We start from the raw sequence: 72,089 nt of genomic DNA, 5'->3' as shown, positions 1-72,089 counted from the left end.
CAGAGCTAAGCTTATACTAAAATTGAGCTGAACTGAGTTATTAAAACCAATTAAGCTTCATTATCTAAATCATTATTTCACTTTAAAAGAGCACTGAAAACATTCTTCATTTCCAAACAGAACACAGCATATACACAGATAGATGCCACATAGTATTTCAACAGTATTTTGCCTTCTCTATTTGCTGACAAAAGATGAAAATCATCACAGGCACTATCTGCTGGTGATTAAAATAAACAGCTATTCCAGTGTTACAACAGCAATGTAAAAATGTCTTTATTCTTTTTAGTGTCTATTCATATCCATGTCATAAGAAAGAGAGTATATATTTAACCGTCATTCTCACTATCTTTAAAATTACTGTATATGGATTTGCACAATGCTGCTGACTTCTTGATTATTCAGCAGTGTAATAATTTTATTTCTGCATGTCTTGCTGTCTGTTCATCTGTCGCAGGATTCATAAACACGTTACTCAGTGCATGGACCTAGTGATCAAGAAAGATCAACAGAAAATGATCCATGATTCACACTGTGCCCTATGATTGGTTAAGTAACACAAGCCAGCAGGTTAATGTGTCACAACACATTTATAAATGGTAACAGATCATGCATAACAGTTACACAATTCATTATTAGGAAGGTTGAATACTGGAACTTGCAGCTCAGACTACATTGCAATACAGAATACAAGGGCTACTAAAAAAAAAAAAAATGTTTCCCAGCCATCAGAATTGCAGACAGGGATAATGGTGCTAAACATTAGTAGTCAATGAATCACAAGACACACACATAAATGTAAATCATAAACATAAATGTAAATCTGCGCATGACTGGCATATCCACATTTTTTGACATGTCTGTACATGTGCATAGCCTCACCAATACATAACTATGCATGTAGGCATAAGTGCTGACAGCGACAATGACAAAGAAATAAAAGCTGTTAAAAGTGGCTTGGCATACAGCAGCTTCATCTTTGCAATACAAGGTTCATAGGTTCATAGGTGTTTACTTGGCTAACAACCACAAGGGCCTTTTTAAGTCTAGCCATGTGTCCCAAATCTCTGAGAATTTCTGGCACCCTTGATAAGTGTAAGCAGGGGCTTGGTAGATGAAATGTTTACAAGAAAAGGCCTGGGTAATGAACCATTTACAGGCTGCCTTTGTCCATTAGAGACATAGGTGCCAAACCAGGGATGAATTTCCTGTTCCCCATCCAATTGTCCAAGCCATATTTGAATTGAGTTAGGGAGGAACTCTGCATGGATGAGGAGCCTGTTCCAGAGATGGTGTAGTCTCTCAGATACATACCTGTCTGTCTAGCAGGTCCAATTTATATCACAGGCAAGGTTTGGGTCTTTAGAATGGGTAATTTTGGTGCTGCTTGTTTTGCGGATATGCAGGAGATCCATTAGAATAGAGTCTGACAATGCCTTATATGCCAGGCATAGATCTCTGCTCAACAGCCTATAGTAGACAGAATACAGGGATAGAGCCTTGATGCAGTCCGCATAGGACATGCTACTTATTCCTTGTATACTTTTAGTGAGGAACCTCTGTGGATGTTCCAGCTGTTGGATATGCCTGGTTAGGTAAATATCAAAGGGGCATTGTACTCAGTGATAGGGCTAATGAATGCTGAATACAGTGAAATAATGACTTGCTTGGACCTAGATGCCATACCTTTGCCTATAAGATGCACAATATAGAATGATTTCCTCACTACTGTAGACACATGATGGTCAAAGGCAAGATTACTGTCTATGTGTGTCTCCAAGTCCCTGACTACTGGGTCAACTCTGAGGGGTGTGTTGTCAATATGATAGTTACCAGGGGTGGATGACTTCCCAAAGAATACTATTGTGCATTTTTTGGCATTTAGTTTTAGTCCATGGCTCTGACACCAGTTGTTTGTCTTTGTCAGCCCCTCCTGGAGAACATGTGAGTTGGTGGGAGATTTAATGACAGCTCCTAATTTGCAATCATCTGCAAATTTAGTCAGCCAGAGGTCACTGATATTGGCCTTGACTTCAGAGAAGTAAATGCCAAACAGGAGCGGTCCCAGGACCGATTCCTGATGGACTCCACTTGTGACTGGTCTCTTTGTAGAGGTGGACTCCTCAATTCTAACTTTCTGGGTCCTATCTGTGAGCCTTCTGGCTACCCACTGGATGACATAGGTTCATAGGTTCATAGATAAATACTAGGCTATCAGTATACAGACTATTACAAGCCTAGCCAGTAACCCGAATCAAACCCTGTAACTTGTATTTGTGAGGTAAAGATCTTAACCATTGTGCCAACTCCTCCCCCTCTTATGCCAACCACACACACCCTTTTGAGTTTGTCAACAATTCACAAGTGCAATATTATCTCAAATGCCTTGACCAGGTCAAGGTATGCAGTGTGAACCATTTTGCCTCACCTATTGCTTTAGTAACCTTCTCAAAAAAGTCCACCAGCTTGAGTAGGCTTGACCTGCCCTTGATGAACCCAAATTGACTTGGCTCCAGTGACTGGATGTTTCCATTGTCATTATTGATCATTTCCATGATAAGTCTTTCCATGGCTTTGCATATGAGATCAATGAGACTTATAGATCTGTAGTTTCCAGGATCTTTAGATGGCCCATCTTTGTGCAAAAGGATGGCCATTGCTGTTCTCTGTTCATGAGGCATGAAGCCTGCTTGTAGACTACAGTTAAATAGCAGTTCCAGAGGACCTGATAGGGCATATTTCATGCTATTTAGAAGGCATCCTGGGGTATTGTCTGGGCCCATTGATGCATTGATCTTGCCCTTAGAGAGAGCATTAAGAGCCTGTTCCATAATCATATTAGGAGGAGTTATATTTGCTGGTATTTCCTGAGGGGAGGTTCAGTTGGAGTTGAATTTGTCAGCCAGTAGGTTTGCTATATCTTCTGGCTAAGCGTAGGTGGCTCCAGTGACAATGAGCTTTGCACACAATTGTGTACTGCCTTTGAGGTTGTGAACATAAGTAAAGAATGCCTTGTGGTTGTTCTTGGCTTAGGATGCCAGATTTTCCTCAAGTTTGGCTTTGGTAGACTCTATCTGTCCTGTGAAGTGTTTGTTTAGTTTGATGAGAATATTTTATCCTGCTGGGTGCTGCACCTCCTAATTTTTGCCATGATTTTCTTCCTGCTGTTATACAGCTTATTGATGTTGTGATTCCACCAGGGTGGCTTGTTTTTTGAGTTAGTTCTGTACTTCTTCCTGATGGGTACAGCTGCCTCTATGCAGCTATTAACATGATTGAATAAGGTTTCTATGAACAGTTCCATGTAGGCAGCACTGTTTTCAGGGTTTATGGGGGCTTGAAATATTGCTAAGTTATCACTTAATAGTATGAAGTTAGCCTTAGAATAGTTCCTGAATATTCTAGGATTAGCTGGGGTTCCAGGTTTTATTTTTACTTCCAAGGAGACCATTTTGTGATCTGACCTTACCAGGAAACACATTACAGTAGGGGTGTGTGTGGCACTCTCCCACATTAGTAAGCACCAGATCCAGTATGGTTGCACATCTGATCAGTGTATTGACAGTCTGGTCCAGGGAGTTTGTGTTTACAAAATACAAGAATCTCTGTGCCTGTACGTTTGGTGTTCTATATGATTCTCAGTTAATAATGGGGTAATTAAAGTTGGCATGAATATGGTATTGGGTTGGATGGTGAGGGTTTCCAATATGTGTATGTACATGGTATGGGTTTCCTGTATCATAGAGGGGGAGCTATAGCTTGCAAGGAAGTGGTACAGTATTTTACTTATGGTGATTTGAACTTGGAGCAGCTCCAGTGCATTGTCCTGTTTGACCAGCCTTGAGATATATTTATTTTTGATGTAAATCGAGACACGTCGACCTTTACTTTCTGTCTGTATAGTTGCTGGTCTAAATGTGTGGAAGGCATAATAACGTTGCATTGTTGCTGTGCTCCCTGCAGCTTTAAACCATGTCTCAGTGACCACACAGATGTCAGCATTCCCTAGTGTAAAAAGAGCTTCTAGGAAGTGGAGCTTTTTGTTTGGACTCCCAGCACTGAGCAGTACCACCTTTAGGTTGTCTTGGTTTTGATTTGGTATGTCGGAAGTACTTTGAGTTTGACATTGCCTAAAAACGTCACTATGGGGAAGTGTTTTAGCTAATATTCAAAAACCTAGATGGTAAAAGTGCAGAACATCCCTGGGAAAGCAGCATGGTCTGTTGACCATTTCCTTACATGCTGACAAATATTGCATCCCCTTAGAATGACACCAGAAACTAAGCCAATTATTAACATTAGTCATCTTTTGTCTGTATTGTGGCATCATCCTTGGAGAAGGTAAAATACTGCTCAGTGCTAGGCTCATATCAACCTGGAACACATATTGCAAGAGCTCCATGAAATCTCTCTACATATAATCTAGGGAGGTACATCTCAGGTTATTTACACCCACATGGACTATGACTTTCTGAACCAACTGAACAAATTTTTCAGTAGGTTTGATGCCGTCAACAAAACAACAGCATGCAGAATCCCTGAAAACAAGAATGCAGTGGTGCTGAGCTTCAATACAATCAATGTCACCAGAACCCTAAAACATGTCAATCCAAGGAAAACAGCTAGCCCTGACAACATCATGGGCAGGGTACTAAGGGAATGTGCGATGGAACTGGCTCTAGTACTCACTGACATCTTCAACACCTCACTCCATCTAGGCATTATTCCAAAATGCTTCAAGGAGATGACTATCATTCCTCTACCCAAGAAACCACAGCCAACAACTCTGAATGACTACTGACCAGTTGCTTTAACCTCGACGGTAATGAAGTGCCTGGAGAGGTTGGTCAAAGATCATATAGCCCCATTCATACCTGTGACACTGGACATACTGCAATTTGCATACAGGACAAACCACAGTACAGGGGATGCCATCTCACTAGCTGTCCATGAAACATTGACCCACTTAGAAGACAAAAACTGCTATGAAAGACTGCTATTCATCGATTTCAGTTCTGCGTTCAACACCATCATCCCTCAGAATCTGATGTCGATGCTACTTCAACTGGGCATAAACTCTCATTTATGCAATTGGATTCTGAGCTTCCTTAGTGAAAGGCCCCAAAAGGTTAGTGTGGGAGACAACAGCTCTGGAAGTGTCATCCTGAACACAGGAGTACCACAGGGGTGTGTCTTAAGCCCTCTACTTTTCACTCTGCTGATACATGACTGCATGGCCACACATGAGACGAACAGAATCATCAGATTTGTAGATGACACCACTGTTATAGGCCTGGTCAAAGACAGAGAGGAGGAGGCCTACAGGAAAGAGACTGATCAACTACTGGTCTGATGTGACAGCAACAATCTAGCACTTAATGTCAGCAAGACAAAGGAGTTGATTGTTGATTTCAGAAGATCTCAAGTACCACACAAACCTCTAGTGATGAAAGGGATATCAGTGGAAAGGGTTGAGAGTAAAATGTTCTTGGGTGTTCATATCACGGAGAACTTATCCTGGTCAGTCCATGTATCCAGCACAGTCAAAACAGCTCAGCAACGCTTGCACTTTCTAAGGAAACCTAGGAAAGGAAAATTACCAAGCTCCATACTTCAGACCTTTTATAGGGTCACCATTAAAAGTGTGCTGACCAACAGCATTGTAGTCTGGTATGGGAGCTGTAACAATCAGGATCGGGAGGCTCTCAAGAGAGTTGTAAGGTCGGCAGAAAGAATCTCTGGAGGATCTACACAAATGCCAGTGCATCGACAGGGCCAAAAAGATTTCTAGAGATCCAATGCATCCTGCCAATGGTCTGTACACTCACCTGTCCTCAGGCAGGAGATATAGAAGCCTGCATTGTAAGACCACCAGACTAAAAAACAGTTTCTTTCTGCTCTCCATTAGACGGTTGAACTCTTGGGAAAAACGAAGCATGACGTCTGTTACATAACTAGTCTATCAAGGGGCTTGTTTTATGTATGTGCGATAACTCAGTGCAATATTAAGGCAGCTCACCTACACACTGAAGGGCTGTAAAGTGCAATATACAAACTGTGCAATAATTCAGTATATTCATAGATATGCTGCTATTGTTTCAATTTTACTTTATATTACCTTCATATTGTTCCTTGTCTTCCTTGTCTCCTGTTCTGGGATGGGTGCGGGTCACTGCTGTCCTACTTTACTTACAAATTGCTACTTATTAAAATTCTACTGTAATATTTGATTAATTTTTCTTTATCTATATGTGCAACTGTTTCCTGCATTGAGAATGAAGCATTGTAATTTCATTCAGCTACACTGATGTGCAGTTCTGAATGACAATAAAGTTTTCTTTGACTCTTTGACTATTGACTTGACTGAGTCAAACTGGTACTTGTGGTCCAAGGACATGAGTGCATGTGTAATATGGTGGATCCTGGCCCCGATAAGCAACTGACCATGAATTTCTCTTTATTCAGCCTAGTGAGAGGGACATCAGTGTGTCTCACAATGGAGTCTCAAATGACCAGAATGTTAGACTGTGTGGTGGCTTGCCTTATGGGCTTAAAAGTAGAGGCTCCATGAGATGTGGCTGTATGTGTTGATGTGGGTGTTGTTTTGAATGAGTAATAGACCAATTATTTATTTGTTTATTTATTTACATTTGTTTACTGGGAAAGTCTGACTGTGCCAGAAGCCCATTTTCAGAAGAGGCCTGGGAAGAAAACCTCACCAAAATATAAGCAAAATACAATAATTAGATAGTACAATAATATACATAAAGTTGTTGTGTCTTTTGGCTTGTTAGGGGTCGCCACAGCAGAACTCCGGTCTGCTAATGTTTGGTAGTGGATTTTTACATGCCGAGTTACCAGCCCTGATGCACAACCTTCAACGAAGGCATGCTCATTCACGCATGCCTCCACACAGAAGACGCTCTAACTGAGAATCGAACAGGACAACGTCTTGCTGTGAGGCGACAATGCTACCACAGCACCACTACCACGGATAATAATATACATAAAGTAAGATGCAGAATACATATCAACTAGTCTATACAAAGAAGTATTCAATATAGTTTTCTAGTAGATACAGGTTCAAAAAGAAAAACACACAAGCATTTCAGTAAAGATCACAGCAAGAAAAATGAAATTAGTAGTGTGTACATATTAAGTAATAGTAATGAAAAAATGAGATTTCCTTATATATATATGTGTGTGTATATATATATATATATATATATATATATATATATATATATATATATTTTTTTTTTTTATTTTGAGTAGTAATATCACTGAGAAGAGGGAGGAACTCAGATAAGGAGTGGACAGTGTGATGACAGAGTTATACATATCTTGTCAGTCCAGATTCAGGAGTGTTTTGGAGGGTGTGGGGTAGAGAGTTTCATAATTTTGCTATCTGATATGAGAACAGAGCTTTACCATGAGTGTAGTTAGCTTTGTTTACTGTGAGAGATTTTCTGTCTGCAGATCTTAGACTTCATGGCCACCCCTCAGAGAAGAGTGCAAAGAAAAACAGTCAGTATGAGAAGTGGAAACCTTGGAGCTGTAAGGTAAGTGAAAGCACGGAAGAGGTAGAGACAGAAAGGTAGGAGTGTAAATGGCCAAACAATGTTTAAAAAATAACTAGTAAATGTACCAAATTTACTATAAAATGAATTGTGAACATCCAGTCACAATGTTTATAAAATAACTATTAAAGGAACAAATTTGCTGATAATAAGAATTGTAAACATCCAGTCACCTATGCAGACTTTTCTGGTGGGTATCCTTATAAAAAAGTGTTATTCTTGGTTTGCGATAACTGGGATAGGGAGAAACTAGACCATAGCAGTGGTTTTATTTGGCAATGTTGCAGTTGCTGGGAGGGGGTCGAGCTGTGATGATAAAGATAGACCAAGTGTGCTGTAAAAAAGAGATAAGTTATGTTAGGAATATAGCTAGTTATTGTAAAGTGCACAACACCTCAGTGAGCAGTAAAGTAAGAGGAGTGAGGGTGAGCTGACTGAGTGAGGATGTGTATTATTAGGAGAGGTACAAAGGAACCTCGAGAGACTGTAAGAGGATCTGTGGTGTCTGTGGAGTAAGCATGCAATGACAGAGAGACAGAAGTTCAACAGACTGTAATATATGGACCGTTGACCTCAGGGCTTGTGGTGGATTAGATATCAGCAGAAATCATATAACAGTAACAGTGAAACACAAATTTATGCAGTCATCATTTCTCAAAATAACAGTGCAGTAGGCAATACTTGGTTAGAACATATTTGAAGATAACACAGAAAACACACTTATGCAGGATTGTAATATTAAGTAATACAGAATAGCACTGATCAATAGAGGCTGAAGAAGCTTGCCAGTTGGCAACAGGGAACATGCATTTCCATCTCTGGCAACTTAAAACACTGTTTTAGTAAATTGAATATGTGCAATTGCAGCTTCTAAAAATAACTAGGGAAATTATACTGTAGGCAAGTACACAAAACAGTCAAAAATCAGTTAAGGAGCATTACATTATGAGTCTCCAGCCAAAATCCATTGTATGCATAACAGCGTATGTAACAGCAAATAGTTTCTGTAGTAAAAGCAGTCACTGCTTCAGTTAGTCCCTTAGACCATTGTAAGCATAACAGCATATGTAACAGCAAATAATTTCTGTAGTAAAAGCAGTCACTATTCCCTAGACTACATACAGTTAGCTAAGTACGTCAGTTGAAAAGCATAAAAATGCCTATTGACCCAGGTGCAGAACAAATATTTGAGAATAGCTTAAACAATTGCAGGCACTTATTTGTAGGTGTGCACACTGAAAAGGGGGGTTAGAAGAGATTTCTCACCATGAGCAGGTCAAAAATAACTATTTAAAAATAGCACCACTCAAGGAGACCCACTAATATAGACTAGGCAATGTGCATGGGGGGAGGGGGTAGTTACAGGAGGGAGATACAAAATGTGGGAAGGTAGAACCAGAAAAAGCAGGTAGAGTTATGTCCTGCCCCACCTCAGAGAAGAGTGCAAAGAGAAACAATCAGTATGAGAAGTGGAAACCTTGGAGCTGTAAGGGAAGTGAAAGCAAGGAAGAGGTAGAAGCAGAAAGGTAGGAGTGTAAACAGATAGTTGCAGAAACACTACTTTTATGGCCTTGGTGTGTAAGTAAATCAACAAAGGGAGGCAGATTTATTTGGGACAAGATACAGCAAGTTTATTGTTAGTTGTGCCACCTAGTGGTGAGAGATGAAGCTATAGTTACCTGGGGTTGGGGGTAGCCCTTGCAAGTAGGTGTGCACACTAGCCAAAACAATGTTTAAAAATAACTAGTAAAAGTATCAAATTTGCTATAAAAAGAATTGCAAACATCCAGTCACAGTGTTTAAAAAATAACTATTAAAGGACCAAATTTGCTGATAATAAGAATTGTAAACCTATGTAGACTTTTCTGGTGGGTATCCTTAAAAAAAGTGTTATTCTTGGCTTGAAATAACTGTAGGGAGAAACCAGACCATAGCAGTGGTTCTATTTGGCAATATTGCAGTTGCTGGGTAGGGAGAACCCTAGCTGCGATGATAAAGGCAGACCAAGTGTGCTATGCAGACTTTTTTGGTGGGTATTCTTATTAAAAACTGTTATTCTTGGTTTGAAATAATTGTAGGGAGAAACCGGACTGTAGCAGTGGTTTAATATGGCAATGTTGTAGTTGCTGGGGGAGACCCAAGCTGCAATAATAAAGGCAGACTAAGTGTGTTGTGGGTGTGCACACTGAAAAGGGGCTGGGGAGAGCTTCCTCACCATGAGCAGGTCAAAAATAACTCTAATAGCTTCATTTGTGATGAACTTTTCATCATGGAATGCATAAATAAGAATGATGGCAGCTTACAATTTCTTATCCCCCACTGGTTTGCTTTTCTGAAGAGGAGATCCTACAAATGTAACCAGGATGACATCAGTGAAAGACTTGCAGAGGCAATGGATGAAGGCAGGTTGGTGCATACTGCCTGCCAGACCCAGTCAGGACTCTCAACATTAACCTACACTCTAGTATTATTAATACATTGACACAACTAAATATAAATCCTTATATAACTCATTGGCTAGCAAACTAGCTAACAGGCAGAACTCACTCAATCAGTATTTGATGGCACACTTTCCACAGAAAGGCTTACCACCAGTGTTGTCCCCCATAACTTCATTCTGGGACCACTACTATTTGACAAATACATCCCTAACATCTATGCCAACATCAAGGGTCTTGAGTGACTAAGCTTGCTGATGATCATCAACACACCAGACTATACTGATATCCACCAAGATGGCCTTACCCTTACAAATTCATGGAGTCACAACCATTGATTAAGCTTAACACAAAAATAAACATGTAGTATTGCACTTTTGGGGAAACAAGAACAAACCTCTACCTACCACATAAATGGCACCACCACTCTGAGCACTGATCCTCTCATTGACAGATTCTTGAACAATGAACTCCTCTTTGACCAATATGTATCAACTGTCATTAGGAAATTTTTCTAACTATTCTAACTTAACCAATACTCTACAAATCTAAAAAAACTATTGCCCCACTGTACTCCTTTCTTTTCATGCCTATATTAGAATGAGGGATTGAATGTATGTAAGATCAACATCTATTTAGTCAACACAGTTGGACCAACTAAACAGAATGGTTGACAGGTGTGTGAGATCACACAATTCCCAGGCTTGTAGACTATGTCCTCCCCATGGCATTGTGTGATCAGAATTAGTATATATAATTATCAGAGGTGCAGGGAGGCCCCCACCACATACAAGCTTGTTGTGCTTATTTATTTATTTATTTTTAGTTTGTTTGTTTTGCTTGCATACACTGAGAAATACTCTGAGCACATTTGTAGTGACGTATTAACATTTGGGTCTGTCAATGTAATTTAGCAGACCTATAAGAGTATATACATTGCTCACTCTGACACATAGCCATCCATGCATATATTTCAACTAGAAAAGAAAACAATATTTCATCACCAAAAATTATACACAGCATTTAAAATTTCTATCATTCTATTCTTCCTCTTAAAGACTTTTATGTGATGATGACTACCTGGCCTAAAGCGATACAAATGACCTTGTGCTGCATGACCTCCTGCATGTTCATAAAACTGGAGACAACACAAATACCTGCTCCATTCCCTAAACCTACACCTTAATATAGATGGGACGTATTGGTGGGAGAGATAACTCCCCCAAAGGATAACTAAACTTTGAAATAAGATGCCCATCCTCAGCAAACAAAGTAGCTCCCTCATGCTGTTTAAGTCAAATTTAGAACGATGGATGGGTAACCATTAATTCACTTGGGGTATAGCCCCTCAACCCTTTATTGACAAGGAAGTAGTAAACTGCAGTGCCTTGCTATCAATGGTCAGTGTTCTAGATCAATGATGTATGTATGAACCTATGAAGCTATAGTTCAAAGTCTGTTTTAATAAATGGAAGTCTAAGATGCTGAATTTTATGTTTTACTTACTTTGTCTAAATCAATAACATGATTGCACTTTAATAATAAGGAGGTGAGCTTATGGCTGATTGAACAGCACCAAATGAAACAATTTTCCAGAAAGCATATACATAGCTGTTGTTGGATTTTATTAAAATGTCAGCGTGAGTGGCACAGCTGGTAGCACACTTGCCTTTGGTGCAGAAGGCTGTAAGATCTATTCACACACTTGGCAGACTGATTGCTGCAGCATAAGGGGAGTACTGCATTCCTAAATATGTAAATCTTTGGATGAGATATTAAACTGAAGTCCCATCTGCTTGAGTTGAGGAAACTCAGGCAAATATAAAAAAACCCACAACACCTATTAAAAAAAATAAGGGAAATTTCTGAATAGCCTGAATAAGGGAAATTTCTGAATAGCCTGATCAAATTTCCCCTAATAGTATAATTGCCACCTTGGGTCTCCCCTAAAAAGAGACCATTAACCCAGTAGGATTAACCTAGTCAACAAAGGAAAAACAAAATTATATTGGTATTGTGGAATACATACTCTAAAATGTTTCTGGGCCTATTTTTATTTGGGTTCAGGCTTAGCCTTTCAAAGACAACTGAATCAGACATTACTAACCAATAAGAAACCGAATATAATGACAACCACCTTTATAAATAGTTCAAGTTGTCCAGCGTTATGATTTTTCTTATAGGTAATTAATGTACCTTTACAGGAGCTTTATTTCTAAAAAAATCAGATGGAACATTGCTTTTGCAGGTATTCATACTAGAGATTGAGAATCTGATCAATATTTTTGGGAATACTAGACAAGAATGACTGTAACAGCAAATATATTTTCTCAGACCTGAAAAGTAAGTTGATTGCCCACTCTTGATTCAGGTTTGGCATATGACATCAGTACATAATTTACAGAGTTAACAAACAAACATTCTAAACTAACTTCTTGTGAAAGATTTCCATTGTATGTTCAAAGTCTCACTCCCACTCTATGAAATTTTAGAAGAAACCAAAATACCCAAAACCAGAATCAGCGTACTTGTTAAAGTGAAATAAAATAAAATTCTGTTGTGTTCTGGTGTGGCATTTTTTTTTTTAATTTTTGGAGGAGTGCAGATAAACTTCAAACCCCAGACAATAATGCAGATTCTTTGGCAGCCACTGTCTGTATGTTTCACTATTACATCTGCCTTAAAAGTTCTCACTGTTACAAATATTAAAATCATTACATCTAGACTAAATACAATTATTAAAATAATTACATTTAGACTAGGTTGGATAATTTCTGATCCACCTACAAGGGTAACAGGTAGAATTAAACAACAGCAGGAAATTAATGAAGATACTCGCTTCTATACACAAGTGATAGACAACTGTGAGGCAGTAAGACCAACAATTAATATAAAGCAGGCACTCTGATGAGCAAGGAGCTTAGAGTTCTGTTCCACTTTGTGTCCTATAAGACTAAGATCATCAGAACAGCCTGTTGCAATAGTTCCTAAGATGAGGCAAGTCATCAAGAAAAAAAAGTAACAGTGTCCTGTTTCTACCAGTATTGCCATAACATTGCGTATTTTTAATAGAAGCCATAGTCTACACACACACACAGGGCCAGATTCTAAAAGACTTGCTCTGAATGTAAGTGTCTTAATTTCCAGTGTAAGTAAGACTTTTCTATAAACAGGCTTACACTGGGTGCCAGATTCCAAAGCACTTGCTCTCTGTGTAAGTGGTCACTGAGAGCAAGTCTTTTGGAATCCAGCCTCATAGTTTACTCAGCAGTATAGTACTCATTTGAGTAAAACTTACGCATACTGTGTTTCTCCTTGTGGTCATGCTAGACATAAAGACATAAAATTAAAAAAAAAAAAAATACAACATGAATGGCCTCCCCAGGATTCAATAAACTCTGTGTAGGTCCTGAGTAAAGCCTACAAGGAGTTGACATGTGCGCGCGGTGGTGCACGGCAGTGCGCACCACAGCGCAATGCATATTCATGCCACACACCGCATCTAAGCGAGGTTTCATGTCTGGCAACAGTGTTCCCGGCCAGGAAACTGTGAAAGGCAAACACAAATAACAATCCTGTTTAAAGCAGAGCACTTACAGTCCACAGTTTTGTGCAGAATACTGTGTGGCGACATGAGTGAACGGGTGTTTCTTCGTTGAAGGTTGTGCATTAGGCCCAGCAACCCAGCATGTAAAACTCTACTGCCAATCATTAGCGGACCGGAGTTCCGCTGTGGCGACCCCTAACTGGGAAAAGCCGAAAGACACAAACAAACAAACCACAGTGATCACCAGGGCTTCACAGATACCTATCAGTCTCTTAGTTCAACACATTTGCACAAAGGCCAACATAATGCAAGAACAATTAACTAAAAAATAAGGACATATTTGACATAGATGTCTCATAGAAATTTGGGAGAATTAAACTCAAACATACCTCTCAACCACTTACAGCAAAAAATCTGGACAAAGCCATAAATAATGGGGGGACAAAGGCCCAAAAACAGGACAGAGTTTAATATTCTTACAAACTTAGAAAGATGTTGATATGTTTTACATTATCACAAAGTTTCTGAAAAGCATGAAGATTGAAACTCAAATGTCTGTCATTATTTTCTGACCTCAGTCCGCAATGACATGCCAGTGATTTGCCAGAAAACCAAAGGTTTATGAGAAAAAGATCAAAAATATGAGAGAAAAATCTGGGCATACTGCAAAACTCAGGACTGCTGAGAGGTATGAACTCAAATGTATGTAATAACTGAGTCACATCAGTACTGACATAATCCCAGTGAGATGGCAGAAAGCCACAAATTTGATAAGGAACACATCTGGACATCCTGGGAATATCTGGACAGTTGAGTGATATGAATGCAAAGTATATGGTCCAAACACAGTACAGGACAGTGTATCTACACTGCAGAGTACTGTGATATCCCATTTCTGATATTCTGTACCAAAGCTGTGTAAATGATCTGTAATGGTACACGGACTGTCGTATGAAATGAGCACTTAGGGAAAGTGTGTGTATTGAATAGGGACACACAGATGAATTGTAGGAATAAACGCAAGGAAAGAGGACAGGTGAAACAACCTAATGTACAACAGGTGATGGCATGTCAGTGGAAGATGGCTGTAGCAGCAACACCAGCCACATATCTATATGGTATGGCAGGGACTGCACAGTGAAAATGTATTTTATGTGACTGCCACACAAGGTCGCAAAACAATGGGGAGGATGTCTGTGTAAGATAAGCATCCTTACGTGAATAATGTAGAGGACATCTATCAGGGATCTCACATAAAATTGGGGTAAGGTGCATATTGTGAAGTTGTGCAAACTGATACGCCTCAATATGAGTGTAATCTCAGCAGAGGTCTCCAACAAGTGGGGCACAGATAAGGGCTCATGGAAAGCATTAAAAGACCCAACCACAGTCATGGGCAATATCAAAATAATGCCACCAGTAATCCGATGCCTCTGACATAACATATGTGATTTAGAGTGATAAGAGATGAGTCTGCATAAACACACTCAAATAACTATAATGATACATCCACACCCTAGGATGGTAACCATACACACTGTCCTGCCACTGTAACATCTACTGGAGGTGTTAGGAGGGACCCCCCCCTTACTTTATATTCTAACTCCAGGATTGCACTTCAGTGGGGAAGGGGCCATATATAACTTTCAATGAGATGAGTTTCGACTAAATGAGTTTTCAGTGACGTGAGATTTCAGTCAAGTGTGCTCACCCGATGGACTTTCCACCAAATGTGTTTTTGACCAAACGTAGTAGACCCATATATATTTATATATGTAGTACAATTCATGCTATCATGAATGATATCCATGCCATTAATGTTGTCAAACACCTATGTATGTAGTGTGTGCATCAGCAGAACAGGTAGCACACATGCATCTAGTGCAACAACTTGATTGGTTTCCATACCATCAGACAGTCATGTATGTATATTCCACAAAAAGAATACTTAGGTATGGTCAATAAGCTGTGTGACAGCTCATTGTGACAAAGGCGGTACATTTCAATTATACATCACTGAAAGATATGTAAGGAGGTACATGAAAAAGGGTGCATTGTACACAGTTATTGGTGTGATGAAAAATGGGAACTATGAAAGTATTATGGCCTCTGATGTGAATGTCCGTCACATACCCAGTACTTGTTTTTTGTTTTACATTCAAGGGAGTTGTCAGCACTGTGACCACATGCTGGTGGACGTTCCACTTACCATTTACCCCAGGACGCAGGTCAAATATCTATTGCTATGATTATAGGGTGTAATGTCCACATTATACTTGGGTCATGTGTTTGTCTTCCTGACTTAACAAATCTCCCCATGTTTTCATGTCATTGCAGGTGTTGTCATGGCTGTGGCAGCAATCTTTGGTATGTGTTAATACTGTCTGTATTATACTAATATCACAGTTGTAGTCCGTGATTGCCCACAATCTGTAGGCCTTCAGGCAGCTGTTTGGATACAGGATGTGTATGTCATCTGTGATATCTATCACTTAAATCATGGACAGGAAAGGGCCTAGCAGACAACCCTAATGTACAGACCTGATCAATGGACCTGAGATATAGGTCACTTCACACATTTCAACATAAGGAGATGCCATGTATGTGACACACTGGTATACCCACTTGGTGATATAGCACATTATGGGCCATAACTCTTAACACAAGAATCTGGACAAAGCCTGATATAATCGGGGGCACATTTTAAGTATTTCTCTTATAAACTTACAAAGTTGCTAGAATAACAAGATTTTTGTCAGCTTGCATTTTCTGAAGGATATGAAGTCTTTAACTCAAATGCATGTCATTATTTAGTGACTTTAATACTTAGATCACCCCAGTGATTTGTCAAAAAATACAATTTGTATGAGGAACAGACCAAAAAATGAAGCAAAAATCTGTACATTCTGAGAAAATTTCCACAATTGAGAGGTATATTATACCCACATATGACATTGTTGTTTGAATACCTCAGTGTGGATTTGTGGTCAATTGCCTTGGCCTGGTCAAGTTCACAAGATGATACTGTTGTCATCATGCATGCACTTGATGAACTTTTCAAGGTCATCAGATGTAACAGACATGCTGTAGCATTAATAACTCACATAGGTCTGTTGCACACAGCTGGAATATTACTAGTGTCCATTTAGAAGAAGCACTGTCCCCAGAGTTGCAAACTGTATACTCCTGACATTGCTTTATATTCCTCACTCCAACTGTCTAATCAATAAAAAAGTGTATGTTGCCATGGATATGAACTTTTCCACTATCTACATCACTAGCTTGGTGGATATGAGCATCCTGAGGCAATGTAGAAGTCACCTCATGTTTACTGACAACCAGTCAATTCTCAAACAAACTGATATAGCGTGTGAGAGATGTATTTACACAATGTCACTGGAGGCAAAGCTCTCACATAAAAGTACTCCTAATGTCAATAAGATTGTCACTAGTACACACATTGCACCCATCACACAATTTAAAGCAGATATATAGAACCGCATATGCTGAGGCACTTAAATGTAACCTTCCTATACTCCAAAGACCTCCTAGATAAAGTACACATAACAAATACCCTGAGCAGCCCCAAATGCACTCTTTCAAAACAATACCCACATCAACACATATAGCTACATCTCATGGAGCCTCTACTTCTAAATCCATAAGGCAAGCCACCACACAGTCCAACATTCTGGTCATTGGAGACTCCATCATGACACACATTGATGTCCTGCTTTCCAGGCTGACTAAGGAGAAAGTCACTGTCAGTGGCTTATCAGGGGCTAGGATTTGCCACATTACACACACAATTAGGTCATTGGACCACAAGTACCAGTATGACTCCATCATAGTCCATCTGGGAGTAAATGACCTGAAATGTACATCCATATACTATATGAAGGGAGATATCATGGATCTCTCGAAATATGTGTCTCAAGCTGGTATGAGCCTGGCACTGAGCAGCATTTTACCTTCTCCTAGGATGATGCCACAATACAAACAAAAGATGACTGACTAATAATTGGCTTAGTTTCTGTTGTCATTTTAAGGGGGTGCAATAAATTTCAGCATGGAAGGAGATTGTCAACAGACCACACTGCTTTGCCAGGGATGGTTTGCACCTCTCCTCCCTAAGCTTTTGAATATTAATTAAAACATTGTCTTCCCCCATAGTGCCTTTTTAAGCAATGCCAAACTGAAAATACTTCGGAGATAGCAAATCAAAACCAAGAAAATCTGAAGGTATTACTGCTCAACACTAGGAGTCTAAACAAAAAATCTCCATTCCCTTGAAGCTCTCTTCACCCTAGAGAATGCTGACCTCTGTGCAGTCATTAATACATGGTTTAAAGCTGAGGAAAGCACACCAACAGTGCAAGGTTATAATATCTTCCACACATTTAGACCAGCTACTACACATACAGGGACTAAAGGTGAAGGTATCTCAATTTACAACAAAAATAAATATACCTCAAGGCTTGTCAAACAGGTCAATGCATTGGAGCTGCTCCATGTTCAAATCACCATAAGCAAAATCCAATACCACTTCCTTGCAAGCTGCAGATTCCCCTCTGTGACCCAGGAAATCCATACCATGTTTTTAAACTTATGGGAAACACTCACCATCCAATGCAATACCTTATTCATGGGAAACTTTAATTACCCCGCTATTAACTGTGAATCCTATATGACACCAAACTTACAGGCACAGAGATTCCTGGATTTTGTAAACACAAACTCCCTGGACCAAACTGTCAATACAAAAACCAGAGGTGCATCCATACTGGATCTGGTCCTCACTAATATGTGAGACTGCTGCACACCCCCTACTGTAATGTCATCCCTGGTAAGGTCAGACCACAAAATGGTCTCCTATGAAGTAAAAATAAAACTTGGACCTCCAGCTAAACTTGGAATATTCAGGCACTACTCTAAGCTAACGTCCTGCTATTAAGTGATAACATGGCAAAATTTCAAGCCCCCACAAACCCTGAGAACATTGCTGCCTATGCAGAACTGTTCACAGAAACCCTGTATAAGCATGTTAATAGCTGCATAGAGGCAGTTGCACCCACCAGTAAGAAGCACAGGACTAACTCAAAAAACAAGCCACCCTGGTGGAATCACAAAATCAATAGGCCTTATAATAGAAGGAAGAAAATCATGGCAAAAATTGCGAGGTGCAGCACTCAGCAGGATAAAAGTACTCTCATCAAACTGAACAAGCAACTCAGAGGAAAATAAAGTCTACCAAAGCCAAATTTCAGGTAAATTTGGCCACCCAGGCCAAGGACAACCACAAGGCATTCTTTAGCTATGTCCACAACCTCAAAGGCAATACACAATTATGCGTAGAGCTTGCTGGAAATGGAGCCAGCTATACTGAGCCAGAAGATATAGCAAACATACTGGCTAATAAATTCAGCTCCAACTTTTCCTCTCTCTCCCCACAACCTTCCCTTAGGAAATACCATCAAATATAACTCTCCCTACTATTACTAGGGAACAGGTACTTAAAGCTCTCTCTAAGGCCAAGAATACTGCATCAATGGGCCCAGACAGTATCCCAGGATGCCTTCTAAATAGTATGAAACATGACCTATCACATCCTCTGGAATTGCTATTTAATTATAGTCTCAAAACAGGCTTAGTGCCTCATGAATGGAGAACAGCAACAGCCATCTCTCTGCACAAAGGTGAGCCATCTACAGACCCTGGAAACTACAGACCCATAAGTCTCACTAGTCTTATATGTAAAGCCATGGAAATAATTATCATGGAAATGATAAATAGTGATATGGTAAACATCCAGGTACTGGACCCAACTCAATTTGGTTTCATCCAGGGCAGATCTTGCCTAATCAACTTGATGGACTTCTTTGAGAAGGTCACCAAAGCAATGGATGACGGCAAAATGGCTCGCACTGCCTACCTTGACCTGGCCAAGGCATTTGAAACAATACCCTGCTTAGCCATTGTTGACAAACTCATGTGGTTAGGCACAAACCTGTATGTCAGCCAGAAGATAGAAACTGGCTCACAGACAGGACTCAGAAAGTTAGAATTGGGGAGTCCACCTCTGCAAACAGGCCAGTCACAAGTGGAGTCCCTAAGAGATCGGTCCTTGGACCACTTCTTTTTGGTATTTACTTCTCTGAAGTCAAGGCCAAGGTCAATGGTCTCTGGCTAACTAAATTTGCAGATGATTGCAAATCAGGAGCTGTCACTGAATCCCACACTGATGCAAATGTTCTCCAGGAAGGGCTGATACAGACAAACAACTGGTGTCAGAGCCATGGACTAAAACTAAATGTCAATGAATGCATAAAAATATCCTTTGGGAAGTCATCTACCCCTGGTAACTATCATATTGACAATACACCCCTTAGAGTTGACCCAAAAGTCAGGGACTTAGGGACACACACACAGACAGTAATATAGCCTTTGACCATCACATGTCTACAGTAGTGAGGAAATCATTCTATGTTGCACAATTTATAAACAAAGGTATGGCATCTAATTCCAAGGAAATCATTGTTCCACTGTATTCAGCATTCATAAGACCTATCATTGAGTACAATGTCCCCTTTGGTATGTACCTAACCAGGCATGTCCAACAATTGAAATGTCCACAGAGGTTCTTCACTAAAAGAATACAGGGAGTAAGTAACATGTCATATGCAGGCAGCCTTGAGGCCTTATCCCTGTATTCTGTTTCCTATAGGCTTTTGAGGGGAGATCTATACCTGGCATACAGGACATTGTCAGAACCCACTCTCTGCATAGCCACAAAACAAACAGCACAAGAGTTACCCTTTCTAAAGGCATAAACCTTTACTGTGCTATAAATAGGGCCTGCTGGAGAGACAGGTATGTATCCCACAGATTACCCTATCTCAGGAACAGGCTCTCAATCCATGTGAAGCAGAGTTCCTCCCTAAACCAATTTAAGTGCAACTTGGACAATTGAATTGGGAACAGGAAATTCATCCCTGGCATACCTCTCAATCATACTAAATTCCTTGGTATTTACCAGTTTTGAGGGCAAACTAAAGGTGTGCCATGAATTACCAAGTGACCCCTTCAGTTCCTGAATTTCACCTTTTTTTTTTTTTTCAAATCCCCCCCCCCCCAGGGTTATTGCTGATGTCATCATGTGCAGGGCATGAGCGATAATGTCAACTTCATGAGGCAACTGCAAGGCAGTTGGAATTCGGCTGAGGGATCAGACTGCTTCTGTAGTGTGTTTATTTCCTCTGCGTACATTTGTACATTGATTCATTGAACATTTTGGATTGGGATTTCTTAACTTTCTCTGCAGTGCAGCGTGAGTGTACTAAGTGGAACAGCCAGCCCGGCAGTCAAGCAGAGTCCACTCTAATCAGTGTCATGCACTCCCTCACTCCAAGGAATCTGGACCCAGACCCAGCCAGGAACCAGGAAGGACAGGTAACAGCACAGGTGGTCAAGGATGAGAAAAGTTATCTCTGGTGGCTTGACTTCTTCCTCCAGGTAAAAGAATAAAAAAAAAAATGAAAAAGGAGATTGCAACTAGACGTAGCAATAGCTATCTCACTGTCCAGATTTTCACAGAATTAATGTCCAGATTTATGACTGATATTTTTGGCCCATGGACCGTTTCTCAAATTCACATTAAATTGTAGTATTCTGGCAACTGGAAAATCACTGGTGGCAGATCGTTGACTGATGTCAGAAAATCCCCATCCATGTGAAGCAGAGTTCCTCCCTGGCCCAATTCAAATGCAACTTGGACAATTGGATGTGAAACTGGAAATTCATCCCTGGTTTGGCACCTATGTCTCTAATGGACACAGGTAACCTGTAAATGGTTCATTTCCCAGGCCCCTGCTTACACTTATCAAGGGTTATCAGAACTTGTCAGAGATTTGAGATGCATGTCTAGGCTTAAAAAGGCCCTTGTGGTCATTAGTCTTGTAAACACCTGTGAACATATGAACCTAAGAGGTCCATGATGACATGTTGGTCTACTGCACAGTTGAGGAGAGTCAGGATGTCTCTATACATGCATGTATCAGGTGCTGTTCCTCCAGCTCAGATTGATGCATGTTGATGTACACCTTTCTACTGGAATATAGCCCATGTGGAGAGTGTGTTGAAGTGTGTATTCAACCCTGTCCACAAGGTGTATGTCCTGAGGTACACCACAGGTGATCTGTGATGTTGTCACAGCCTATTGATTCTATCTGATAGGCCTGGGTGAAGGTAAGACCATGCATACTGACTAGCATGATCTGGCCTAGGATTTTGACACAATATCCCACTCAGGTATAATTGAGAAACCCTTCCAGCTGAGGATTAATCCTTAGGTCACTAGACTGGTAACCAGTTAACTCACTGACAGAACACACACTGTGAAAGTTGATGAATCAACCTGTACCAGTAGAGCTGTCACCACTGGCAAACCCCAGGGATCTGTTCTTGGCCCCTTCACTATTTGGACTCTATTTCTTGACAGTTCAGGCTAAAGTATATGGCCTTAGGCTTATCAAGTTTGCTAATTCTTGCATTTTGGGTGCAATTATTGAGTCCACCAATGATGATAACATAGTGCAGAAGGAGCTAACACAGACAAATGATTAGTGACAAAGGCACACGATCTACAAATAAATGCAGAAATGTGTCTTTTTTATATTGTCCATCTGAAAAGTGGAATTCCATGTTAATCGCAGCACTGACAACAGTCCTGCTATGCTGAAACCCAGTGATGCAAGCACTAGGAACACATGTAGACAGCAATCTGAGCTTCGACCACCAAGTGTCCACACTGGTAGTGAAAGTCTGTGTTGTGCACATCATAAGTCATGCCATCATATTCAGATCTTAGGATTGTATGACAACACTGTACTCAAACCTTAGAGTATAATGATCTCTTTTGCATGTACCTTACCAGACACATGCAGCAGCTGGAGAGACCACAGAGCTTTCTCATCAAGAAAACAAAGGGCCTACAAACCATGCCATGATATATGTGGATAGATAAAAAGCCATGTCATTGTAATTTGTCTTGTATAGGATGAGGTGAAATCTGCCTGGCCTCCAGTCTAGTCTCTGACCATGCCCCGGTGGGAGTACTGCATATCCACCAATCTAATATAGCTGATGACATCAGCAGTGTATGTTGAGGAGAATACGGTAATAACAGTATCCCACATGCTGGTGTAAAATGCTTTTTGTAATGTCAAGCAAGAGCACAAACACACACACCTTGTTGACTGCAGTGAGAGTAGAACTTCTACCTATCTAAGTACACAGTCTATAGAGCACAGTACTTTAGGCAAGCACCATGGTACAACTCTGACTTTTACAAGAGTGCAGGTCAACTTATAGTAGTGACATCAGCAGGCCATGAGGGAGAGAAGATGTTGGGAGGCCTGCATGAAATGGATGTGCAGACATGTGCAAGTATCAAAATATTGTCAATCCATGGCATTGAAGCAGTAACTGTAGGATTCACACTTTGTTGACTGCAGTGAGAACAAAACTCCTACCTAAGTAAACAGACTACAGAATACAGTACTTTATACAAGCACAACAGCACAAGTCTGACTTTTACAAGAGTGCAGGTTAACTTATAGTAGATGACATCAGCAGGGCATGTTGGAGAGAATATTTTGGGAGGCCTACATAGATTCATAGGTTCATAGGAGGTTACTAGCCTAATGGCCCTAGGGTGTTTACAAGTCTAGCTGTTTAAAAACACAAGTACCCTTATTGAGCATATTTAATGCTTATTGTTAGCAGAGTGATTTTTTTTAACAGCACCAACTGGCCTTGTCCATGGGGGACATAGGTGCCTAGGTGCCACCCCAAAGGTGACTTTACAATCACCCAACCAGTTGTCAAGGTTGAACTTGAACAGGGTAATTGAAAAGCACTGCTTCACATGCAGTGTTAGCCGATTACAGAGAAGTGTCAATTACTGGGGGATATATCTATCTCCCCAGCACATTCTGTTCAATTTACAGGCTAGGTTGAAAACCCTGGAGCAAGTTATTCTTGTCCCGTTTGATTTGCAGATGTCCAGCATTTCCAGTAGGGCAGGGTCTGAGAATGCTCTGTAGGCCAGGCATAGGTCACCTCTCAGCAGCCTGAATGATACTGAGTACAGAGGCAGGTCTTTCAGTCTTTCCACGTATTTCATGTTTGCAGACCCTGGATTCTCCAAGTCACAAACCTCTGTGTTTTCTCCAGTTGCTGCAGGTGTCTGGTGAGGTACGGACAGAAGGGAATATTGTACTCAATTAGTGGTCTTATAAGAGTAGAGTACAGCAGAGCTATGCCCTCCCTGCTCTTGGATGTGATGTCCATATGTATGAGGTGCGCATTGCAGAATATGTGTCTTACCACTATGGGCACATAGTGATGAAAGTGTAGATAGCTATCAACATGTGTTCCCAAGTCTCACAACACTGTGTTTGAGCTTAGAGGGGTGCTATGTATATCATAATTAGCAGGGGTGCTTCATTGCAAGATGGGACATTAAGGCATTGTTTGCTTTAAGGTTTAGTCTATGAGTTTGGCACCAATCATTTTTCTGTGTCAGCCCCTTCTGTAATACGTTACCATCACTGGGGGACTGCATATGAGTGCGTTCAGTTAACAGTCATCTGCAAACTTGGAAAACCACAGGCCAACTACCATTGCCTGGACTTCAGAGAAGTAGTTTGCAAACAGTTGAGGGCCCAGCACAGGTCCTTGTGGTATTCCACTGGTAAGTGGGTTAGTGGTGGAGGTGCAGTCCTCAACTTTGAGAGTGTGTTTTCTGTCAGTGAGCCAGTTGGCTATCCATCTAGTAATGTATGGCTTTATTTCCAGATGGAAGATCTTCACTATGGACATGAATGGGGGATAGGGTCAAAGGCCTTGGATAACTCAAGATAGATATGTCCTGTTATCTCTAATCCAGGTCTTTGGGCTCAGTATCAAAGAAGTCCAGAAGTTTTAGTAAGCAAGATATAACCTTGAAGAGAAATAAAATGGGTCAGGTCAAGTGTGCTGAAGGTCATCTATGTCCCTGTGGATAAAGTCCATGCTGATTCCCTCCCTAGCCTTGCAGATAAGGCTTTTCAGGATTATGGGTCAATAGTTGTAGTTCTGCATGTTACCAGACTGATGTGCATTGCATATCACACAAGATTTAATATTACTTTCTGTAGTAGTGTAGGTGATATATGTGTGGAAAAAGTACTGAGACACCCGGGTTGCAGTGCAGGGTGGGTGGCAACACATGACTGTATCATAAATATGTGACATATTGTTAGATAGGGTTTGTAGTTTGTTACGTCTCCACATGCAATTTCATGTCAGAGAGAGGAAATGGACAGTAAACAGCAATAATACATAATATTTACTTTTCCATAGTGCTGTGAGTAGCGGGTCTGCATGACAGTTGGCAAAGTGTATGTGCATGCGAGATACACATTTTCAATACTTTCCATGTTTGCTCATAGCTAAGCAGTGTTCAAACGAGAGACAGATTGCTAAAGTTTAACAGCATTGAGTCTTTGAAACACACCAGCCATTTAACTGACTTTGTGACACCACATGTTAATGCATTGATACAGTTCTTTTTGGGCCCATATGATATTGGATTAAAATCCAGGTGTATCTAAAACTTTTAAATACTTTTAAACAAAAATTGTTAAGACAATGACATTAATTCTTTATGGTACATGTGTTGCTATCTGTTGGCATAGTGCAGCAGGGTTAAGCAGCACTGAGCTGAGGTAACTGCAGCAGTTTGCTGCCAACCACAGTTGCCGCACATTGGTGGATGATGTGCACCTCCATGCAAACATGGAGCCCAAAATGTGAATGAATCCATTGCCTTTTCTGCTACTTATGTGTGTTGTGTGTAATTCTATTTTTTGACCAGATTAAAGGTGTTAAAATGGGATAAATAGGAAAGTGGTGAAATGTGGAGCAAGTAGGGGAATAACAAAGGGAAAACAGGACAGGAATGTGCAGAAGTGAGGTAGGAAAGAACCATAGCTATTCTTTTCTTTAACAGTGTAAACTGAAAATATGTGCAGAATATAACTGAATTTGGACTGCCACTTCCAGAGAGAAGGGTGACTAACACAATCTTGTTGTATAGCCAGTTGGACTGAATCAAGTGTGTCAAGAAGACATGTGTGCAAAATGGACAGTTGCCCATTTATTTTTATTTGAGAGAGAGAGAGAGAGAGAGAGAGAGAGGAATGTTGGGGAAGGGATGTAGGAATGTCTAGGTCAAGTAAGTTCAGTAGGTGAGGTAGCAATTGTAGACAGACAAGACAAACAAGACAAGAGACAGGGATGGTGATGGACACAAAAGGTTGGGGCATCATGATTGGGGTGAGGATGGGATAACCCAGGCCCATGACCATCAAGCTTGGAGACAGTGGGAATTGAGTCCTCACCCACTGGACTCTCATCACTGTCACATTACTCCGCTGGTGGCTGGTGTGCTTGACATCTCCTCCTCCTATGGCTCATGAGGGAGAAGAGCCTCTTCATCTGGCATGGGAGTGCACCATCCATGGCAACTTGCTGTGGGTGATGAAATCACTGCCTCTGCCACTGCTCCTGGAGGGCACCACTGGACCAGCCTCCAGGGCTGGGCTACTTGAGAGCACCTGAGGGCACAGCTAGTGCAGGGGAAGCAGAGGCAGTGCTGCCAGGTTGGCTCCCAGACATGCTAGACATTGGTGCTGTAGGTGGTGGGGTGGGACAGCCTGATCCACTGGGGCTGGCCTACCCTGCTGTGCTGTGGAGTATTTAGTGATGTAGTACACATGGATGACATGGACACATTTTAATGACACATAAAAATAAAAAATAATAATAAAAAATAAAAAAAATTATATTTCAAAAAATAAAATAAAAGAAAAAGAAAAAAAGAAAAATGATAGACGAGAGAAAAAAAGAGATACGATTAGTGCCATCATATGTGACATCTAATGCATTAAGACAAATATACAACTGTGTAAAAATAGAAAAAAGAGAATTTTTTGAGCAATTTAAATTGAATGCTAGAGTCTCACTGGGTGTTAATGACAATGTGTCCATTTTGCCTATTCTAAAACTTAAAGTCCAGGTGTTACAGGGCATGTGGTTTCAGCTTAGACATATAATTAAGCGGACATTTTCCAAGTGTGTGATTTTAAGGAATTATTATTTTATGGGTTTTATGGCAGTCTGATCGCTCTTACATTTTTAAAAACTTGGTATGATGCTTTTTTCTGCTAAAAAAGAAGGGGGATACATACCATAATGTTCTGAGGTTGCTATTTTATTTTTTTATCCAAATTTAGTTGTTTTAAAACAAACATTGTTTTAAAAGTTCCTGTATATTTAAATATATTGTATTTTTACAACCTTCAACATCACTGTTTTAGAACTTTGTAACTCGTACCACAGGAAATTGCTAATAATGTTAGCTGCTTTTCTGTGACATGACTTAGCCCTTTTAAAAGTTACAAGAAAAGGTGTTAAGCAATAGTGCTGTACAATACTATACATTCAAATATATTGTATTTTTTTCAAATTTTAAACACTACTGTTTTAGATATTTTTGTATTTAGTATCACAGGAAATGTTAATAGTGTTAGTTGTTTTTTTTAACATGACTTAGCCCTTTAAAAGTAACATGAAAGGGTTTCAAGCAGCAGTGCTGCATAATACACTAGTAACTGTTTGAATTGATGTTTAACACATGACCTTTTCAATTGAAGTGTTGTATGTGTATTTAAAGTTTGTTAGTGTTATAAGGTTTTATGGTTCTGAAGAAGTCCCACAAAAAACGAAACCGCTTAACCATTTCTACTTGGATTTCTTTTTGAATTTTACTGCCTCTTCATGTTTGTGTGTTATATTAAACTTATTTTTTATACTTTGGGCTGTGGTATACATTTTCTGAAAAGAACCCTTGTTGGACTACAAAGGTATTTTAACTGCCATTTTCTGTTCAGTACACACAGTGTGAATTTTTTTCTGTTTACTGGTTTTGTTTCTATTTCACATCATTCATTCTGTTTTTTCCACAATTATACAACTCTATTATCTTAAGTTTTACATTTAAGTATACCCCTTAACAGATACGCACTATACTACAGATTGCAGCAAGTAATCCTTAGAATGTGCATGTACTGCACATATGCGTGGTCTAGTTATATGGATTACAGTTTACAGCAGGGCATTTATCCCACTGATATATAGGATATAATTTAATGTAAATATTATCAAAGAAATAACAGTATTGTTTAGTGTGAATTGTGGTATTTGAACTCACAACCTCTGACTACAGTCTAATATTGGCCTCTTACAATTGGTTTGTGCTACAGACTAATGCATGCATACTTACTTTTACAGTTGGGATATGCATGCTCAATTTGATTACAGCTCTATAAAACACCAAAAAAGCTATCTTTAACTTTTAATGTTATAATAACACTTTTCTTCTGCTGCATACATACCACTTGCTTCTCTCAGTCTCTCCAATCTAGCCCCATGTGCCCAGACATTGAACTCCCAATCTCTGACAAATTGGGAAAGAAACAGAAGACCATTATGCATGCCAGCCTTGTCTATATTTAGCTTTCTAAGTCTTACAAATACTCACTTTAGTTGATATTTACATGGTTGTGGGATGTCCATAATCCTAAATTCCTCCAACCAATGGTTGAAAGTATCCACCTTCCTCCTCTGTAGGTCATTAAAATGATGCCTACTTTGCTCTCCAGTGTGGGGAATGCTAGTGGCACAGGATACAGCCTGGGCTAAACTATTCCACACCTCAAACTTGTGCTGGGAACCAGAACAGTCCCCCTGCAGAAGCCTTTGGCTGTGGTGTTTTACTAAGAGTCCAATAAATATACTGGACTCCTGGACACCCTACCTCTCTGCCCTAAACCTGGCAAGTTCTCCACTAACACCAGCCATGTCTACCAGCAGACCTAGAGCAGTGAAGACTGATGCTTTCCTACCAATTCCAGTTATTTTGTTTACTGGGAGTGCACACACCCAAGCAATGTGTTTGTGTGATTTTAAGCAGAAAGCAGCAGTGCCAATCAGTGAGGAATGAAGTAATTGCAATTGGAAGGTTAATCTGACACCTGCCCTTAGTTTGAGGGGTGTCTACTGATGTAGTCTGGAAATATATACTGGAAATTGGAAGGTAACTGTTAGGTGAGCTAGGTTTGCAGACATACACTGGAGGCATAAATGTAATGACCTGACACATTTGTTTTTATGTTTATATACTGAAGAAATTGATTTTTACACTATGGGATTCAAACTTAGGTTGTTGTTGTGTCTTTCGGCTTTTCCCGGTTAGGGGTCGCCACAGTGGAACTCCGGTCCGCTAATGATTGGCAGTAGATTTTTATGTGCCGAGTTGCCAGCCCCGACGCACAACCTTCAATGAAGGTATGCCCATTCACGCATGTCTCCACACAGAAGACGCTCTAACTGAGAATCAAACAGGACAACGTCTTACTGTGAGGCGACAATGCTACCGCAGCACCACCACCGCAGTATAGGATTCAAACTTAGGTATAAGGGACAAAACATTTTTTTCCACAGTGTCAAAGGAAAAAACTTCAAAGACCAATACACGTAAGGTTCAGTAAAGGCACTTTAATTTTCTTGCAGCAAGGAGACAAAAACATGCAAATACAAGGATTTGTCTAACTACTAACAGGAAGTATGTTCATTCTTATACTATTTTACAAGACATGGCCTTCTAAGCTGATGTAATCAAACACAACTTTTAGCATTGTTCTACAGCAGATATTACTTCAGATTTTCTGCTAACATGACTAGATTTGTGAGAAACCTTTCAGAAAAACAACCTGGCCTTGGTGACCATTAATCCATTTACAAGCGTCTATTGTACACTGTTACTTTTCAAGGTACTTTTCTAATACAGATACAAGCAAATGCTGATTGAAGTTCATATTTTCAAGCAGGCTTTGTACTAATTATCTGTAACTTCTACAGCTGTGTATTTACCCATGGCACAGCGGAACTTCTTGTCTAAGTTTCATACAAGTAGTATTGTTCTGTTCATTATTTTCCTAACGCAAGCAGAAATCACCTGCTTCTCAGTAAATTTCCAAGGCACAAGCAAGATTTTAGCTAACAGTACAAGGTCAGAAAGCAACTGCAGTTTGTACAGATTTATGCAGTATGAAATAGAATAAATGCGTTAACTCTTTTCAAGTTTCTAAATGAACTAAGCATATTGCTAATACACACATTAATACATATTTTTCTAACACACAGTGTTAATTTTCTATCTTTGCCACAGAAGAGGTGCTGGTCAGACATAGTCAGGAATCATACATAAATACAGTATGAGCAGTTACACATGTATGTGTGTGACCTGACTAGGTTATTGGATACAGAGGCAATTGTGTATGTGTCTTAAGCCAATGTAAGGCCATGCAAGTCCAGATAGCAGACAGAAATATAATACATAGTATACCCTTAGTCATACATCTGATAACACAATAATAGTGTCTTATCCCTCATACATATAATTAATATCAGCTCCACTATCTAAAGTGTTATAAGTGAGAGTGAATATAATGCAAAGTGGAAAAACAGTAAAAGTGTATGGAATATCCTATTTTAGAGCCCAAGACCCTGTGTATGGCAATCCTACACTTACACTTGTTGCCACAAGAAAGTTGAAATAACTGTTGTCTATGTTTCAGTTCATTGCTATAAACCGCACTGTCACAACATTAAAAAAGAGTTTGCACACCCTGTACTAGAGCCTAGTACCATCTGTACTCCAGCACTACACTTACACTTGCTACCACAGGAATAGTTACATGGCATTCCTTAATTTACTAATCATTCTTAAGGTCTCTCTGTTAACCACAGCACAACACCACTTATCAGGTTTGCGCAGTGCTCAATAGAATTAATTGAATGTATCCATTTTCTGTTTTTGGCTGTCTGGGTCCTGTCTTCTTCCTGTGGTCTAGTTTCCACTTTGTGCACTGCCACACTTTGCACAAATGAGATAAGTACATCCAAACCTGACATTCATTTTCTCAGTTCTCATGATTGCACTAAGTGCCCCATCACACAAACACTGGCCCACAAAAATAAATTAGAAAATCAAGACAGAAAAGGGAAGAAAAGACAATAAAGGGACAAGTAGTTGAAATGAAGAAAATCAATCTATGACATAATGACCTACACACTAGAAAATGGTGGTTCGCATGAGATATGTCTAGAGAAATCTGGATTTGAACTCTCACTCCAATGAACCTTCAGAACACAGGATGAGTGCCTTATCCCTTTTTGCCACACAAACAGCTTTGCAGCAATGAACTGAAATCATTCGGCACACAACCAACTGCAACATCATCTACAGTAACATGAAACCATACAATGATTATTTGTACATTTATTATATTTGGATGTAGTGCACTTAGTGATCACACAACCAGTTGTGATTATTTCATGCAAATATACAGCTATGTCTTACTTCTCTGTGTTTGTTGGTTATTCTTCAGTTATCTGACTAGTAATCCGAGACATGCAGTGTGTAAGCCATGTTATATCATTGGCCTTAAAATGTGTGAGGATATTAAATGAAAATGAACTCATATGCAGTTGCCAAAAAATGAAGGGGAGGTTGGATGTTATTGAACAAAACCTGTGAATTGTGTGCTGCTTACTTACATGTCCAGCCTTACATCTTACACTTTGTAGATCTAACCTGACACACCCATTGGATGTAAGGCAGCCTGCAGTGCTGTTGTGTTTTTTTTCTCTCAACTAGTAATCATTGATGGGGTGCCTGCACTATGTTTACTTCTCCTATATGAATCCAAGTATTTGGGATTAAGCAATTCTAATGAGTTAACACCTCCTTTCCATCTTCACTGTGCAAACAGCCCTGAATCTACACCATATAACAAGGCAACCGTGTAACTAGGAAAACTGATGGTGAGGAGACTTGTTTATGTGGAGATGTCTGAACATACACTATTACTTTGGGATATATCTGCACAGAGGATTACTGAACTTCAGAAGGTATGCTTGCATTTTGTCAGCTACATATTGCGTATGCTGGAATGTAATTAAGAAAAATGTAAAGCAAAGGCTTTTACACTTTTATCTGTGTGCATTAGTTAGAAGTGTACTGATGCTAGAGACATGTTTTTCAAGGCATTTCCCAGGTATTCATGATTGCCAATACATGAATAGGGAATGCTCTGTAATAAATATATACAAATGTTTCAGAGAGACTTCCTTTGATAGCACGTTTAGCATTTCAGAGATGGTTTGTTAGCAAACTCTGTCATTTGCCTGTTCTGTTTTTTTTTGGGGGGGTGAGCAAAGCCAAGTTACTGTTATGGCACAAACAAGGATATATTGCTAGTGCTACTCTCCTTTTTTGCATCCAGCCTGCTGCTCATATTTCACATCTCTAGACTGTTTTATGTTTCTCCAGTGTGTAATACTTAGAGGCTTCCTTTTCTGTTCTATCTGGTAACAGTTATTTTATAGTTATGCCATACTCATGTGCATTATCCTTCTGTTATGTTTTAAGACAGCTAAGAGTATGTCACCCAGGCATGTCAATCCTCAGATACCACCCTTTACTGATGCTGAAAATCAGGGGATAGTGGATGCAACATGGTGTCTTCCTGCTTGAAAGGGGATGGGGAGATATGGCACGCAGAATATAAATTTGGTGGCAGATTGTGGATGATGTGAATCTCATGGGTGGCCATGGCAGGACATATGACCAGTTGTGCCATAGGACCACTGACATGACACATCTGCACGGATTACAGTGGCTGCAGTGAGCCATGATCAGATGGTTACCGGAGGTGGGCCTGCTATGGATCCACCACTAACACCAAATGAAGAGTTCCTAGCCACTGTCAGGGATCCATACAGCTCCCAGGAATGTATGACTGTGCGAATCTTTGATGCCTGAGGCCTGCTACTTAATAATGGACACATATATGTCAAATAAGTCTTTGCTGTCACATGTTAAGGTCATTTCTATACAACTCTCCTACCTTTTACTTGTTTACAGTACCAAGTCTTGAAATACAAGGATATGCCACTCCTTCATACTATTACACAATACACTCCAGGTTCAGGACTTGCTTTGTAAATGCAGCAGTTGCCACAGTTTTAGTTCAAGGCTTACTCTGTCTGATGCAAGCAGTGCACAGTCAATAATACATGGGTAGATTCAAGTTGTTAGAGTTTCTTGGCATCAATGTTAGTATATGTATTTGCATAGGAGGAAGTTTTTAGGCCCTTAGGTGGTGAGTGAGTGTGCTATGAGTTGTCTCTTAGCTAATGCAAGGACATATTGAGCATACTTAATCTGCCTACACTGACAGCAATGGATGGTTCCCCCCACTGACTCCTCACCTGCATGTGGCTGTGGTGACCTTGGTATTAGTGGTGGGATGTGTGCTCCTTCCCATTGCTGATCCTGCTGAAGCTGTTTTCTCAGGATGATGTCATGTAGTATGGCACATACTGTAAATATTTCAGTACACGTCTGTGGATTGTACTGCAGGACTCCCCCAGATGTATCGAGGCACCAGAACCTCAACTTCAGCAGCTCAGACACATGCTCTATGATATTTCTGGTTTGAGTTTATGCCTCATTATGGTGTTCTTCAGCTTGTGTGTGTGTGCATTTCTGATGGGTGTCAACAGCCACAGTTCTAGTGCATAACCTGCATCCCCCAGTAAATGACCCTGTGGGATATCCCCCCTAGTGAACATCTGATATAGTTGGGAGGTGTGGCAGATATATGAGTCATGGTAACTGCCAGTGTTGCCAACACACACATTTAAGATGATTTCCTTGGCATTACACACAACTTGGCACCATGTTAGATTGGTTGATTAGCATACAATTTATCTGTGTATGCTGTAATTAGGATGCCACAGTGTTTACCTTGTTTGCACAGTGGTGTGCACCTCTGCACAGTGGTTACTGAATCTAAAACACTATGCTATCACAATGTGCACAGAGTAGAAATGTACCATGTAGTTTTATTGAATTTGGCTGCCTCTCTTTTAATTCTGCCTTGTAACTGGCTGATAACATTTTCCTACTGAGCACATCTTCGAGGTTGCCCATATCATATTCTTGGTCTTACCATTAGGTGAACATTATCACCACACCTCATTTATTTAGTTATTTTTTTTTTATAAAAGATCCCACTGATCCTGTGAAACTGATGGCTTATCACTGTAGTTTCAAATATTACCAACATTTGCATCTGTGTATAAATACAGTGAAAATGACAGGAAGAACAAGTTACTACATAGTATCATCTGATGCCCAGCATGAAGATGAACAAAGATGGCACAGATAACTGGCATTCAATTACCATGGTCTGATATATAAAGAGTGCCATTTACCGATATTTATTAAAAAGCATATGCAAATGTCCATGCATTTCTAAATATATCAAAACTAAGCCATGTAGATTCAACCTGTATGACATAATTAGAAAGCCAGCAACTAGACTTACTGCTAATACTATGTAATAAACTATTGTTAGTGTACTGCAGCAAAAAATGTGACATTTCAATATTTAAAATGAAACATAAAACCAGGATTACATTTTGGAGTTTTGAAATTATTACCACTATGAAGACACACTTCTTGCGAACAACTGTGTTATGCACATTTCCCTGCAGTACTTATTGCTTGTGAGATACTACTATTTCTTGGAGACATGGTCTGGACAATTTATTTTGTCAGAAATATTTTGGGATTCAGCAGGAATGTCTTCAAGCCTGAAATGCTGTAGTTAGTACTGTTTATGGCACAAAGCATTAATCCACTTTCTGCTTCCTAGAATACCTGATATCCTGTAGCATACAGGATGATGACAGCAATGTCAGAATAGTATACTGCAGAGCCCTTTTGATCATTGGCTTCTGCTATGCTTGTGATCAGGATATGTTATACAGTTAGGTATACTGTTTTATAGTATTGCTTGGATAGAACTGTGAATATTATTGGTCAATAGGAGTCACGTGGCTTCATCAATGTCAGTTTCACTGGAGGAATTTAAGTCAGAGCCAGTGAACTGAAGGACAGCATAAGTGACTCACAACAGTTTAGTTTTGTCAAGGGCAGGTCATGTCTACTCAACTTGGTAATCTTCTTTAGGAAGGTTACAGAAACAGTGTGAGGTGGTCATTCAGTCCTTATAGCTTATCTGGAACACACCAAGGTCTCTGAAATCCCATGTTAAAAGAAGTAAAGGATTGACCATTACATGGTAAGATATACTGCAAACTAGCTGAAGGCTTGAACTCACACAATTAAGATGGTAGGTGCAACATCAGAAAGTAGGTCAGTCTCTAGAAGAGTACTGCAGGGCTCTGTATTGAGACTCCTCCTTGTTTATACTTCTTTGCCTCCATAACACAAACTCTGAATTGTGGCTAACTAAATTCACTGATGGCCACAAGATGGGTGACATCAACTGTTTCCCAAAATGACAACTGTTTCGGCAAGAAGTAGTCCTTTTCAAACCAATGTTTTGCAGAGAAAATTCTCAAACTAAAGGAAAAAAAATAGTGCAACATAACTTGGTGTAGATCTATGCCTAGCATTCCCCAAGATAGAATATGTCAATGTATGTACACTTCCAAGACAAGTCAGTAGCATAACATTAAGCACATATGTAGATAGGTAAAGCAAAAACAGTGAACATCAAATGTATTTAAACTTTAATATGATATAAACAACATATATAAAACAAACTGGTAAGCATTTTCATTCTGTACATAGAACATCATCAGACCAAGTTGCTGATTAATAAAATGCATTTAAAAATGTACCTAAATCACATGACTACAAGTTAATGAGTTAACCCTTTCCTTTTTAATATGTTTCTAGTTCTCCCTCTCTTTCATTCCCAGAGAACTACAAACAATAATGTAATCTGCAAACAATATTCCTTCCAGTCAAGTTCATCCTCAGCATCCCATCTCATATTAAACTTATAAACTTGATCTATGAATAAAAATCTAAAATTTACATCCTTAACATTTTTAAAGGATTCTGGTTCACATATTTGGCTAAATCATTACTTAACTCTATTTTTCTTCCACTGGTCTCAGATGTTCACACATTCTCATATTGAACTATCTAACAGTTCTGCCAATATAAAAAAGCAGACAAAGTCTACATGAAACTATGTATACCATATTCTTAGATTTGCAATTGCATTTGTCATATAATTTAATTTCATAATTTCTTCCAGTAAGCCAAACATTTTTACCAACTAAAATGTATTTACGAAAATTGCAATTCATGCATTTGTACATTCCCTTCATCTGCTCTAAATTTTCTTTAACCAAATTAATTTTATAAAACTAAGCCTTTAAATTCTTGCTGTGCTTAGAGACAAAAGTTGGATATTCACCAATAATATTTTTTAAATCCTAGAAATTCTTAAGAAATCTCCAGTTGTTGGTCGCAATTTCCTTAATTCCTTTCTCATCTACAGAATTTTCAAGTATACAAGATAAAGAAAATTCCTTCTTTTCTTTAAGCAGTACTTCCATTCTGCCAGTTGTATTATTATTATTCCTAGCCACATGGCTCCGACTCCTGCCTCTAATCACATCAGTCATAATATTATCAACCATTTTCCTAGGATAGCCTCTCTCATGAAAGCTAGATCTTAGAGCTTCACACTTCTTATAAAAATGCTGAGAATCATCAGTTAGAGCACTTACTCTGTACAACTGGCTTTTTACAATATTTCTTTTTAGGCTCAGGCTATGCATACTATTTAAAAATAAATAACCATTACTTTGCACTTCTTTCTTATGAATTCTCACTTTTAACTTGTTGGCTAACTTATAAATAGTTAAATCTAAATAATTAATACACTATTTAACACTCGTGCCACTGCAGAAGTCTGAGTTTAACACTTTTAGAGTGCACTTTATAGGGGATGACATGATCAGTGTATGTTGAGAAAAGGATGTTAGGAGGGCTGTATGAAATTGTTGTGGATTCATGTAGCATTGTAAAAGCATCTTCTGAATGCTACTTGAATGAAGGTGGCAGGACCTGGACTAATGCTCCTCTGACTACACACACACACACATACACACACACACACACACACACACACACACACACACACACACACACACACACACACACACACACACACACAAGTTGAGTGTCATGAGATTATAATCCCTACCTATCAAATTACACAGTTTAGAGAACACAACACTTAATGTTCACACCACCACAGAAGTATGAGTTTAACACTGCCAGAGTGCACTTTATAGGAGATGACATCATCAGTGTATGCTGAGAAGAGGATATTGGGATGGCTCTATGAAATTGCCATGGAGTTGTAAAGCAGTGTCTTCTGAATACTACTTAAGTGAGGGTAGCAGGACCTGGACTCATGCTCTTCTAACTATAAACACACTCAGACATAGATATGCAAAGGCAAGTTGACTGCTGTGAAATTAGAACCCCTACCTATCTAAGTGCACAAGTTATGGAACACAGTACTTAACACTAGTGCCACCACAGAGGACTCAGTTTTAAAACTTTCACAGTGCACTTTATATAGGATGGCATCATCCTAGTGTTGCAGGCAATATATATTGTTATAAGACGTGTTTGCAAAGCCAGGACTTGTGATATGATTGTGTGAGCACAATTTGCAAAACTGACATGACATGCTGGAAACCTAGGTGAAAGAAGCAGTGATGAATGCATGCTGCAAAAGTGAGACAGACATGTACCTGTTTCAGGTCATCCTCGCAGATTTTTTTCTACTCTGTCAACGCCCCCCAAAAAGGAAACTGTGTGTAGGATTTTTTTTTAATGCGCTTGCACAAGGAATTGTTAACATTCATACAGCTAATATCATACAGATGTTCATAAATACATTCTTTAACAAACAAAATCTGTGGGGGGGCTTAGTCTGAATTAATTAAGTTTATAGAGTTAATCTGGCAGATTCGGTTGAATGCTTGTATTTGTCCTGGACTTGAATCTCTTTCTATTGCCAGTGTAATAAAATTAAAACCATACATTTGTTTATATGGATATTTTTTTAAAAAACATTTTTTATCATTATATTTTGATAACAGGTTTTTGTTAAGCTTATTAGATTTATTATATTTTATATTCTGTAGCAGCTTTTTAAAAATCAATAACTTTTGTTTTTTAATGGCTGTAATTGACCATGTGACTTAGGGAGGGAGTCTAAATTTCTGGTTTACTTGATTACATTATTCTGATGAAGTCCATGGATACATTCTGATGAAAGTGCTTAATAAACTTTTGTTGTGATTTATTTTATTCCTCACTGTGCATTGATTTCTGACTCAGGTATGAGTTTTGCTTATTTAGTTAGAATAAGCATTAATGAGAGTTTTAGGTCATGCTGTCTCTGTGGCCTTTTTATATTCTCTACATTCCTGCCTGTCTATTTTTCTTACTCACACACACTCAGTACTTTGTTAGCCTTGGCCTCCTGCCCCACCCCCACCCTTTGCAAATGATGATAACTGTACAGTCACCTTGCTTCTATCTTTTGGATCCAGGATTACAACTGTTGTCATTTTGGGCTGACTTTGTTTGATGCTAGCAGTACACAGCCATCACATGGGTAAGTGTAAGTTGTAAGCATTGTCTGGCATCAATTTTACTGTATGTATATGCATAGGATGAAAGGTGTACCCTTAGGTGGTCAGCATGTATGCTACCTGTTGCTTCTTGGCCATGGCAAGGGCATATTATGCACACTGATGTCTGCCTACAACCACAGCGTCTGGGGGTTCCCCCTGACTCCTCACCTACATGTGGATATGATGACCTTGCCAGTGGTAGTGGAACATTTCCTCCTAGTCCTTGGTATTCATGCTGCAGCTGTTTTCACAGGGTGATATTTTGTAGGATAGCACAGACTGTGATAATTTCAGCAAAAGTATTGGGATCATACTGCAGAGCCCCCTCAATATATCTATTTATTGAAACTGTGACTTCAACATCCAAAATGCACACTCTATGATATTTCTTGGTTAAACATGTGTCTCATTATAGTGGGTGTGTGTGTATATTTATGATGGGTGTCATCAGCCATGGTTGAGCTGTGAGGTGTGCCAGATATGACGATGAATATAATTTCTGCTAATGTATGTACATTTTTGACTATGTATTGCACTTTGATGTACTTATTATTTATTTGTATTCTCATGTCGATTATTGTAAACTCTTGTTTTACCCTTAGTAACTATTGTTAATGTAGCTATATATTATGTATATGTACTTCATTAGTCTCATAGATATGTATGTGGTGCTTTTCTCCTTGGGTCTCCACTGAAAAAGGGCTCTGGCCCAGTTGGACTAACCCGGTCAACAAATGTCAAATAAATTAAAAAAAATGATAGTCATCGTAACTGCCGGGGTTGCCAGCACAAACATTCAGGATGATTCCCCTAGTATTATACACAACCTGGAAGTTAATGGAGTAGAACCTCTTTCTGTTGATGTAAACCCTTCCCTGTTTCCCAGGTGGTGCTTTTATCTCAATATGCATGCTGTCTATGGCACCCAAGACTTCAAGAATGTGTACTATGGGGTAGAAATCTTGCATAGTTCTAGCTCTGTGTTCAGGGGTAGGGGGAATATATATAGTCGCTGGCATGCTGTGGCATAGCATTCAGGAATTAGTGTAGGATCCTGGATGATCATGCCTGTGACACCTCCAACATGTCCCCTGTGGGTCACTGAAAGACTCTTATAGCTAATATTCTAAGTGTTACACATACCTTGGTCTCCACAAGTATTGGCTACCCTCGGCTTGCCCTTGCTCTCAGGTGAGGCCCACAGAGGTCGTAGAGTTCTAGAGTGTGTTTCTATTCATCCTCTAGCCTTGTACTATTTCCATCTCATGCAGACCATGAAAAGATAAATGAGGTCTAAATACCCTTCTCCTTCTTGCCCAGGGTCTATCACTAGCAGCAGTATAAACTTGAGCCTGTTGCACACACACATGCAGAAGAGCAGCCACAGCCTCAGACATTCTTTCTCTCCGATGTAGTTTCTGTGGCTGTATTCCAATAGATGTTAGAGTACAAGGCAAAAGGCTATGCTAAATGTATACAATTGCTTTATAGCTTGTTAAATATCTCTGCCATCTTGAATTGGTTAATTAGCATACAATTCAGCTGCTTATGCAGTAATTAGCCTGTACTGATGTTTACTGTTTTTTCGCAGCTCTACAAATTGTGTAGAGCTGCTTATTGGACAGAAATCAGAGTGTTATCATGTGCGCATTGAGCCATAACACTCACACAGTTTCAGCGAACTATGTAAGGTTTATTGAATTCTGACTGTTATTTTCTGTGTGTTTGGGTGATCTGGTACACCACATCTTCAGAAAATAGTCCTATCAACCTCAGACAATCTCAAGAAATTATACAGATGACCATTAACAAATTTCTGTCTGTTTCTGGTGGTAGAAATCATGAATCTGAAGTAACTTAAAATTTTGAAGTTTTGTAACCTAAAATATAACTCTTTGCCAGTATTAGGGAATTGAAAGAGAAACTACACAAAAAAAAGACTGCAATTCAAAGGACTTCTCTTCGAAAGTTATTTAAAACTCTTAGCATATCAAAAGGGCTTGTGCAATACTAAGGGAAATCTAAACCCAAAATGTTAAAAGAGTGGATCTAAGTAAATGAAAAAAAAATACAATAGGGCACAAATGTATATAATGGATTTTAAAACATACTGAACTTATTAGACATCTTGAAGAACTGAATACTAAGTTAAATAGTCCCCCTAAGGTTTTCCTGCATAAGTAAAAATATAACATTTCATGCATTAGCTGTATATGAGGAAAGGCTGCAAGTGACAAAGTAAAAGAAGTTTCTCTGTAAAAACATTATTACATTAACAAGACTTATAGATGGAATGTTTTTAAAAATAGAACTGTTTCTGTGATTGATAATACAGATGGTATTGAAAACGATGATAATGTTCAAATAACTGATAGCGTAGTATCCCAAAAGATTCCCAAAATTTGCAACCTGTGGGGAGAAATCAGGCTGCTGATTTTAATTAGTGGAAAACCAAGCATGCTTTAGAGAAAGTGCCAAGAGCAGGTAAATGCCTCTGGGATACTTTCTAAGAATGGTCAGTTATGGACAACCATAAACAATATTGTGAGATGTGTCAGCATGAGCACTTCCTGAAATGATAAGTCGCAGGTGTGTGGAGTTCAAGGAAGTAGAATGAATGGCAAAGCCCTCAACAAATGCAGCAGCTGTCATTAAGAAAGGGGAGACAATAATAACTAAATGTGTCTAATTTTGAATCTTTTTTCATTAATGCTTACCTCCAAGAAATTACTGGGAATATCAACAAACATTGTCTACCATTGCATATCCACTGTGTATACACCACCTGTGGTATATGGATGTCTTAGTAGCACAATGCATGAACATAAACCATGCTACTGTATTCTGAATACAACTGGAGCTGATGGCATTGAAGCACTTCCAGCTGTTGCAGACTAATAGCCAGTGTATCTGCAATAGTACTGCCCCATTTCCCACAAAGCGAACACACAGGAATCCCCTAAACTGTAGCAAATATCCAGCCATAGTGACTCATATAGTCTGAGTACAAGCAAGCATATTTTCTGGGATGGTGAAACAGGCCACACACATATTCACATTCTCTCACTCACACACACGTGCGCACACATGCAAATACACATTTATTGTGTGCCTGTGTATCTCTGTCTGTGTAATCACCAGGACCACACGTGATTTTAGGAGTTGTGGGAGAACATATATGCCACTGCGATGGCTGCACACATGGAATGTTACCTTATTTTAGTTCACTGAGTATGAGTTTCTCATCTGTACTGCCAAGAATATATAATACTGTGTACAGAAATTAAACATTAATCTGTACAAAAGTTGTGAAACATTGTGCTGGGTCAAATGTAGGCTCTTAAGGTTAGAAACAAAAATTATAGTGAATTTAGGTACTTTGTAAAATAGAGGGCTTAATCTAGAAATAAATTGGGATGTTTAGGAATCATAATCAGTAATGAATTCACAAAATGGAAAGAAGGCCTAGGAGGACTGTGTAATAACAATAACAAAGTTACAACCAGCTTATTGTATGTGGATGGGCCAGGTGTTTAAAGACATATTATATAAATTATTTTTGTTAAATGTATTTGAGAAGTGTAAGAGTGATAATATTGTGTGTTATTTATGTTTGGAATGCAGTATTATGTTTTTTTTTTTTTTGAAATGTGATGAATTAATGTCATGAATATTTAATATTTATTATAAGAAAGTGATGGTGGTGCCGCGGTAGTGTTGTCGCCTCACAGTAAGACGTTGTCCTGTTCGATTCTCAGCTAGAGCATCTTCTGTGTGGAGACATGCGTGAATGGGCATACCTTCATTGAAGGTTGTGCGTCAGAGCTGGCAACTCGGCATGTAAAAATCTACTGCCAATTATTAGCGGACCGGAGTTCCGCTGTGGCGACCCCTAACCGGGAAAAGCCGAAAGACACAACATTATAAGAAAGTGATGATTTATAAAGGAAAAATAATGTTTAATGTACTATGTAGAAAGAATACATTTGATATGTTATGAATAGATTTAGTGTTGGTGTTTACTGGCGGAAATACACCTTTAAATGTGGTTAGTGAAATTATATATAAATTTAAATGTGGGATTAATTGAATGTAATTAAATATTTAACACATATATTTAGGGAGTATAAAAAGACTGCTTATTTTGTATTAAGTTCATTCCTTAGAAGGCTTGTGGAGTCGAAGTACCAGATAACAAAGTGAAAATAAAGAGTTTGCAGCGATAGCAGTGCTTCCAGGTTGTTTGTTTGTTCCATTTGAGGAGAATTCCTGGTTCCCTTTGGGGAGCATTTGGTGTGTTTTTTGAATATGTCTTTAGAAAGAGCTTCTGCTATCCCAGGTGTGTTTAGAACCCAGGCTGAATTGTGAAAATTAAGGTGTACTGAGATGTGGAAGGAAAGAGATGATAACATGATTAATAATGATCCATGGTCCATGGGGTTGGAGAATCATTTGGATGAGAGGTATGGACAATTGGAAAAATGCTTAAGAAGGAAGTTGCCTTGTACTATGATATTAAGTTACTGCAAAAGTATGTTGAACTGAATATCACACCCAGGGGCTTAAGACTAGATCAATTGCCTGCTTTTGAATTCTCGGAAGAAGAACTAGATTTGTTAGAAGAATGGAAAGCAGTTTCATTGACATGTACCCTATACTGGCCCAAAATTCTCATAAAGAGGAATATACGTGCACAAGAAAAGGCACGTAATACCATAATACTCTTGCAAGAGGCATTGATAGCCGAAACCTCTGAAGTTAATTTTTCCAATAAACTACATGAAATTAAATCGAATGTGGCTAAAATGGAATCAGAAGTCATAGACAGGAAAAATAAGAAATTGAATTGCGACATCAATGACCACAACAGTGGTATTATTTTTTCCTGTCAGCGTAAGGAGGCGAGAGGGCATCCACAGCAAGCTGGTAGAAGGAGTAGGATACGTTCTTTTCCATCATCTCATGATACTTCAATCTCTTCTAGAGAGTTGGTGTCCAACAGAAGAAAAAGCGTTTCTTTTGAAGATGTGAGTACACCGTTGATGGCCGCCCCCCCAGATGGATGACATGGAAAGTTTGGAAAACCATAATCGAGGGAAAAGCAGAAGAAGGAGATTTCAGGGAAAGGGAAGGAAAAACTAAAGCATCCTTTTGGACGCATGAAGGTATGTACTGGTTTTGAAATGGTGAACCTTTTCCCTGATAGTTACCTTCCTTATTTCATTGACCAGCACATAGAAGAAACTAATGCTAATGCTAACATTAACTTTGTTGAAACTGAGGTAGATGCTGTGTCTTCACCTGGAGCATTTATGTTATTTGTTGGTGAAAATGAGATTGATTTGGTGACCCATGTTAACTATGCAGGTGATTTGCGTGGTAATAATTTGGTGAATGGGTCACTGAACATAGTAAATCTTTCCGATCTAACATTAAAGGAAACAGCTACAAATGTGTTGCATAAAGCCACAAAGTCCATTCCCACTTAATTTTCCTTCACTTGTGGATATTTGGGGGGAAGTAAAGAAATTTTGTAGAAAATTACATCAGAGAACATTCATGTATACAAGGGAATAAACAGCGTATGGTGAACGAACCTAATGAAGATGACATGGAAGATTCTTTGCTTGACCTCTCTGTTTATGATAATCCATTTATGGATTGAGACATTGTAGATAATGTAGAAATTGAACCTGATGCATTTGATGATCCAGTTACATGTTTTTCTGCTGGATATGCTAAACTAAATGTACCCAAAGTTCCTTATAATAGTTTGTTTGTATCCCCTAGAAATTCTAATGCTGTTATGGTATTTGAAAGTGCGTTGTGTAAGCAGATTTAAGATGTGTATTTTCAGCATGTGAGAAATTTTAAAGCATGGAATTTAAACAAAGAGCAATGGTTGACACTTAAACAGCTACGTAGCCTAACCTCCAAATATGTCTTCACACAAGCAGATAAAGGAGGGAATTGGATCATTTTAACTAAGAATGACTACAATAATATGGCTTTTGAATTGTTATCAGATGGCAAGGTGTATAAAAAGTTGCTCTTTAGCCCATTGAAGGAATTCAATGAGGGTTTGCTGGAGCTACTTGAAAGTGGTGAAAGGCTTGGATTTTTTGACCGTAAGGATGTCAAGAAGTTATTTCTTAAAATTACAAAAGATGCCAGGTTCTTCGTGATCCACAAACTTCATAAATCTATGACTAAGCCCCAAGAAAGACTAATAGTCTCAGGGGTGGGGTCATTCTTACAGAACCTAAGCATCTTTTTGGATTCTCAATTAAAGGTCTTTCTTCTTAAAGTTCAATCTTATATTAAGGACACCTCCCGTGTATTAGAATGTGTCAATAAAATTCAGTGGAAATCTGAATATTAGCTTGCTTGTGAAGACATTAAATCTCTGTATGCAAACATTAAAATTGAGAAAGGTTTGGAGGTAATTGTGAAGATGATGGAGCAGGGTCTGAGAACAACATATACTTGTCAACTTTTAGAATATGCTTTGACATATAACTACTTTGTATTTGAAGGGGAATTTTATTTACAGTTGGAAGGAACAGCAATGGAGGTGGCATTTGCCCCCTCATATGCTATTTTGTTCATGGCATTTTTTGAAAACATGTTTATTTATCCAACCCAATTTATGAAGAACAAGGTAGTTATGTTCAAACGATTTATAGATGATTTGATCTTTGTGTGCAAAGGGGAGGTTTGTGAGTTTGAGGACTTTAAGAGTTAGTTGAATCAAAACACGTTTGGATTAGAATTCACATACAGAATGAATAAGGAAATAATGCAATTTTTGGATGTGGAATTCTATGTTTATACTAAGGGGAAGTTACAATATAGGCCTTTCCACAAAATGACTGCTGCAGATAGTTTTTTGGAAGCCAGTAGTGCACACCACTTACATCTGATAAAATCATTACCATATGGGGAATTTAAGAGAATTTCAATCAATACTCCTGACAAATTAGTGTTAGATAAAGAATTTGTCACGGTGAAAAATAGATTATTTAGGAGAGGATACACAGAAAGATGCATTCAGGAAGCTTTAGATAAACTTAAGGGAAAGGTGGTTAACAAAGAGAGGTCAGGGAATTTTAAATTCCATCAGAACAATTTGAGAAGAAATAATGAAGGATCAGTTCCAGCAGAGTCCTTGTTTTTTGTAACACAATTCTCTCCCTTTTCAGACAATTTGTGGCCAGTAATTTATAGAGATGAAGTAGTGGAAGTTTTTCCCAGAAAAAGTAAGGTTCTCATATGGCTGCTTTGAAAATTTAAAGGACTTGTTAAAAGTGAGGGTAACAGATACTATAGGAGGCAGGTTGGGGGCTTTTCCATGTGGGGTGTGCAAAGTTTGTAGTAAAATAAAAAAATGTGATTGGCTGGACAATTAATGGGGAAAAAGTTCTGGATTAAACAGGAATTTAAGTGTGATTCCTGTGGTGTAGTCTGCATCATAGGATGTGGAAGTGGTATGTTGGACAAACAAAAAGAAAGGTGAAGTTAAGAATTTTAGAACATTTGGGTGATGTGAGGAATGGAAGAATGGAAAGCCCAGTGGCACAGCATTTTTGCATGCTCCACAAGGGTAGCACGGATAGCTTCTTTTTCAGTATTTTGGCACAACCTTATGTATGTCAGAATTTGGGGGGGAGATGAGTTCAAACGTAGGCTCTTAAGGTTAGAAACAAAAATTATAGTGAATTTAGGTATTTTGTATCCTAGAGGGCTTACTCTAGAAATAAATTGGGATGTTTAGGAATCATAATCAGTAATGAATTCACATAATGGAAAGAGGGCCTAGGATGACTGTGTAATAACAATAACAAAGTTACAACCAGCTTATTGTATGTGGATGGGCCAGGTGTTTAAAGACATATTATATAAATTATTTTTGTTAAATGTATTTGAGAAGTGTAAGAGTAATAATATCATGTGTGTTATTTATGTTTGGAATGCAGTATTATGGGTTTTTTTTTAAATGTTATGAATTAATGTCATGAATATTTAATATTTATTATAAGAAAGTGATGATTTATAAAGGAAAAATAATGTTTAATGTACTATGTAGGAAGAATACATTTGATATGTTATGAATAGATTTAGTGTTAGTGAATGTATGTTGGTGTTAACTGGGGGGAATACACCTTTAAATTTGGTTAGTGAAATTATATATGAATTTAAATGTGGGATTAATTGAATGTAATTAAATATTTAACACATGTATTTAGGGAGTATAAAAAGGCTGCTTATTTTGTATTAAGTTCATTCCTTAGAAGGCTTGTGGAGTGGAGGTACCAGATGACAAAGTGAAAATAAAGAGTTTGCAGCTATAGCAGTGCTTCCAGATTGTTTGTTTATACATGAGGACACACCCAGTCTCCTATATTGCACACACACACACACACACACACACACACACACACACACACACACACACACACACACACACACACACACACACACACACACTTATGTATGGGTTCCTATAAGATTATCAAAATTTCAAAACTTCAAAAGTCATATGGTTAGGACCATATTTAGCAAAGCTGTGAAACTTCGAACATTTTGAATGGAGATCATGGTACAGACCAAAATGGGAACTTTACCCTTTTCCACAATGTCGTGTATTTAATTAGCAAGGTGTGTGGGGGGCACAGCCAAACATTAAAAATAGATTTTTTTATTTTTTATTTTTTTTGAATGTTCAATCATGTGGTCTTGGCCATATAAATTTCAAAGTTTTGTAACTTTGATAATCTAATGTATATGCATATATTAATAATGTTGTATGGACTATAGAATATAGTGATGGCATTGCTTGGGCTATCACTGCAGATACACTTGCATAGTATCCTCTCTGCTATACATGCAAGGCAGATGTGATTCATAAAGATTAGAGGCTCATTAAATGTATGCAGAGCAGGAATAGTTTATTTTTAATGAAGGGTTATTTTACTTTGTAAACTCTCATTGAAGAGTACTTTGTAATGTAACTGTTTTTGGGAGGGGGGTGGAACAGAAAGTCCTTGTCACACTCTGCTTGAATGTATGACACTGGGGCTACAATATGCAACATTTCAGGTCCTTTTTTTTTAAATATATCAGTGACTTTCAGTTGTTGTATTTTTTTGGCTTTTCCCGGTTAGGGGTCGCCACAGCAGAACTCCGGTCCACTAATGATTGGCAGTAGATTTTTACGTACCGAGTTGCCAGCCCTGACGCACAACCTTCAACGAAGGTACACCCATTCACGCATGTCTCCACACAGAAGATGCTTTAGCTGAGAATCGAACAGGACAACGTCTTACTGTGAGGCGACAACACTACCGCAGCACCACCACTGCAGCATATCAGTGACTTTCAGTGATTTTCTTAAATTATATGCTGATTCTTTTTTGATGTGTTTTGCCTGCATTTTTATTACCATGAGTGAATGGGTCTATGTTCTGCTACTGAAGTGGAGTAAACAAGAACCTTGAAACACTGAAAGAAAAATGTTGAACGGGACAATCAGTGAATAGAACAGCACTGAAAAAAATACATCGAAAGCCATAGCTGGCCAACAACCAGGAAGTAATGCGATACATAAAGTAGGTGAAGGGAAACATTTAAAATTTTCCCTTTTCCCCACTGTAGTGAAATCTTGGAGTTGGTATATATATAGTCAGGGGTGGTGTTGGGGGGTAGATCCCCATCTTGGTTGGTTGTGTGTGCAATGTTGGCTGACTATGGCCATTCAATGTAGTTCTTTTCACTGATGTTCTACTTTGCTAATTCACCCATTTGAAGTTTTTCTTTTGGTGTTTCACAGATCACTTTTATTCCAGTTTGGTAGCTGAACATAGACCCAAGTGAATTTGTGGACTGCCAAATATGCAATAACTTTTCTTGTGTTCCTGAATCATGAAATAAGTCACTCAAGATCATTTCTTTAGGCAACTCTGCACCAGGCCTGTTCCAGGTACATAATGGAATTTATAACTTCTTCAACACCTACAAGAGATTTGTAAATTGTGTATGGCTCCTGTATGTGTGCATATTTGCATTTTGTGAACCATGTTTGTAAATACCAGCCTAAGTTACTGGAAAAGGACGGTTTTAATCTTCTTAAATGAGACAATGCTCTCAGTGTCAATAACATTTTAAAACTGTTTACAACTATTTATTTATTTTTATTTTTATTTTTCATTCATCTTTGTTGACCATGTTTGACCCACTAAGCTAGTGGCCTCTCTTCAGTGGAGACTCTAGGTGTTATTTTTACTATTAGGGAAAATTTTGCAAGAATATTGGACAACTTCAACTACTGTTTTCCATAGGTGCAGTATGACCTTTTGCATTCACCTGAGCTACCATCAACTCAAGCTATATAAAATTTACACTAGCTATTTAATATGTCAAAAATACTGTTTTGTGGTGCTGAGGTGCTGTATATATTCCATGATAATAACCAGAGGTACTTGATAACGGTGTGTATAGACAACACACTAGGACAGTTCAAAATCCTGAAATAGCACATTCTGATGTGAATCATCCATGAAGGACTATTAAAAGTTCACAATGTCAGAGATGATTGGTTTCAGATAGAGGGATTCTGAGGCCAAGAATGGAGTCCCTTGATAGATGAAGCCCTTGAAAATACCAGAAGAATCAATTGAAGTCCAGTATATCTACTCAAGAAGTATAATGAGCCTTGCAGTGGATGGACATGGGGATTGCAAGGCAGTTTAACCAGAGAGATGTAATACCAATAGCCTGTGAACTGTAACAATTAATGTGTTTGACTGAAGGACCTTAACAGTGACTAACACTGAAAAGGACTGTAAGTATCCAAAAACACATAAAGCAAAAATGTGTTTGTTTTCTTATCAGTTGAAAATGAATTTTGCTTTGAAATTTGACTTTTCATTGTAAATAATCTGCACTTAACTTGAAGAAACTGAAGAAAACTTTTTCCAGTGTATTATACTGGATACATAGATACACATATGAAATACATAGATATACATATGGAAGCTGTACTGAGCTGGCTAGAAGGGCATTAAATAATAAAATGTAATTTAAAACTCTGAAGTTTAGTAACATCATTTTGTTTTTACTTTACCACAAAATTAAATGAACATAGGTCAGCAATGTCCACAGTTATGTAAATTTGTATCTTGCACAGTAGGCGAAACACATCAGCCAATCTAATTTCTGATGCTTTACTAATTTTTTACTGTAGATTTATTGACAATATACCTATTTTGCAGACTGGTAATGTTACAGAATTACAGAATTCTAAGAAACATATACAAAGTAGAAAGCTTGCAACTTTTACCTATAATATGCAAAAGCATTTGATTAATTGTTTAGATGTGCTGTTTGATATGAACATAGCCTAAGAATGGATCTATAGCTAATCATAAAATCCTCCTTACATAAAACAACTTTCACTAAAAATATATAGTCTATGTCATATATCATTGATTATAAAACAGCATTTTGCACAGAGGAAGACCCAAGCCTTGCAGTCACCCTTGCCCTCATCTAAGTATGTTAACTCCAAAAATGTACATCCTTGGGAATGAGCATTTATTTCCTTAATCCTACACTTTTGCAATTTTGCTATTTTACAATGCTTTTATTGAAGAAATATAGGAACTGATGAAGCTAGTTCAACTATTCACATTTTGGTACTAAATCGTATAACAGTTAGATGGCCATCTCCCTAGGAGCTGAGGTACAATAAGGCTATAAAACAAAATACACATCTGAATGCTGTTAGCATGAACCCTGTGTTTTAAAAAGAAATGTCATAAAATCATAAATGTTTGTATATGATGTCTTAATATTGATGAACAGGATTCTACTAATAAAATGAAAAATAAGAGGCAACCTTATTGCAACAAAAGTACACTAGTACTGAGCAGAATGATATAAAGGAGTTTGACAATGAACATATGACAGAAGATACTCCCTCCATGTTGCAAATACATCAATAAAAGAAAAAAATAATATGTTGAATTTTGAAACTGCTTACTCCCCGAATATGTATTCAAGTACTACAGAATATGTATTACAGATCGAGGAATTTTTTAAATCCAGCTCTCAAAAAGGGTATACATTGGGATTAAATAAACTCCATGTAGGCGTCATGCAAAGCCTTCACAGAATTTACAAGTGTGTGCGGTGGTGCATGGTGAGCAGCAGCTTGCATCACCATGCAATGCACATTCATGCCGCACACAGTGTTTAAGCTAGGTTACATGGCTGGCAACAATGTTGCTGGCCAGGAAACTGTGTAAGAGAACACAGAAAGCAATCCTGTTTACAACAGAGCACTTACAGTCTGCAGTTTTGTGTGGAATGTCACATTGATCCCCAGACCTTCACAGATAGCTCTCAATCTCTTAGTGCAAGACATCTGGACAGACACCAACATAATGCAGGGACAACGACCCAGAAACAGGGACATATTTGACATATATGCCCTATAGAAAAGTGGTAGAAGTACCCAGGGTTTGTGCTAAGATACATGTTCTGAAGGGTTTGAACTATGAAACTCAAACATACCTCTCAACATCTTACAGCAAGAAATCTGGACAAAGCCATAAATAATGTGAGACAGAGGGCAAAAAACAGGGACATTTTTGAAATATTGTTCTGACCAAATGTAAAGAAATCAGACACTGTCATCTGTGCTAGCATGTCTGGATGAAGTTTTGTACATAGTATCAGATTAACCTCTGTATTATATGCCAACATGTCTAACTATGATATTGTAAATAAGTTCTTGAAAGTTGATTAATACTCTGTTTGTACAGGATGTTTTAAAAAGCTGAACAATGTTCTGTTACATGTCTAACTGTGCATGTTTGTGCAAGAGATTCTAAATGCAGATTGTCTCAGAGTCAGATGATCTACACATGATGTCACTGGAATGCTTCCAGTTGCTCTGTGTTTACTGCCAGAGACTGAAAGACAGGATGGAACTTTAAAAGAACAGCTGTTTGCTGACTTTCAAAGAGTGAAATTAAAATAAGAACTGCAACAGTTAAGACAGTTAACCTAGCTTATGAAAGAGCCTGCTGAAGACAGTTTGAACAGAACAGTCCAGTTCAGTTCACAGCTGAGTTAAGTTAAGCTCACAGTTCACACTTGTACTGAGTAGTAGATACTCAAAGGACTCATCAAGAACTGTAAGCCTGCCTTTGCTCTTGTAATATTTAGCTTAGATCAGGGACAGTGTTCTTGAGTTAGCTAGGAAATTATAGCTAATCAGATTTTTTCTAAATATTGGATTTCTGTCCTTCAGTATTAATTTCTTTTCCTGGTGATTGAATTCTGTTTGTTTATTGAAATTACTGTTCAATATTTGTAATCATTTTGTTCATTATTAAATATTTGTATTATCTTACATTGTGGATGATCAATTAGTGTATGCCTTAGTGATTTCAGAGTGCTTATACCTGCATTGATAATTTCCAGGACACTCAGAAAGCCTGGCTGCTTTAGGCTATATGCTACCATTTGTTTTGATATCTAATTCTCATAATTGGATACCCCTGTGAAAGGGTGTGTAGATGCTTTGATTGGTTACAGCATTTTACTGTATCATTTGGTGAAGGGACACAGCTGGAAATCTGTTTCAGGCTTTCCCAGAAATGTTTGGATGTTTGAGATTCCATTTATTTAAGTGTGAGTGTATCAGAGGTCTTAAACTGGGATACATTGTTCTGAAGTGTGTAACACGGAGTTACATTAGGGTTGGATAGGAGCATACAGTCTAATCCCAGGATATATATCATCTTTCTGTTGTGCTCTTTGGGGAAATTGTGAAATATTATCCTGTTTAAGTGACAGTCTCATATTGCAGTCAGTAGTGAGGATTTAAGTTCCTTAGTTATGATAGTGAGCAAACATCACACCAACTTAGAAGGTTGATAGAATAACAGGATTTGCATTAGTATACATTTTCTGAAGAGCATGAAGTATGAAACGCAAGTGTCTGTCATTATTTTCTGACTTCAGTCTGCAATGACATGCCAATGATTTGCCAGAAAATCAAAACTTTATGAGGAAAAGATCAAAAATAGACAAAAATCTTGACATTCTACAAAAAATCTGGAAACTTGAGAGGTATGAACTCAAATGTATGTAATAAGTCACATCAGTCCTGAGATCATCCCAGTGATATGGCAGAAAGCCACACATTTGATAAGGAACACATCAGGGCATCCTGTGAATATCTGGACAGTTAAGAGGTATGAATGTGAAATATATGGTCCAAACACAGTACAGGACAGTGTATCTACAGTACAGAGTATTGTGATATCTCATTCCTTGCATGCTGTATTGAAGCTGTGGAAATGATTTGTAATGGTACATGGACTGCCAGATGAAATAAACACTCAGTGGAAGTGTGTGTACATTGAATAGGGAGACACAGATGAATTATAGGAATGAACACAGGAAAAGAGGGCAGGTGAAACAACCTAATGTACAGCAGATGAGGGCACATCAATGGAAGATGGTGGCAGCAGCAATACCAATAACATATCTACATGGTACGGTAGAGACTTCACTGTGAAAATGCATTTTATGTGACACAAGGTGGCATAACAATGGGGAGGCTGCCTGTGTGAGATAAGAATCATTACATGAATAATGCAGAGGACATTTATCAGCGATCTAACATACAATTGGAGTAGAGTGCATATTGTGAAGCTGTGCAAACTGATTTGCCTGAATATGAGTGTAATCTCAGTAGAGGTCTACAGCAAGTGGGGCACAGGTAAATGCCCATGGAAAACATGAGCAGAACTAACCACAATCTGCTTTCTGGAATTCATAAATTCCAATGCCCTGGATCAACTTATCCACACCCCCACTAGGGGCAACAATATCCTAGACCTAGTCATTACCAACATGAGTGACCGGTGTTCCACACCTGAAGTCAACTCCTCAATGGTCAGATCCGACCATAAGCTAATCACTCTAGATATCCGCATCCCACCCACCATTAAGGAAACCATGGTAAACAATTTCTCCAAAGCCAGCTTCATGCTTCTTAAGACAGAAGTGGCAAACTTCATGACACCCATGCAGATGGACAATACAGTTACGACTGTAGAATCCTACACAAATGCACTCTATAAGCACTTACACAAGTGCATGAATCGTGCTATCCCAAACAGAACCAATATGCTATCCTCCAAGAAAAGGAAGCTAATCTGGTGGTCCCCTGCCATAAACAAACTCTACAACAGAAGGAAGAAACTGTTGCAAAAGAGAATAAAATCCCATGAGTGGAGGTGCTCCCTGGTCAGCCTCAGTAAGAAGCTGAGATCCCTTATAAGACCCTCCAAAGCTAGCTACGAAAACAAAATTGCCACTGATTCTAATGGCAGCCAGCTGTAGCCCTTCAAGCAGCTGTTTGGACACAGAATGTGTATGTCTTCTGTGATGTCCATCACTTTAATGGACAGAAAAGAGCCTAGCAGACAGCCCTGATGTACAGACCTGATCACTGGATCTGAGAGATAGATCACTGCACACATTTCAACATAGTGAGATGCCATGTATGTGATACACTTGTCTACCCACTTGATGATATAGCTGTTTATGGCCACATATGACAGTGTTGACCATACCTCTCAACTGTCCAGATTTTCACAGAATATCCAGACTTTTGCCTATTATTTTTGGTCTGCTACTCATACGATTTGTCATTTTCTGGCAAATCATTGAGGATTAATGTCACTAAATAATACTGAATAATGACAGACAGTTTGAGTTTCGGACTCTATATCCTTCAGGAAATATATAATGATGTAAAATATGTCATTCAATCAACTTTCTAAGTTTATAGGAGCAATATTTAAAATGTGTCCCTATTTTTGGCCTTTGTCTCCCCATTTTTTCTGGCTTTGTCCAGATTGTCTGTGCTGTGACGTTGAGAGGTATGGTGTTGATTGAATACCTTAGTGTGGATTTGTGTCAAATGCCTTGACCTGGTTAAGTTCCACAAGATGATACTGCTGTCATCATGCATGCCCTCAATGACATCCCTAAGGACATCTATCAGATGTAACAGACATGATGTAGCATTAACAACTCACTCAGGTCTGTTGCCCACAGACGGAATATTAATAGTGTCTATTTAGAAGACGTCAATGATGACATATTGGTCTACCTCACAGTTGAGGAGAGTCAGGATGTCTCATTACATGCATGCATCAGCTGCTAGCCCCCTAACTCAGATGGATGCATGTTGATGTACACCCTTCTACGGGAACATAGCCCATGTAGAGGGTGAGTTGAAGTGTGTATTCAACCCAATCAGGAAGGTGTATGTCCACAGTCACACCACAGGTGATCTGTGATGTTGTCACAGCCCAGTGATTATGTGTGATAGGCCTGGATGATGGTAAGACAGTGCATACTGCCTATCGTGATCTGGCCTTGGGTTTGACACAATTCCCCATGCAGGTATAATTGAGAAACCCTCTCACCTGGGGATTAATACTTACATCACTAGATGGGTAACCAGTTGGCTCACCAACAGAATACACACTGTGGAAGTTGGTGAATCAACCTGTAGCAGTAGAGTTGTCACCATTGGCAAACCCCAGGGATCTGTGCTTGGCCCTTCACTATTTGGAATCTAGTTCTCAGCAGTTCAGGCTAAAGTATATGTCCTTCACCTTACCAGGTTTTCTGATTCTTGCATATTGGGTGCAATCAATGAGTCCACTAATGATGAAAACATAGTACAGGAGGAGCTAGCACAGACAAATGAGTAGTGACAAAGCTACACACTCTACAAATAAATACAGAAATGTGTCTTTTATGTTGTTATCTGAAAAGTGGAATTCCATATTAATCAAAGCATTGACAACAGTCATGCTATGCTGAAACCCAGAGATGCAAGCACTGGGAACACATATAGATAGCAATCTGAACTTTGACCACCAAGTGTCCACAGGGGTATTGAAATCCTATGTTGTGCACTTCATAAGGCACACCATTATATTCACATCTTAGAATTGTATGACAGCACTGTACTCAAACCTCATCAGAACACTAATAGAGTATAATGCTCTATTTTGCATGTACCTCACCAGACACATGCAGCAGCTGGAGTGACCACAGGGCTTTCTCTTCAAGAAAACACAGGGTCTACAAACCATGCAATAATGTATGTGGACAGATTAAAAGCCATGGCATTGTAACTTATCTCACATATGATGAGGTGACAGCCTCTGACCCTGCCCTGTTGGGAGTACTGCATATCCACAAATCTGATATAGCTGATGACATCAGTAGTGTCTGTTGAGAATATGCTAATCACAGTGTCCCACATGCTGATGTAAAATGATCTCTGTAATGTTAAGCAAGAGTGCACACACATGCACACACATATACACACACACACACACACACACACACACACACACACACACACACACACACACACACACACACAAACAGTTGACTCCAGTGGGAGTAGAACACCTTCATATATAAGTACACAGATTAAAGAACTCAGTGCTTTATGCAAGTGCCGTGACACAAGTCTGACTTGGAGTGCCACACACAACACTTTATAGCTGATGACATCAGCGGTGTCTTTTGAGGTGAATTTGGTAAGAATAGTATCCCACATGCTGGTGTAAAATGCCCTCTGTAATGTCAGGCAAGTGTACACATCCGCACACCCACCCACATAGTTGACTACAGTGAGAATAGAACCCCTCCCTATCTAAGTGCATAGACTACAGAACTCAGTACTTTATACAAGTGCCATGGCACAAGTCTGACTTGGAGTATCTCAGACAACACTTTATAGCTGATGATATCAGCAGTGTCTGTTGAATCATATATGGCAATAACAGTGTCCAACATGCTGGTGTAAAATGCTCTCTGTAATGTTAAGCAAGAGTGCATATACACGCACACACACACACACACACACACACACACACACACACACACACACACACGCACACACACTCTTGACTCCAGTGAGAGCAGAATGCCTGCATATCTAAGTACACAGATTAAATAACTCAGAGCTTTATGCAAGTGCCATGACACAAGTCTGACTTGTAGTGTCTCAGACAACACTTTATAGCTGATGACATCAGCAGTGTCTGTTGAGGAGAATATGGTAATAATAGTGTCCCACATGCTGGTGTAAAATGCTCCCTGTAATGTCAAGCAAGAGTGCACACATGCACCCAGTTGACTGCAATGAGAATAGAACCCCTGTTGATCAAATATACAGACTACAAAACCCAGTACTTTATTCAAGAGCCACAGCACAAACATGACTATGACTTTTATAAGAGTGCAGGTCATCTTATAGTAGATGACAACAGCAAGCCATGTGGGAGAGAAGATTTTGTGAGGCCTGCATGAAGTAGATTTGTAGATATGTGCAAGTATCAAAATACTACCAATCCATGGCATTGGAGCAGTAACTGTAGGATACACACTTCTGCTCTTCTGTCTTAGACACACACACACACACACACACACACACACACACACACACACACACACACACACACACACACACATACACACACACACACACACACACACACACACACACACACACACACACACACACACACACACACACACACACCTAGTTGACTGCAGGGAGAATAGAACTCTTAACTAAGTACACAGACTACAGAATACAGTATTTTACTCAAGCACGACTGCACAAGTCTGACTTTAACAAGAGTGCAGGTCAACTTATAGTAGATAACATCAGCAGGCCATGTGGGAGAGAAGGTGTTGGGAGGCCAGCATAGGTTCGTAGCTTCTTCATAGGTTACTAGCCTAATTGAACTAATGTGTTTACAAGCCTAGCTGTGTAAAACCAGAAGTACACTTATTGAGTGTAGTTAGATGGTCATTGTTAGCAGAGAGATTTTTTGAGCAGCACCAACTGGCCCTGTCCATTTGCAACATAGGTGCCACCCCAGGGATGAATTTACAATCAACTATACAGTTGTCAAGATTGTGCTTGGATAGGTTCATTGAGGAGCACTGCTTTACATGCAGTGAGAGCCTATTACAGAGGAGTGTCAATTGCTGGGAGATATATCTGTATCCTAAGCATTTTCTGTTTATGTCACAGACTAGGTTGAGATCCATGGAGCAAATTATTCTTTTTTTTCCAATAAACATTTTTATTAAATTATCATGTATGACATAGGCAATCTTACATTTATATATATGAAAAACAAACAACATTGACACCATTTTAGTTGCAAACATTATACATCAGAGACACCATTGAAACAACTGTAGTTGCAAACATTATACATCAATTATAATCTATCCTGTCATTGTCAGTTAAGCATTATAAGGCTCATTCGATCTTGTTCCATTTGATTTACAGATGTCTAGCATTTCCAGTAGGGCAGGGTCTGAGACTGCTCTGTCTTCCAGGCATAGGTCACCACTTAGCAGACTGCATGATACAGAGTACAGTGACAGGTCTTTCCATGTATGTCATGTTTTGGAGGCCCTGGATTCTCCCATTCAGAAACCTCTACATTGTCTTCAGTTGTTGCAGATGTCTGATGAGGTACAGCCAGAAGGAACATTTTACTCAATTAGTGGTCTGATAAAGGTAGAGTACAGCAGAGCTGTGACCTCCCTGGTCTTTGATGTGATGGCCTTATTTATGAGGTGCACAATGTAAAATGTGTGTCCCACCACTATGAACACATAGTGAGTGAACTGTAGATTGCTATCAACATGTGTTCCCAAGTCTTGAAACACTGTGTTTGAGCTTAGAGGAGTGCTATGTATATCATAATTAGCAGGTGTACTTCATTGCCAAAGGGCATAATAAGACATTGTTTGCTTTAAGGTTCAGTCCGTGAGTTTGGCACCAATCATTTGTCTGTGTCAGCCCCTTCTGTTATATGTTACCATCATTGGGGAACTGTATGACTGCATCAAGTTAACAGTCATCTGCAAACTTGATAAGCCAGAGGACATCTACCTTTGCCTGGGCTTAAGAGAAACAGCTTCCAAACAGTTGATGGTCCAGCACAGATCCTTGTGGTATTCCACTGGTAAGTGGTCTAGTGGTGGAGGTGCAGTCCCCAAACTTTAACAGTGTGTGTTCCGTCAGCAAAGAGCAATGGGAATATGCAGGAGGGAGGTAGGAAAGAACCATAGTTATCCATTTCTTTAACAGTGAAAATTAAAAATATGAGCAGAAAATTAACTAAATTTGGAGTGTCACCTCCACAAAGAGGTATTACCACAATGCAATCATGTTGTATAGCCAATTGGAACAAATCAAGCTTGTGAAGAAGACGCATGTGCAAAATGGAGAGCTATGAATGGGATGATTTTTTTTGTGGGATAGGTGCCCACTTACTTTTTATTTCAGAGAGAGAGGAATGTTGGGGAAGGGACGTAGGTATGTCTCGGTCAGGTTAGTTGGGTAGGTGAGGAAACAATTGCAAACAAACAAGATGCGAAACAGGAATGGTGATGGACACAAGAGGTTGGAGACACCATGATTGGAGATCAAAGAGGGGACAACCCAGGCATATGACCATCAAGCTTGGAGACTGTGAGAATCAGGTCTTCACCAACTGGACTTTCATCACTGTCACCTTACTCCACTGGTGGCTGGAGTGCTTGACATGTCCTCCTCCTACTACTACTATGGAACATGAGGGAGAGCAGTATCTCCATCTGGCATAGAGATGCACCAGTAGTGTAGTGTACCACCCAATGCACCACCCTGGCAACTTGCTGCAGGTGATGAAATCACCACCTCCACCACTGCTCGTGGAGGGTACCACTGGACCAGCCTCTGGGGCAGGACTACATGAGGGTTCAGGTAGTGCAGGGGCAGCAGGGGTAGTTCTTCCAGGTTGGCTCCCAAATGTGCTGGGCATTGGTGCTGTAGCTGGTGGAGTGGGGGCAAGCTAATCCAATGGGGCTGGCCTACCTTGCTGTGTTGTGGAGCATTTAGTGATGTGGCACACATGGATGACATGGACACATATTGACAACACATAATAAAAATAAAGAAAAAGTAAAAAAAGTACTTTTAAAAATAAAATAAAATAAAGAAAATTAAAGAGAGGTAAGGATTGGGGTGAGACAAAAAAGAGATAACATTATTACCATCATGTGACATACAATGTACTACTACAATTATGCAACTCTTTTATCTTAAGTTTTACAATTAATTATACCTCCTAGCAGATGCACAATATACTACAGATTGCTGCATGTTATCCTTGAAATATGCATATATTGCACATATGTGTGTTCCAATTGTACAGATTACAGTAGTGCATTTTTTTGCCAATGCTTTAGAGTTTTTAACTTAATGTAATTGAAGAAATAACAGTATTGTATAGTTGTGAATTGTGGTGTTTGACCCCACAACCTCTGACTAAAGTCTAATATTGGACTCTTTCAATTGGTCTGTGCTACAGACTAATGCATACATACTTGCTTTTACAGTTGGGATATGCATGGTCAACTTGATACTATATAAAATACCAAAAAAAGCTATATTTAACTTTTATTGCTATAATAACACTTCTCCTATTTTGCATACATACTACTTGCTTCCCTCAGTCTCTCCAATCAAGTTTCATAGGCCCAGAAATTGAACTCCTAATCTCTGACAGCTGGGGAAAGAACAGAAAAGAACAGAAGAGCATTATGCGTACTTGTCTTGCATATATTAAGCTTTCTAAGTCTTACAAGTACTCTCTTTAGTTGATATTTACACAGCTGTGGGATGACCACAATCCTAAATTCCTCCAACCAGGGCTCAAGAGTATCCCCCTTTCTCCTCTGTAGGTCATTAAAATGATGCTTACATTGCTATCCAGTGCATAGGATACCAGTAGCACTAGATATAGCCAGGGCTAAACTATTCCAAGCCTCAGACTTGCAATGGGAGCTAGAATAGTCTCCCTGCAGAAGCTTGTGGCTGTGGTGCTTTATTAGGAGTCGAATAAATATCCCAGACTCCTGGACACCCCACCTCTGTGCCTTAAACCTGACACCTTCTCCACTAATGCCAGCCATATCTACCAGCAGACCTAGAGAAATGGAGACTGATACTTTCCTGCCAATTCCAGTTATTTTATTTTCTGGAAGTTCACACACCTGAGCAATGCATATGCATGATGGTAAGTGGAAAGCAGCAGTGCCAAGCAGAGAGGAGTGAAATAATTGCAATTGGAATGTTAATCTGACACTTGGCCTTAGTTTGTGGTGAGAGTGAGAGTGAATATAATGCAAAGTGGAGTAAAAGTGTATGGAACATCCTGTATTAGAACCCAGGACCATGTGTATGGCAGTCCTACACATATACCTGTTGCCACAAGAAAGTTGAAATAACACTTGTCGATGTTTCAGTTCACTGCTATAAATTTCACTGTCACAACAGTAAATAAAAGGTTGTACACCCTGTACTGAAACCAAGAACCATCAGTACTCTAGCCCTACATTTACACCTGCTGCCACAAGACTACATAGGTTCATAGGTTCATAGGTTCATAGGTTTATACTAGGCTATCTGCCCTAAGGCATTTATAAGCCTAGCCTTATATGAAAAATACTGTGCCCATTAGTTTGTTGTGCCTCTGTCCAGCAGTGACCCAGAGATGATTCCCGGGGTAAACCTACGATCTCCCATCCACAGGTCTAGATTTCTCTTGAACAGAGTCAGCGAGGTGCTCTGCCTCACATGGACCGGGATTTTATTCCACAGCATAGGGAGTCTCTGAGTGATAAATCTATCCCTCCAGCACGTCCTATTTATATCCGTGCTAAGGTTTAAGTCGCTTGCTCTAGTGGTTTTGGTGGATTTGGATTTTTGAGGTGGAGCATGTCCATTAATTCCGGGTTGGACATGGCCTTGTATGTCAGGCACATGTCACCTCTGAGCAGACGGTATGCGACTGAATAGAGCTGGAGTTTCTTCAATCTGGCAGCATATGACAGATTTTGGAGTCCCTTTATCCTTTTGGTGAGGAACTTTTGGGGCCTCTCCAATTGCTGCAGATGTCGGGTGAGATACATCCCGAATGGGGCATTGTACTCGATCATTGGTCTGATAAGTGAAGAGTACAGGGGAACAATGACCTCACTAGATCTGGATGTGAATCCCTTCATGATCAGGTGGGCAATGTAGAAGGTCTTTCTAACCACTTTAGCAATGTGAGTGTCAAAAGAAAGGCCACTGTCAACCTGGGTCCCCAGGTCCCTGATAACCTCTTCTGTGCTTAGTGGATTGCCACCTATATGGTAGCTTGGGGTTACCTTGTTTTTCCCGAAGGGTATGACTATACATTTTGGCGTTTAACTTCAGGCCATGGCTCTGGCACCAGCTATCTGTTTCCGTGAGTCCCTTCTGAAGGATATCAGTGTCCGATGCACTTTCCACTATGGCCCAGTTTGCAGTCATCTGCAAACTTTGTCAGCCAAAGTCCTCCCATGTTGGCCTGTACTTCTGAGAAGTAGATGCCAAACAATAGAGGACCGACTGTGGGACACCACTTGTGACCGGCTTGGAGTCTGACACAGCGCCAGCAACTCTAACCCTGTGGGTTCTGTCCTTAAGCCAGTTTGCAACCCATCTTGTGACATATGGGTTTACATTTAAGCTGGTAAGTTTTCTACAATACCAGTGGGGTATTGTGTTGCAAGGTCAAGGTAGGCTGTATGGACTGCCTTTCCCTCATCAATGGCCTTGGTGACTATTTCAAGAAGTCGACCAAGTTCAAAAGGCATGATCTTCCCTTGACAAAGCCAAACTGGGTCGGGTCCAATGTCTGCAAGTCCCCTATATCTTTGTTTATGAGCTCCATTATGATCCTCTCCATAGCTTTGCAGACTAGACTTGTTAAGCTTATGGGCGGTAATTACCAGGGTCCGTGAGGCCACCTTTGTGGAGTGGGACCACAGTTGCCGTCACGCCACTCCTTGGGCACGTATCCTGTGGTAAGGCTGAGATTAAACAGCTGCCTTATGTGCGGGTTTAATTCCTCATTTAGCTCGTGTAGCACACAGCCGGGGACACCATCCGGTCCCATTGATGCTGTGTTTTTAGCTTTAGAGAGAGCAGCTTTCACCTGCGCATTTGAGATGTCCGGGAGGCTACACTCGGCTGGGATAGTTATCTCTCCTTTAGGGGTGGAGAGGGGGGTGAAGTTTGCACTGAACCTGTCTGCCAGTATGTTGACAATGTCTGTGGGTTCAGTGATTTTGTATCATTAGGGACTAATTCTGAGCATATCTGTGAGTTTCCACCCAGGTTCCTAACATAGCTGAAAAAGGCCTTATGATTGTCCTTTGAATCCATGGCAATTTTTCTCTCAAAATTGGCCTTAGTTGATTTTATGAGTGCTCGTAATTTTTACTAATAATGATCAGGGGTGACTTCCTTTTATGGATTTTGTTCTATCATGTAATAGCTTTCTCCTCTTATTGTAAAGTTTGTTAATGGCTGGGGTCCACCAGACTGGACGTTTGCCCTTTGTGGAAAGAGTCTTGGTTTTATTTGGGATTGCCTGATCCATGCAGTCCTGGAGGTGTTCATAGAAGGCATTTGTAAGGGCTTCCGCAGCTTGGGTTGTGGTTTCCTCTGACTCAGGGGCCTTGAAGGATACCACACCAGTCTTGAGTAGTGTGAAGTTTGCTTTAGAGAAGTTCTTCACTATGGTCTTTTGTTTGGGGTGGGGCGGATGTGGATTTCCAGTGAGATTAGTTTATGATCAGATCTCACCAATGAGGGATATACTTCCGTGTGGAGCATTTTGTCCCCATGTTTGTGACAATGAGATCTAGTATATTTTCTCCTCTCGTGGGAACAGTGACTAGCTGTTCCATGGCATTTGAATTTATGAACTCCAGGAACCGTTGGGCTAGAAAGTTAGGGCTTGAGTAATGTTCCCAGTCTATATTCGGTAGTTGAAGTCACCCAATATGATGGTGTTTGGAGATACATTTATACCCTCCAGTGTCTTCAGGAAGGCTGTGTGGGGTTCCTGAGTTTGAGAGGGTGGCCTGTAGCATGCTACAATTTGTAGAGCAGTTTTGCCTATTGTTAGTTGCACCTGGATGGTTTCAAGCTTCATGCGTTGCCACCAACCTGGAGGTGTGAGTATCCTTTATGAATATGGATACACCCTCCTTTTGTGGAGTGGTCCGGTTTTGGGGCCGGCATGATATGAGGTAAAACCTAATAGTGCCGGGTGCTCTCAGAAGCCTTGAACCAGGTTTCAGTTACAGCACAGACATCGATGTTCTCCATACTGAGAAGGGCCTCGCATTTTGAGATTTAGACTTCTGGCATTGAGCAGCATTACCCTCAATTTCTTCCCATTTTAGTTTTCTAGGGTGGTAGGTTTAGAATTGGAGCCTTGCCTAAAAAGGCACTATGGGGGTGGCAAGAGCCTTAGCCAATATCCGAATCCCAGGGTGACAGGTGCAAGCCGTCCTCATGCAGCGTGGCTTGTCAAGCATGTCATCCCAGGCAGACAGACACTGGATCCCCTTTGAATGCCACAAGGCATTAAGCCAATTGTTAAAGCTGATCATCTTGTCTCTATATTGTGGCATCATTCTTGGTGAAGGAAGGATACTGCTCAGGGTTAGGGTCATACCTGCCTGGGCTACATAATCAGAGAGCTCCTCTATGTCTCTTTTCATGCAGTCCAGCTCAGGTCGTTCACACCAGCATGGACAATGACTGTGTGATATTTGTACTTGCTGTGGAGTGACCCAGTGCTTGTGTTATGTGGCGGATTCTAGCCCGAAAGGCAGCTTACTGTGACCCTCTCCTTGTTCAGCCTGGTGAGTGGGACGTCAGTGTGTCTGACTATGGAGTCACCTATGACAAGTATGTTTGGTGTTGTATTTGGCCTTAAGGGCTGTGACTGCTTTGCACACTGCTTTTGTGGTTTATGTGTTGCTTTGGGGTGTCTTGAGGTAGCAGTTGTTTGGGTGTCTGCTTTGGAGGCCTCTGCTGTTTAGGTAAATTTTTACTCAGAGCCTCCGAGTATGTCTTTGTGTGTTTATGTGTTTGTTTCAGTGGAGTGGTAGCATTATGTGAGGCTGGTTTTGTGGTGTGTGTAGTTGCCTTCTCCTCCTGTCTGGTCTTGCCAGTCCTGAGTTGAGAGAGCTCAGCCTCCAGTTTGGCTAAATAGCTGCATCTCTCGCAAGTATTTGTGTTATGTGGGAGGAGGAGAGGGTTGTCTGTGTTCATGAGGCAGTTATAACATTGCCTCAAGATTCCCAGATTCACCAGCTGGACCGGAGAGGAGATTGACAACTGACCTTTGGACATGCTAGAATAATATTGGGAAATCCTTAATTGAAAACAAGGGCCAGTGGGGAGTGAGGGTGTAGTGCTTTTAATTTTTAGTGCTGACTTATATAATTGCTTTAGTGAGCAAGTGCCAGGTAACTTGAGTGCAATGTGATACAAGTAACTAAATGCAAAAACGACAAACAGTAACTTTCTTTCAAGTGAAACAAGGAAATAAGTACAGTAAGCAATGCAGATATCACTAGTGATCCACAGAAGCGCTGAGAAGTTGCGTATTAGGTGAATTAGCTTCCAGGGAAATAACAAGCAAACAAGCAACAAGTATATAAACAAAGCTAGATTCAGTAGGCCTGGATCTAGTCTATGATAGAGCAAACAAGGTGAACCAATTTCAGTAAGATACAGTTCAAATATTCAGGCACTATAAACCTTTAACCAGAAAATTCCCAGCTCAGAAGGGCAGAGTCCAGCCTCTTCTCCCACAAGAGTGCAGTCCACGAACCTTCTTAATGTAAAATAACTGGCCTGAAGCCCAAGTGCCTAAACCAGAACTAATACACTTGGACACTGGGCTCTCAATCAGCAGTTCCCAACTTAGAAGGATGAAAGCTACCTGTCCTGCCACCACAGTGCTTGCCACAAACCTTCCTAATGTAAAACAACTGGTCTGAAGCCCAAGTGCTTAATCCAAAAGACTTGAATGATAGCTACACTTTAATCAAGTTACAACCAAGCAGTAATAAATACCATTGAATACTTTAGAGAATGTCTGGATTAGTGCTCAAGTTACACAAACAAAGCTAGATCCAGCAGGCCCGAATCCAGTCTATGCCACAGCAAACAAGGCACCAACTTCAGTAAGAAACAGTTCAGATATGCATGCACTATAAGCCTTTAACCAGAAATTCCCAGCTCAGAAGGGCAGAGTCCAGCCTCTCCTCCCACAAGAGTGCAGACCACGAACCCTCTTAATGTAAAATAACTGGCTTGAAAGCCCAAGTGCTTAAACCAGAATTAATACACTTTTAGAATAACAGACACTGAGCCCTCAATCAGCAGTTCTCAACCTAGAAGGATGTAAGCTACCTGTTCTGCCACAACAGTGCAGACCACAAACCTCTCAGTGCAAAACAACTAACTGGTCCGAAGCCCAAGTGTTTAAACCAAAAGGCTTAGAATGAGTTACACCAAGCAGTAATAAATACAATTGAGTATTTTAAGATGAGGCAAAAGTAAAAGAAGTAGGTAAAACACAAGTACAGTAAAAGCAGATGAAATTTTTTTTTTTTTTTTTTTTTTCTGAACAAGTGCTGAGATCAAAGAAACAGATTTGAGTGCTGAAACTAGAAAACTGGCTAGTTACAAGAAAAAAAACAAGCTAGAAGGCTTCCCTCAAACACAGAAGGGCTTGGGGCTCAGAAGCCTACAAATAGTCTGTACCACTTAACAAGAAAGGCAGGAAATAAGCTTAATTTTTTTTTTTTCTATTTCCCAGATGCTCTCTTTGTACACAGTAGGAGTGCCTGAAATCAGAATATGATCTCACTGCACTCAGTTGAGTGAGCAAATGAGATGGGCCCAGAGGCAGGCTGAGGGCGGGCAGTTTCAATGCCACTAAGATTAACACCAAAACAAAAACAGGGCGGGTGGGTGGGAATAACTGAAGAGCAGAATAACCAGTTAAAAATTCCTTCAACACTCCTTCATACACAGTTTAAATCAATTTAAATACTGTATTTTTAAAAGTAAAAGTGCATAAAAGGTACTTAAATTCTCTTATACGTCCAGTTGAATATAACCAAGTTCTTAGCTTGCCAAGCTGAAGTTTTAAAGCAGGAATTATTTCACATGCACCAGTTTAAATATGCAAGGACAGGAAATCACTGACTGTGGCTACCCCACACCTGTAATTACTAGCAAATAACAAAATTCAGCCAACACTAGCTTTTAGTTCAAGTTACTGAAGAGCAGAATAACCAGTTAAAAATTCCTTCAACACTCCTTCATACACAGTTTAAATCAATTTAAATACTGTATTTTTAAAAGTAAAAGTGCATAAAAGGTACTTAAATTCTCTTATACGTCCAGTTGAATATAACCAAGTTCTTAGCTTGCCAAGCTGAAGTTTTAAAGCAGGAATTATTTCACATGCACCAGTTTAAATATGCAAGGACAGGAAATCACTGACTGTGGCTACCCCCACACCTGTAATTACTAGCAAATAACAAAATTCAGCCAACACTAGCTTTTAGTTCAAGTTACTGAAGAGCAGAATAACCAGTTAAAATTCCTTCAACACTCCTTCATACACAGTTTAAATCAATTTAAATACTGTATTTTTAAAAGTAAAAGTGCATAAAAGGTACTTAAATTCTCTTATACGTCCAGTTGAATATAACCAAGTTCTTAGCTTGCCAAGCTGAAGTTTTAAAGCAGGAATTATTTCACATGCACCAGTTTAAATATGCAAGGACAGGAAATCACTGACTGTGGCTACCCCCACACCTGTAATTACTAGCAAATAACAAAATTCAGCCAACACTAGCTTTTAGTTCAAGTTACTGAAGAGCAGAATAACCAGTTAAAAATTCCTTCAACACTCCTTCATACACAGTTTAAATCAATTTAAATACTGTATTTTTTAAAAGTAAAAGTGCATAAAAAGGTACTTAAATTCTCTTATACGTCCAGTTGAATATAACCAAGTTCTTAGCTTGCCAAGCTGAAGTTTTAAACATTCATTAAACATGACATTCTCTAATTTACTAATGATTCTTAAGGTCTTTGTGTTAACCACCACCCAACACCACTTAGCGGGATTGCAAGGTGCCCAATAGAATAAATTGAATGTATCCAGTTTCTACTTTTGGCTGGCTAGGTTCTGTCTGCTTCCTGGGTGGTCCATTTGTACAGTTTGCGCACTGCCGCACTTTGTGCAAATGAAATAAGCACAGCCAAATGGATTTGCATGGTACCCAACAGAATTAATTGAATGTATCAGGTTTCTATTATTGGCTGTCTGGGTCCTGTATGCAGGTGCTCCATCTTCTTTCTGGGTGGTCCAGTTGTCCAGTTTGTGCACAACCATGCTTTGCATAAGCGAGATAAGCACAGGCAAACCTGCCATTCATTTTCCACCATTTCCCATCATTGCACTAAGGGCTGCACTGGGCAAACACTGCCCCCCCCCAATAAAAAATAAATAAATGCTAACACTGCCCCCCCAATAAAAAAATAAATAAAAACAATAATAAAAGAACAATAAAGAAAAGGGAAAAAAAACAAAGAAAAAAGGGACAGGTATTTGAAATGAGGAAAATCAATCTATGACATACACACACTACAAAATGTTGGTTCACATAACTTGAACTCTCACTCCAATGAGCCTTTAGAACACAGGAAGGATGCCTGATCCCTCTTTGCCACACAAACAGCTTTGCAGCAAGGAACTGAAATCATTCTGCACACAACCAGCTGCAACATCATCTATAGTAATATGAATCCATACAACTGTTATTTGTATTTCTATTATTTTTGATGCATTGCACTAATTGATTACACAACCAGTTATGATTATTGCTTTCAAATACACAGTTTTTTCTTACTTCGCTGTGTTGTTGGTCATTCTTCTCTTATCTAACCATTAATCTGAGACATACAGTCTGTAAGCCATTCTATATCATTGGCCTTAAAATGTGTGAGGATATTAAATGGAAATAATATCATATGCAGTTTTCAACAAACAACGGGGAAGTTGGATGTTACTGAACAGAAACTGTGAATTGTATGCTGCTTACTACATTTGCAAACTTACATCTAACACTTTGTAAGTCTAACCTGACACACCCACTGGATGCAAGGCAGCCTGCACTGCTGTTGTGTTTTCCTTCTCCCATCCAGTAATCATTCACAGTTGCAACCCATTAAAAACAAACACCGAGAGAGTGCCTGCACTATGTTTACATCTCCTACATGGAGCCAAGTATTTGGGATTCAGCAATTCCAATCACTTCATACATCATTTGCATCTTCACAGTGCTGACCGCACAGAATCTATACCATATTAAAAGACAACTGTGTAGCTAGGAAAACTGATTGGCAATACCTTAAATTGAAACATTCTGTGATAAATAAGTAGAAATGCTTCAGGGACAGTTCAAATGTATCATTTGCTTGTTCTTTTGTGGAGGGGGAGCAAAGCTGCATTTCTGTTATGGCACAAGGAAGGTCATGCTGTTATTGAAATACAAGGATATGCCAGTCATTCATATCATTACACAATACACTCCAGGTTCAGTACTTACCTTGTACATGCATTAGTTGCTACAGTATTAGTTCAGGGCTGACTCTGTCTGATGCAAGCAGTACACAGCCAATACATGGGTAGGTAAAGGTTGTGAGAGCTGCCTGGCATCAATGTTACTATATTTATGTGCATAGGAGGAAGCTTTTAGCCCCTTAGGTGGTGAGTGAGTGTGTTATGCATTGTCTTTTAGTCAGTGCGAGGGCATATTGAGCACACCATGTCAGCCTGCACCCACAGCAGCTGGTGGTTCTCCCTCTGAGTCCTCATCTGCATGTGGCTGTGGTGACCTTGATATTGGTGGTGGGATGTGTACTCCTTCCCCTTGCTGATCATGCAGAAGCTGTTTTCTAAGGATAATATTGTGTAGCATGGCACATACAGTGAATATTTCAGTACATCTCCATGGAGTGTACTGCAGGGATCTCCCAGATGTATCATGGCAAAGAAACTGCAACTTCAGTAGACCAAATACACACTCTATAATATTTCTGGTTTAAACATCTGCCTCATTATGGTGCCCTTTAGCATGTGTGTGTGTGTGTGTGTGTGTGTGTGTGTGTGTGTGTGTGTGTGTGTGTGTGTGTGTGTGTGTGTGTGTGTGTGTGTGTGTGTGTGCATTTCTGATGGGTGTCATCAGCCACAGTTCCAGTGCATAACCTGCATCCCCCAGTAAATGACCCCATGGGATATCCCCCCTAGCAAACATCTGATACAGTTGGGAGGTGTGCCAGATATGTGAGTCATGGTAACCAGGCTTGCCAGCACACACATTCAAGATGATTCCCTTGGCATTACACATGACTTGACAGTTATTAGAGTGGACACCATTTCTATTTATGTAGAGCCTATGGAGTTCCCTGGGTTGTGCCTTAATTTCTATATGTATGCAATCTATGGCAACCAGTACTTCAGGGTTGTGTGCTATATGGTAGAACTCCTGCATATTTGTGGTCCTATCCTCAGGAGTACACAGAAAATATATGTGGTCACTAGCATGCTGGAGAATGGCATTCAGGAATTGATGGAGGATCCTGGATGCTTATGCCTATGACACCCCCAGCATGTCTCCTATTGGTCTCTGAAAGATACCTGTAGCTAAGATTCTAAGTATGACACATACCTTTGTCTCCACTGGGATAGGTTCCCCTCAGGTTGCCCTGGCTCTGAGATGAAGTTGACAGAGGTTGCTGAGCTCCTATAGTGTATTGCTATCCACCCTGTAGCATTTACAATTTCCTCATCATGTAGGTTTTGAAGAGTTAAACAGGGCCTGAAATTTTTTCTCCTTCTTGGCCTTGGTCTATTAGCAGCAGCACCAGCACAGACTTCACCCTGTTGCGCATACAAATGAACTAAAGCAGCAGCAGCCCGTAACATTCTTTCCATGTAGACTCCTTTCTGTGGCTGTATTCCAATAGGTTTTGGAATTTTCAGGGAAAACCACCACTGAGTCTCCAGGGTTGCTTTATAGCTTGTTGAATAGCTCCACCATGTTGGATTGGTTGATTAGCATATGATTCAGCTGCTTATGCTGTAATTATCATGCCATATTGTTTACCTTGCTTGCGTGGTGGTGTACTCCTCTACACAATGCTTACTGAATCTAAAACATGTACATGTTAGAAACGGACCATGTAAGCTTTATTGAATTTGGATGATACTTTCAAAAATATACTGCCTGAAATTCAGCTAGAATAGTTTATATAGGCCATTGGAAACACTGTGATGCTTTTTATGCTGGCATTATAGTTAGGAGTCTTTCTGACAAAATCTATTGAGTTTTATATGCATTAAACAAGGGAAGTTAATGGTTTCTCTAAATATTCAGAAACTTTTCAAAATCTCAAATATGTGAGTTTTCAGATTTTGGAATAATTTTTTTTTAGATGACATGGGGGTTATTACTATTGGATGTCATGAGACTTTTACTGGAATTTATCATTAGCAGTTAACATAAAACCTTGAGTAAATGATCATGGCCGTGTCACCTCAAAGCTTATGCTGAAGGCTAAATTATTCAAACCGTACTGAGTTGCCTTTTAATGAAAATGACACAATGAGAATGGCATTTATTGTGCTGGTTTTAAAATTGTTTTGTTTGAAATACTCATGTACAAAAGTCTCACTTATTGTTTCTTGGTAAAGTGTTTATTTTATCATATTAACTATTCAGCTTTTTTATTGCATTTTAGATAAGAATTATGCCTCAGTTTTTGTTTTGTTTAGCTTCAGGTTCTTGTAAGGGATACAGCTGGTGTATTCTTTTTCTTTTGTTAGAACAATTTTTACAGTTCATTTTCTATTTACTATGAATTACGATATTACAGAAAGGGAGCTGGATGACCTTTCAGTGTAGGTGGTCTTTATCCTTTCTCTACAGCTGTGCAACCCTGGAGTTAGTATATTTAAGTAAATGACTATGAGAGAACAAAGGCTCTCGCATGAGAATGCATACGGCAATGTTTTAGTGATGTTATGCTGTTTTATCTTTTTTGCATTAATTTGCCCAAATTCAAAGTGTGTAGGGTTGTCTGGGTTTTGAAGATCTGTCTATCAGCCATGTGACATGAATCCTCAGTCAAACTGCAGATTTGAAATAAAACAGTCAGAAGGACTTAGAACATGGGATGCTGTCAGCTGAGCAATTGGCAAAAGGGCTGGGAATATGGGATGCTGTCACCTGAATTGTCTGCTGGCAGGTCTGAGTGTGTTAATTTCTTTAACAGCACTAGTGCATTGTGCTCCTGTATTCAGCAGGAACCCATATCAGGCAGGAGGAAAATGAGAGAAAGACGTTTATGAATGCTTGTTTGACGTGCGGTTGACTACATCCTGAGTGAGCAAGCCTGTTTCAGAGAATTGGTTTGACAATGCAAAGTTTTAAACTTCTCCACGGTTGTGGAATCCCACAATAGTTCATGTTAATTAAGTTAACACACAAAGCAAAAGCCTCCTACACTGGGTATATGAGACGAGCCACCCACTGCATTTAGGGTTGCTCTTTCAAACTCATGTGGTGGAACAAACATAATAGGATGTTTTCAATGAAAAACACATGAACCATGCAAACCATGTTTAAGAGCTGTGGTGACTAGCAGTGTGCCACAAATAAATAGCATAAAAAGGCAAGCAGGCAAATTAACTTTGTAGAAGA

Source organism: Protopterus annectens, chromosome 8.part0 (genome assembly GCF_019279795.1).
Source record: "Protopterus annectens isolate FY-2018-M chromosome 8.part0, PAN1.0, whole genome shotgun sequence".
In the NCBI taxonomy this organism is placed as follows: domain Eukaryota; kingdom Metazoa; phylum Chordata; order Ceratodontiformes; family Protopteridae; genus Protopterus; species Protopterus annectens.
Note: the sequence above shows the minus strand (reverse complement) of the source record.